This window comes from Juglans regia, chromosome 16 (genome assembly GCF_001411555.2).
Source record: "Juglans regia cultivar Chandler chromosome 16, Walnut 2.0, whole genome shotgun sequence".
Classification (NCBI taxonomy): domain Eukaryota; kingdom Viridiplantae; phylum Streptophyta; class Magnoliopsida; order Fagales; family Juglandaceae; genus Juglans; species Juglans regia.
In genome coordinates this window covers 9,400,107-9,458,596 of record NC_049916.1, presented here as the reverse complement: position 1 = coordinate 9,458,596, position 58,490 = coordinate 9,400,107, and the positions used below count along the sequence as shown (strand labels likewise).

General features: G+C 38.7%; 2 protein-coding genes across 8 annotated transcripts; one reads left to right on the top strand and one right to left on the bottom strand.

Moving 5' to 3' along the window:
- Positions 1-731: 731 nt before the first annotated feature.
- LOC109021441 lies at positions 732-3,548 on the bottom strand. The gene is made up of 4 exons (XM_019004059.2): positions 3,337-3,548; positions 2,157-2,422; positions 1,368-1,526; positions 732-1,254 (listed from the first exon to the last, which is right to left on the bottom strand). The coding sequence occupies exons 2-4, from the start codon at positions 2,394-2,396 to the stop codon at positions 1,006-1,008; spliced, it is 648 nt and encodes a 215-aa protein (XP_018859604.1). The 5' UTR covers positions 2,397-2,422; positions 3,337-3,548; the 3' UTR covers positions 732-1,005.
- Positions 3,549-42,211: 38,663 nt separating this feature from the next.
- Positions 42,212-49,338, top strand: LOC109022132 (integrator complex subunit 3 homolog). 7 transcript variants are annotated; one of them, XM_035686579.1, is made up of 7 exons: positions 42,212-42,561; positions 42,641-43,010; positions 43,138-43,247; positions 43,944-47,257; positions 47,799-47,979; positions 48,188-48,266; positions 48,538-49,338. In XM_035686579.1, exon 4 carries the CDS (start codon positions 43,982-43,984, stop codon positions 46,931-46,933), a length of 2,952 nt encoding a protein of 983 aa, XP_035542472.1. In that variant the 5' UTR covers positions 42,212-42,561; positions 42,641-43,010; positions 43,138-43,247; positions 43,944-43,981; the 3' UTR covers positions 46,934-47,257; positions 47,799-47,979; positions 48,188-48,266; positions 48,538-49,338. The 7 variants fall into 7 exon arrangements, with proteins under 7 accessions (XP_035542472.1, XP_018860490.2, XP_035542471.1 ...); XM_019004945.2 differs by having other exon boundaries at positions 42,212-43,010; positions 47,905-47,979; XM_035686578.1 differs by having other exon boundaries at positions 42,212-43,010; positions 47,878-47,979.
- Positions 49,339-58,490: the final 9,152 nt, after the last annotated feature.

Below are 58,490 nucleotides of genomic sequence, written 5' to 3'. Positions count from 1 at the left end.
CATGCATGACATGCACATTATTTCTATTGATTGATAGAGTAGATACATTATTTCTACAAAGTATGAAGATTTAAAAAATATATAAATTGTATTTGCAAAAAAAAAAAAAAAATAATATTATATTATTATTTTAACTTTATAATGATTAGTCCAATGTGGACTCACCTAGTCAAAAATTGATATTATAGCTAAAACTTAAGATTCTAGGTAAATTTTAGACTTGGCAATGGCTAGACCATTGCCAATGTTAGGCGGACAATGCTACTCTGCCCCTCACTATACTGTGGTTTAGCATTATCAGGACACGTATAATCAACGTGGGACTGACAAAAGCTAACAACCTATTGCTTCCTATGCACCATCTCACGACAATCTGAAAGTAGTCTAGTGTTACAGGAGAATGGGCAGAGCAGATATGTAGACTTGTATTAATGTTATATATTGTAATAATATTCTATAAAGGAAACATGCACCTAATTCATCTGCTGACTCTGGCCGAATCCTTGCCCGTCCCCCCATTCACTCGCAAACCTCTCGAGTCTCGGCTTTGTTTGCTTTTGGCGTCCCATTTTTTGTCTGCCACTTTCACATGAAAACAGAAAACCCAAAGATTTCTGCCATAATTAAGGGAGGGGGAAGGGCCCACTATGATAAGTATTGATCTGAATATCCAAAGCAACCTTAACACTTAAGAAATAACAAAGTTTCCAATCTGAGAGTTGCATGCACAATCAACCAAATGCCTCGTGTTAATAAGAAAGCAACTATTTTTCTCATCTTTACAATCTTTCTTATGCTGTCAAAAAAATTCTTCAGGCCAGGAAAGATTTTACATCGGGGAATTTTTAATAGCGTTTCTGTTTTAGCACCTTGATAATATAAAAAAAAAAAATGTAAAAAAAAAAGTGGCAAATGAAAATGAACATAAACTGTATAAGAAATATATGGAATGAAAAGAACAAAAGAAAGAGAGTGGGAGAGGAGGGGTATGGTTTGTTTAAAGCATCAGAAATGAGGAGCCCTCAAAGGGATGCATTTCCTCTTGTGCCGGGGCTTCCTTGGCTTCAAAGCTGAACTTACCCCGGCCCCCCTTATCTCCTCCGATGAATCAGCCACTGAGATCGACGATTCCATTTCGTTTGTGTCTGTTTCTTGATGGCAATTTTCCTCCAAAGTTGTAGCAGCTTCTGGAGTTGGGAAGGGGATCATCAAATCATGGCTTTCATCCCTGGGCTTCACTGAAACTGCAGAGACCTGAAAATATATATGTAGAGCATAAAAATGGCTTAATACTTTTTTTTTTTTTTTGAAGTGTTCAAGCAAAGAGCATATCATTCCAAAAAAAAATTGAGGATTATGATCATTACCTTGCATGCAATGGAACAGAAGCGGTTAGTAAGGTCTTGTAAGTATCTCTCACAAGCTTCACAAGTACCACCAAACTTTGATTTAGTTGATGGTTTTGTATCTTTGGATTGAGGCCGGGGATTGAGATGCACGGCCTTCTCACCATTGATTTTATATGTCTGCCGAAATCAAGTCATCATTAGTTGAATGTAGATTTTCATGTACTCATTCACAAACACAGAAAGTAAAAATAACAAACTAAACAGTTGCAAGTGATCACTGATTTAAGCTATCAACCATAACTAAAACGGGCAGACCAATCAAAGAGAACAATCATCAGCAAAACTGATTTTTAATCAACAAGAGAAATCAAGCAGACCGATTAAATTTGTGATTGAATTAAAGTGTTAATCATTCCACAAACTAACAAAATAAACATTAATTGTAAAGATTATGTGGAAGATGAAATAATTTAGGTCAGGGGTTCTGGAGCTTAACTAATGATATATCAAATATAATCAATATTAGTTGAAGTAAAGATCAATTGATTAATTAGAAAAAGAACACCAATGAAGTGGTAAAAATGGCCAAAATATGAATTGAACTCCGCTTTGGAGTAAAAACAATCAGAAACCCATTAATGCATGTTCATATTTATTAACAAAACAACTAACACAAAAATTCTATGATTACATCAGTGCCAATTAATAATACCTGATGAACTATATGATATATCCAATTTATATTTCAAAGCCACAATGTCGGAAAGAAATAAAATTCTCATCAGATTGATAAGAATACAGAAAAACCTGAATTTTAGAGCAGTCAAGATGCTTCTGCATTTCATGAAGGCGGACAACATCATGGTAGACATATTTGCAGATTTGAAGCCGCCGGTGGAAGCAATGAGCTGCCATACAATGCCTACAAAACCCAAGACTGCAATCGATGCAAAATACATTCTCTTCGTTTTTGCGAATCTCTTGATGATGAATGCAAGAACCAAAGAATTTGCTCTGCAAAAGGGTACTAAGCCAATCTGTTTTCATTTCTTTATACAAAGCTTGCACCCTACCTGGAAAACAACCATTTCAATCGCTGCATAAACTTCAGAATACGCCCTTGAAAAATTTAAAGAATTATATAATCAGCAGAACTTTCAAAATTCAATGATCAAACTTTATCGAGATAAGGCAAATCATTGATTCATCTGGTACCTTAAATCTATGTATAATTCAAAAAAATTTATGATGTCCAAAAGTTTACATTTATGTTTTAGGCCTAGTTTGGGTACTGAGAGGTATTCTCAGAATACCTAACTACTATTCATTATTTTTCACTACTATTCAATATTCTATCATTACTTTTTTACTACTATTCACAGAATACCTAAGAATACCCCCAAACACAACCTTAGTCATCAAACCTGAGAAAATAAATCCAAATTTGCAAAACCATTTTGAAAAACCTATAACCACCCTAAATCATTACAAGGTCCATAACTTAAAATTTAGAATTAAATAGTAAAGTAATTTCATAGTCATCAAATTCACAAAACCTCAGTCAAATTCACAAGACCCTTTAAGAAATCCACAGTTATAACATAAGGAATCTAACTTCGACATCTAAGATTCAACGCCTAGTGGGAAAATTTATGAAAGCCCAACGTAATCGAAATATACCAATAAAAAAAAAAATTAGATTAGTTGAATCGAGATGATGCACTTTTTGTAGTCACCACCACAGTACATAGAATATGAGAAAGTAAATTTAAGCACTTGGAAACTAGAGATTGATATCAATTGCCAAAGAAGTAGTTTTCAGGAAGAAAAAAAAAAAAATCAATAGCAAAAGGAATTCAATAACAGTGAACGAGTAATTGACTAAGCAATTTGTAATCAAGAACAGTCTCATCAAATAAAAGAGAGAAAAATAAAAACTTTAAGACCCCATTAACAAATAACCAAAGAATGAGGAGAGTGATCTTACCATTTCAGATTTCAGACAGAAATTGCTGGATTTCAACGGGCAATCACAATCACAAAGAAAGATGAGAATTCTCAAACAATTTTATGGGGTTGTAAAAGAGCAAGATGAAACTACAATGCAAATGGGAATCTGTGAAAAAAAATTAAAAAAAAAAAAAGAAAAGAAAGAAAGAAATAAAAAAGGAAAAGAAAAAGCATAAATGGAAACAAAAATGATACAGAGGGTGCAGCGTACTTCACACTTATAGAAGAAAGAGGAAGGAGGCCTACTATCGGCGGGAAGGTGAATTTATTGCAACCCTTGGATTGAATTTCATCGAACGGTCATGCTTCTGGGGTCATTTTTTCTATGATAGTGTTCAGTGTGGGACCATTATTATTAAGGCCTTCCCCCAAATAAAATACCCTAAAAAGTATTGAAAAGTTGCATTTGTCATGATTTATTACCAACTTTTCCTTCCTCCGAGATTTTCGCTTTTGGTGTTTTCCTTTTCTTTTATTTTTTTAAATTTAGTGGGGATTCATGTATTTTCTAATTATGATGTTTCGATTTAGTGGTAGTTTTGATAATGAGTTAGATATGAAAATTAAAAATTAAATAAAATATTTTTTAATATTATTTTTATTTTAAAATTTAAAATTTATTTATTTTTATAGATGAGATAAAATAAGATGAATTGAGATAAAAATTAAAAAGTTGAATAAAATATTATTAGAATATATTTTTTAATATTATTTTTATTTTAAAATTTAAAAAAGTTGAACTGTTCATTTTATTTTATATTGAAAGTTAGGAAAATTATAATGATTAGATAAGATGAGATAAGATGTTTTTTGAAATCAAATGAGACCTTACAAAATTTGAATTAATTATTATATTTTATTTAAATATTTAAAAAAATTATAATAATTAAATGTGATGATATTAAATAAATATAAATAACTTTAGTATCCAAACCAGTGAAACCACCCTTAGGGCGGAAACAAATAATGAGTTTTCTAAATATTATTTTCTCTCGTCCTCAATTTTATTAGACTTTTAAAATTTTAAGTCTCATATTATTATAAATTATAAATTATAAATTCACAGGGATAAAAAATAAAAGGAGGCCCGTGAATTCTCAGTGTCTAAAGCATTAGGCATGACATAATTATGACACCTAGTAACGAGAACTAAAGCCATGTTTGTTTCAATGGAAATTTTTTTTAATATTTTGTATTTTATGATATCTGACAGAAATGGTCAACAAAATACGGATCACGTGATCGATGAAAAATGTGACTTTTGATAAAAGTTCAATCACTAACTGTATTTTTTTTTCAAGGAAAAAATCACAGTTATTCTCTATAATATAATAAATAGTTGTTAGGATATAGTTATAAAAATGATATTTACAGTCGTAACGTACGTAAATTTTACGTAATTTTTTTAAAAAGTGAATAAATATATCATTTATATTAAAAATTAATTTTTTAATAATAAATTTTATTTTTTTTAAAAGAAATACGTAATATTTATACAATTCATGACTGTATTTAATATTCATTTTTTGAAAACAACAACAAATAAGAAACTTAATTAAAAATATTCTTTGCAAAGAATGTAACATAACATTCACATTGGCCTCCATGCTCTTTAGCCAAATTTTAGTAAATAAATATAAAAAGTTGGCTATTTCCGACACTCTAAATTAACTTTTAGATTTCGTTTGGTTCCTCAACTTATCATAACTCATTATTATAATTTTTTTAAATTTTAATATAAAATATAATAAAAAATTTAATTTTTTCAAATTTTAAAATAATAATAATATTAAAAAATAATATTCTAACAATATTTTATCATCTCAACTCAACTCAGTTTAACATCCAAACGCAGCTTTAATTTTAATCTTGCTACAATATAATCTCAAATTTGGAATCGATTGTAGTAAGCTCAAACAATTTTTTGATTTTTTTATTCCGAATTTATATATTTAGATATATTTGTTATTCCTACTCTTTCTTTAAAATTAGAAAACAATATCATAAAAATCAAATTTTCTTATTTTTATTAATGTGAAGTAGATTATATTTTATATCTTTTAATAATATTAAATAAAACCAATTTTACTAAACATTTAACTAATTTTTATTAACAAATACACATTTCCACAGTCCAAATAATACAAATTATTTTATGGGAAGATTTTCAAAAAATATGATTGTTTGAGAGAGAGTTTTTAAATTATGACGATTAGTAAAAGATGAATTTCAAATATTCTCATTGAAAAAAAAAAGGTATTTTAAAATCTGACCATTTGTTATAGATGAATTTTTGGAATTTAAACAGTTAAAAAAAAATTATTAGAAAAAGATAAATAAGTAAATAATATTTTAATAGAGTAAAAAAGGAATAGAAAGAATATTTTAATAGAATAGGAAAATAATATTTTAATAGAATAGATAAATAATAAATAGTGGGATGTAGGTGTTTTGAAAATGTTGATGGTTAATATAGAAAAAATATTATTTTTGACTAAATTTTAGCTAGATTTTTTGGAAGGAGGATGGGAAAGATCGTATTTATTTTTAATTTACATCGAAACTAACAAAACCTTTTTAGTTATCCCCATCTCTATCCAATATTAGCTTATTTGTGGTTTTTTTTTACACATTTTTTGTATACATAAATTATAGGACTTTTTTGTGAATCATAAAAAATAGCAAGCTTATGTTAGTGTCAAGTTCTGTAATTTATAATTTATGTTGTAAATTATAGAACTTCGCATTCGTTTGTTTTCATAGATAAGATGAGATAGGTCGAGATTAAAATTAAAAGTTAAATAAAATATTATTAGAATATATTTTTTTAATATTATTTTTGTTTTAAATTTTAAAAAAATTAAATTATTTGTTTTATTATATATGAAAATTTTAAAAAATTATAATGATTAAATAAGATAAGTTGAGAGAAATTATAAAAATAAACGACCTCAACAAACTTGTTTTTTTTTTTGGATCTTTTTTGGAGCCTCAATTTACCTCAAAATCTTAATAGGATTCCATGACAAGAAATGACACTATACAGCAAAAGATGACTTTGACTTTTGTTTGCACGTTTAAAAAGAAAAAGAGTTTGACATTAAAAAAATAATAATAATAATAATAAAGAGTTGTCGTTTTACAATTTTCTCCGAAAGTCTTTATATTTCTCAATTGATTTGTTGAATCTATCTTTGTCAATATGGCAATATGAGCAAAACCAAAATCTAAAAATTCGTATATACCACTCCTCTTTGAACAACTTTATTATTTTCCTAATTTTTTTTACTCCTTGTTTACAGTAGAGGAGAGAGATTTACAAATACATAAAGTTATACCCTATTTATATAAATTATTCAAACAGATCTTTTATAGATGCTACTTGAAAGTTGGCCTATTCATAAAGTTAACGCCACGTAGAGGGGGCATGCTACTATCCAGTCTGCCCGACACATAGGCTAAACAGGTGGGTCACAAGCTCAATTTTAATCCCACCTGCTTGGCTTACATTATTTAGAAAGGAAAAAATAAAAAAATCCTACTTCGATATATTTTTTTTTTCCCTTCTTCTCTCTTTTCTATCATATCTTTCTTAGGTAGAGAGTAGCACTAGTACAAGATTCATTCACTCACTTAGCCACAGCCTTAGCATGGATCTCTCGAGAAGATTGAGAGACCCATAACTTTGTAGGTTTGCTTGGGTCGCTATAAAACTAATCTCATTGGTACATTTTTGTTTTTTCATAGGAAAGATATAACTCCATTCAATTATAAACTGGCACTTGCAAAACCTTCTCAATCCAAATGGCTTGTTGACTACAAGGGGGAACATGCTCCCACCAAACAAGTAAGTCATCTACATGTCTTGCATATCTAGCAAGTGTGTGAGTTGCTGCATTCGAAAATCTGTAAGCATGCTCTATTGCGCAATTCTGAAATCTTATCATCATCTACCTTACATCTATAACAAGGTTTTCCATCAACGAATTCAATTGATTTGAAGCTTGAACCTCTTCCACCATTAGTAGGGAATCACTCTCATACAAGTGATGTAACCCAAGAGGGATGCATAGTTGTCAGCCCCTAAAGATCGCCAACAGCTCAATTTCAGAAGAGTCTTGGATTGCTGCCTCCTTTTTTGTTGCTGCCATAATGACCTCTCCTGAACAGTCCTTGAGTACTACACCAATCCCAGCACATCCTTGTTCATGAAATATAGCACCATTTACGTTAAGTTTGAAAGCACCCTGAGGAGGGAGTTGCCATTTGAAACTATTGCTTATGCTGCCATGAGGAAGAGCATCGGTTGTTTTAAAACTTTTCTACATACTCAAAGCTTGATTGAAAACATCCTCTGTTAGTAGCTGTTTGTAGCTGTTTATCCTCAAATAACCACTGATTTCTTCTGTACCAGCTGCCCCATGCTAATAGGAAAAGCATTTCCAAAGCTTTTGTTTTTTTGCTCTCTTGCACATGTATAGCTACCTCCTCAAAAGTTGTATTTGTGGCATTCAAGTGTAACTCAGGGAATAAATTTTTCCAACCTGCTAACAGATGGGGACACTGATATAGCGCATGAGTAGTGTCTTCAACAGATTTAGAACATAGTTGACAGATGTCATCCACCACCACTTGTTTCTTTCTCAGATTTAATCTTGTTGGAAAACCATCCCTACATGCCTTCCAAACAAAGATTTTAACTTTGTTAGGTACTTTTAATTTCCATAAGCTCTTCCAGAATTGCTGTTTTCTGTTAGCATGTGATGTCTCTCCATGTGAGTCATTGTTTTCCATGCACTTAAACATCTTGTAAGCACTTCTAACAGTGAAGCAACCATTTTTCTCCCTTTCCCATATCGTCTTGTCTTGATGGCATGAGGAGGTTATAATCAGCTTTAAGACTTCATTTGCTGCTGCAGGAGGTAACATTCTTCTAACTTTCTGGACATCTTACCATTTGCTGTGAATGTCAATCAAGTCTTTAACTTTCTCACATCCTTCCCTTCTGTGTAACTTTAAATATCGAAAACCTAGAATCCAATAATCATTCCAGACATCTACTTCTTCCCCATTGCCCACTCTCCATCTGCACCCTTGAGCCAGATTTGTCTTGACTGACCATATCCCTCTCCATGCATAAGAGCTATTATGTCCCAGCTTGGATTTAAGGAAGCTATTGTGAGGAAAATATTTAGCTTTGAAAACCTTGTGCAATAAGCTATCCTCCATATGCAAAAGTCTCCAGCCTTGTTTAGCAAGAAGTGCATCATTAAAACAACTTAGTTTTTTGAAACCCATTCCCCCTGCACCTTTAGGCTCACACATGTTTTTCCAACTCACCCAGTGGATTTTCTTTTCCTCACTTTTATGACCCAGCCAAAATCTTGTCATCATTTGTTTTAACTCAGCAAAAAGAGATAGGGAGCTTGAAGCAGCTCATGGAGTAAGTAGGGATGGAATGGGCCACAACTTTGATAAGCACTTCCTTCCCACCTTGTGACAAGAGCTTCTCCTTCTAGCTTTGCAATTTTTGCCAAACTCTATGCTTTATGTCTGAGAATGCTTTATATTTAGATCTACCAATCATTGGGGATACTTATCATATTGCTGGAACTCTTGAATACTCCAAAAGGATAGGATTTCTTCTTGAGTAGCTAGTTTGACATCTTGCTGAACACCACCGAGGTCTTGTCTCTATTAATTCTTTGGCCTGAGGCCTTCTCATATGTCTCTAGGATTCTTTGCACTTCTTCATTATCCCTGAGAGTTGCCTTGCAAAAGAGCAGACTGCCATTTGCAAACAAAAGATGGCTCACCAGAGGAGCCCCATGACAGATTATGATCCCTCTCATCAGCCTAGACTGCTCAGCTTTATGTAACAAGGAAACCAAACCTTCAGGAGGTATGGAGATAAGGGATCTCCCTACCGGACTCCTCTAGTAGGAATAATAGGTCCCAATTGTTCACCACTAACCATAATAGAGAATGAAATTGTCTTCACACAAAGCATAATCAGCTTGATCCACTTTCTGCCAAACCCTCATATGCATCATAACTATTTCTAGATAGTTCCACTCAAGCCTATTATAGGCTTTGCTCATATCCAGCTTTAAGAACATAAATCCCTCTTTACCTGTTATCTTTTTCCTCAGGAAATGTATCATTTCATAAGCAACAAGAATGTTATCTGAAATAATCCTACCAGGAACAAAAGCACTTTGGGTGCTGGAAATAATAGCAGGTAGATTTAGGCCTCGTTTGTATTCATAACCCATCTAATCTCATCATTACAACTTTATCAAATTCTCACACAAAATATAATAAACAATTCAACTTTTTCAAATTTCAAAACAACTTTCCCAAATTTCCACACAAAATATAATAAATAATTCAACTTTTATTCTACTATTCAAAAACCATCTCAATCTATCTCAACTCATCTCTGAATCCAAACCACTCCTTAATTTCAGCCTATTTTCTAATACTTTTGAAAACAACTTATAAACCACATTACACAAACTTATAAGTCTAAACTCTTATACTTTTTCAGGCCTTTTTTTTTTTTGGGGGGAGGGGGGGAGTCAGAGTTATAAAAGTGTGATTTAAATATGGTGGAAAAAAAACCTTCATTCAGTGCTTGCAACACGGTAGTGGTGATTGATGCTCCAACTATGTGCCAATACTGTTGATAAAAAATGGGTGCCATACCATCTGGGCCAAGAGCTTTAGTTGGATTCATTTAGTTCAGAGCTTCCTCCACTTCTGTAGCTATGAAAGTCTTGGTGAGTTCCTGGTTCATCTCTCTTGTAATCCTTCCTTGAAGAGTAGACAAAAAGGCCATGTTGCCTTCCTGTGTATTTGTAGTGAAGAGCTCTTTGAAATATTGCAGAATTAGATAGTCTTTTGCATCACCTTCTTTCCACACACCTTCCCCATCTTTCAGTTTGCTTATAAAATTCTTTTTCCTCCTCTGAGAAGCTTTACTAAGAAAAAATTTGGTATTTTGATCCCCTTTCCTTGAGCCACAAGGCCTTGGATCTTTGCCTCCAGAGAATTTCATTTCGTTCCAACCAACATTGCACTTCCTCATGAGCTTTCTTAAAGACCTCTTTGTTGAGATGAGTAGGCTCACCATCTTGTAACCTTTGTAGTCTATCTTTAGCCTGTTGTAGCTGTCTTTGCACATTACCAAAAGATTGTTTGTTCCATTTTGTAAGATTTTTACTACACATAGACATTTTCTTCATGACACCTTCCATATCACCCTGCCCCTGAGAACCACTCCATGATCTCGAAATGACTTGTTCACAACCAACCGCCTCTACCCACATGGCCTCAAACCTGAAAGGTTTGGGACCTGTTCTTATAATTGCATCACCTTCTGTTTGCATAATAATGGGAATGTGGTCTGAGTGTGCAGCAAAACCATGGATCACCTTAGCAAATGGGAACATCTCAGTCCACATAGTATTGGCCAGATATCTGTCTAATCTTTCAAATATTTTCCTCATTTGATCTCGATTATTCCACTAGGTGATTTTCTGTCCAGCATACCCCAAATCAATCAATTGGCACTCATTGACAGCCTCCCTGAACTCCATCATTTGCCTTTCAAGTCTAGCTATACTCCCATACTTCTCTTCTCTACTTAAAATTTCATTGAAATCTCTAAATGCTAACCAGGAATGAGTTCCATCCCTTCATAATGACCTGAGCATCTCCCAAGTCTTGTGTCTTCTAGCAATATCAGGTTGCCCATACACCTCAGTTAGCTGCCATTTTCTTCTGCCTCTTCCATCCTCAGCTACCAAAACATCAATATGATTTATTGAGTAGCTGCAAATGGATAAGTTCACCTCACTTTTCCACATCAAAGCTAGACCACCACTAAGACCTACCCTGTCCATAGCCAAGCAGCCATGGTATCCCAATTGAAATTTCAATCTTTCTAACTTCTTTCCTATCAGCTTAGTTTCTTGTAGAAACAAGATCTCAGGACCTTCCTTCATGACGAAATCACAAAGTGCTCGAACTCCACGCGGGTTTCCAAGTCCATGGGAGTTCCAACTTATGATTTTCATTGCGTCCGGCAGGGTTGAGCATCAACCTCCACCGATATCTTAAGTTGGTTATCCAGCTCCTTCACTGTCAGCTTCCTTTGTTTTTGTTCGGTCTGATGGCTATCAAAGCCTGCCACCTCTATCTCCTTTCTCTTATGAGCTTGGCTCTCCTTGACATTAATAATTTCCTCAGTACTAGCCTTCTTCTTGCTTTTTGACCATCTCTTTGCAGATGTGTTACTTTGTTTTTCAATAGGTGTGACTAACTGCACCACTACTTGGCTCTCTCCATGTATTCCTTTTTGGATCTCATTGACCTCTTTCCCCCTTGCTCCCTTTGGCCCATTACTCATAGACGTTGGTCTTGTCCCAATGGGGTCTACTCCCATCTTTTTTGCACAATCCATTATTGGCTTCTCCCCATTACTTATTGCACATTCCTTAGTAGTCAGATGTTGATCCTGTTCTTTCATTGCCTGATGTAGTACTTCCTTGTTTGAACCCTCCTTTCCCATTTGGTGAGTTCCCATAACCCTCATTATTAGCTTGCCCCATGTCGATTCCCATGCCATTTTCATCCTTTTTTCCAGCCTGTTGTTGCACCAAATTGGCATCATAACTAGTGGTTCTTGATGGCTGTGAATTCCTATCCCTTCCTCCCTCAGGTCACAGTAGTGTTGCCGCTTTCCCCCTCCTCCTCCAGTGCGCATCTGCTGGCCAAATGGAAGAGCATCCTCCGAGAAGAGGTTCTTGTTGATCTGCCATACACTATAGTCTTTATGATTATGACCTAGTTTACCACAGGCATAGCAAAAATTTGGCAGGTGTTCATAGGCAGAACGTACCCAGTAGGAACCCGGAGAACCTAGATGGATATACTTGTCTCTCATCAAAGGCTTTGCTATGTCAATCCTTACCCTTATCCGAATGAACTCACCCCATGCAACCTCCCATTGCTCCACGTCAATATCCTCAACCTGGCCTATGCTTGCACCAATGAGTCTAGCCACCATTTCATTCATAGCATGTAGAAGAAGATCACACAGCCTAATCCAAAAGGCTGCGTCCTTGATAGTAATCTTGCTTATCTTAGTTTCTCCCTCAAATTCTTTCATCAGCACCAGGTTCTTATCAAAAGACCATGGACCTTCCCTTTACACTCTTTTCTTGTCAATGTAGTCTTCAAACTCAACTAGCAGCACATTGGACCCCAAGTCTTTGAAGGATATCTTCTTCACTGGATGCCAAATCTTCTTTATGGTTTGTTTGAATGCTTCTTTGTTTTAATACTTATCCGTGAGCACTGAAATCATAAGACACCATGCACCTCTGGTTTTTGACTCCTCAAATAAGGAATTTTCGACCAATATTACCTCTTGTTCTTGCTCTGACAAAGAGAGCCTTTGACAAAGCTCATCTATGCTTTCTTCCATTGTGAAGACAAGTAGCAAAGCCCCGCGTACTGGGAAGAGGCCCCTGCACACATGCAGGGTTGGAAGTGGCCTACGGAAAAACATACCTTTAGGGTGACGGCACATGGGCACGTACGGAAAGAGCTCTCACGAAGGATAGCATTTTTAATCTCATTCATACATTTGGTTTGAACGACAAATTGTTTGGATGCGTTGCTTTAGCAAGAGTATTCGTCACTTTACAACACTTGCTTGGTTTATAATATGAGAAAATACTATTAAACCCCTTAATTTATATCATTCACTTTACCACTCACTTTGTCCCCACGTGGCTTATTAAAACAATTAAAAATAATTTAAAAAATATATATTCAAAACAAAATGTCATCCAAAAACACAAAAAGAGGAATATTAAAATCTAAATTTCCTCTACCCTTTTATATTTGTATTTTAATTTTTTTTTAACAAACTTTCAAGATAGTAAAATGAGTAGTATAAATTAAGAATCATAATAACATTATCCTAATATTTTTGGTTTGGATAAGCTGGTTGTCGAACAAATGGGTTGTCCAATATGCTTTCTTGTCCAACAAGTACGGATGGCGAAGGGCAGAAACAAGAGTGGGTACAAAATTAGCCACCCCACCCAAGCAGGGGTGAGGATTAGGGGTGCTACCCGCACCCTACCGGAGCCGAGGGGGTAGCCTTGTTCCCGCCCCCCCTTCCCTGCATGGGTGAGGGTTGGGGGTTTACACCCTGGCACCTGCCCTTCACACACAGGGAGAGGGGTACCCTGTTCGGATGCTAGGGTGTGGAGGCGAACACTCCATCTGTCCATGCCCCTCCCCCCACCCTCCAGCCTTCCAAATGGGCCCTCGGCCCAAAGCACGCTTCTGGGCCACCTATAATGGGCCAAAACTGGCATAGAACCTACTTCTGGGCCATTAATTAACTAAAAAAGAAAAGAAAAAATGCAAATAAAAAAATAATTTACAATAATATAAATTATATACTACTAAGTTACAACTAATAATCATAACTAAATTATTACAATAATACAAATTAAGATAACACTATTATAAAATTATAAATTCATCTAAAAATATTACAAGTTGTCACATATTTTAAATAAAAGATGATAACACAATAAACTATTAACAAACAAATTATAGCAACATTACAATTAAGTACAAGAATATCATTCCAATCGGAGAATTGACTTTGACTATTTGACATTGGAATTTGGGGTGGCCATGGTGGTGGAAAAGTCAGTGAGTTGTGCTGTGAAACTATTAGATCATAAAACCTGAAACATTAATAGGAAAATAAATTAGAATTACAAACAAGAAAAAATATAAATAATACAAACATATATTTGAAATGAAAAAAAAAAATTAGAGTACTAACCAAGATGAGATTGAGATGGAGATGACAATAAAAATAAGATCATTGGGTCATTGAGATTAGGATGGGGCATATGACAATTAGACTATAAAAGCTAAAACAAATACAAGAAAACAATTAGAATTACCAAAAATTGTATAAATACAAAAAATAATTAAGGAACAAATTATATAAAGCAATGGCAAATGGCAATGGTGGCAGGTGGGTCCAATAGACACGAAGTCATATTGTAGCGTAGGTAGACGTCGTCTCATGTATCACTACAACATTTAAATTTGTAATTAATACTAGTTAAATGAATATAAATAAATTAAAATAACAAAATAAAATCCACGATTACCAAATCCAGGTTGATCACCACCATCCTTTTTGTCAGCCCCCTCAAAGTGAAGAACATCACGCTAAAATACTGAGGACTATCTCTCCAAGGACAAGATATTTCATGATATTGGTTTTCCACCAAGAAACCCCTAAATTAATTTAGGAGTTTCAACTGAACCTTAACACAATTAAGGATTTCAGATTGATACCCTAAAAAAATTTAGGTTTCCAATCTAAAACCCTAATGTCACAATTTCAAACCAATTCACATTCAACAATCAACGCACATGCACCATGTCCACACACCACATCACACAATTCATAATCTTATCCTCCAACTTCTCAATTTAATCTCATCCTCCATAATTCAGAAAATATATAAATATATATATATATATAACGGAACAAACTAGTGGAAGGAAACATACCTTCGACACGAACTAGGCATGCGATGGAGATGGATGGTGAGTTAGGGACCTCAATCTAGTCCCTAAACATTAGGGGTCCGCAACTCGCCTTGTACTTGTGATGACCGAATGTGTCTTGCTAACTTGCTTGGCCTTAGAAAGAATAATGGCAATGGAGGGTTCCTAGATTGATGAAGGTATGGTGTTTGGTGGTGAAATGATGATAATGATGAGTTCGAGCGATCTAAGTGATGATTTGGTGTGTTTGATGCAATGTGGAACGGCTTGATGGTTGTCCTTGATGTTGGCGCCACTTGGATGATGCTTAGGGTTGGTATGGTGAAGTGTAGCTAGGGTTTTGGGTGGTGGCTAAAGGGGATTTCGAATTTGGGAAGTGATGGATTAGGGTTGGAGAGTAGGATGGGTTGCTAGGGTTTGGAAGGTGTTTGAATGAGTCTCGGGTTGCTCCTTGGCTTTATGGATTGGCTAAGGTAAGATGAGGAATGTAGGAGTTGGAAATGGTAAGAGGATGAAGTTGGATGGTGTTTGAATGAGCCTAGGATTGTTCCTAGAGTTTAGGGATTTGGGGATGAAAAATAGGATTTGAATATGGCAAGAGGATGGAGATCATGGGTTAACTTGAGTAATCTTAGGGAATGAGTGATTTTAGAGATTGAGTGATTTGAGGGATTGAATGATTTGAAAGATTGAGTGATTTTAGAGATTGGATTTAGAAGCTGGGATGAAGAGTCCCAAAAGGTAGGAATTACCTTGTTGGCCTCTTAGGTTTTGGCTAGGGTTTAGTGGGATGCTAGGGTTAGGAATCCTAAAGTGTAGGAAATCCTTATGGAAGGCTAAAGTTTCCAACTAAGGCAAGATTTGTGTATGGAATGATGGAGGTAATGTGAATCTCAGCTAGGGCTTAGTTGGATGAGGGAAGGCTAATTTTGGTAAGTGAAGCTTATGAGAAATATAAGATTGAAAAGATGGAGGCTTAGGTTATGTATGATATGCGAGAAATTGCAAGGAAAATATATGAACAACTAGAAAAGATAAGAACACAATGTATTTTTGGAGTTTTGAATAGAGAATGGAAAATAAACAAGAGATTGATAAAATGAATCAACACCTATTCATGAATTGTAAGGTGATGAAACAAAAATCAAAAGGTAGATAAATGGAAAAACACATACTCATGAATTGCAAGGTGATGTTTCTCTCCTTGGGATTCACGAATTGCACCCAAGTAGCCCAAGTGCAAAAGCACCGAAGTGTTCACAAGAACAAACCAAATCGTTCCACAAAAGAAAAAATGTCAAATGATCAAAAGATGTAAATAAAATGTCTAAGGGACCTATTTAAAGTAATAACGTAGGTGGAAAAATCCTAAAAGGTCCCCTTATAAAATAGGTCTTGGGTGGGCCTCATGATGGCCCGTGTCATATATTGGCCCTTGGTGGTCTAGGCTGGCCCATGGTCATGGCTAGCATGGTTGCTGGAATGTGGCTGGCATGGCCTAGGCAAGGGCCTGGGCGCTAGGGCTGATGCATGGGCATGCTGGCATGGCCCAGGTAAGGTGCCTAGACACTGGACGCATGCGTTGTTAGGGACCTCAGTCTAGTCCCTAAGCACTAAGGTCCACGAGCTCGCATTGATGGTAGTGATAACCGAGTGGGCCTTGTCAACTTGTTTGGCCTTGAACTTTCGTGGTAATGGAGGGTCCCTAGGTTGATGAAGGTTTAGAATTTAAGTTATGGAAGTGATGATGATGATAATGCAATCGAATGAACTAAGTGTTTTGATGAATGTAATGAAATGTAGCACGACTTGTGCTTGTCCTTGAGGATGGTGCCGAATGGGTATGAACTAGGGTTGGACGGGTAAGGTGAGATTAGGGTTTCGGTGGCTAGGGCAAACAAGTGTTTGGGAATGATGGTAATTAGGGTTTGCATGATTTAGGGTAGTGGCTATGGTTTTGAATTGATTGGAGATGAAGAAGAAAAGATTCCTAAATGGTAGGAATCTATTAAGGAATGATAGGGATTCGATTTTGGCAAATAAGGTAAGTCTTGATTGACTTGAGATAATGTAGGATGGAGAGATTTAAGGGATTGAAGATAGAATGGAAATTCCTTAATTCAAGGGATTGGATTTGGATGAAGTCAAGGATTCCTAAAATTTAGGAATTATCTTATGGGAACTTTTGTGGTTTCGGCTAGGGTTTGTGGGGGATGGAAGAAGGCTAATTATGGTAAGTGGGGATATGGGATATTGGTTTTGGCGTGGAGGAGGATTGATGGATGTTTGTTTGGTGAGAAAACTCAAGAAAATATAAGAACAATGCAAGTGAAATGAAGATGAATAATGAGAGATAATGGAAGACAAGATAATGAATGAATAATACTGAGAAGATTGGATAACTTGAATCACACTTATTCATGAATTGCAAGGTGTAATTCTCTCTTTGGGATTTACGAATTGCACTCAAAAGAACCCAAGTGCAAAGGCACCCAAATAGACATCAAGAACAATCACAAGTGTTCCAAAAGAAAATTGTCAAAAGGTGAAAATGGAATGGCCAAGTGCCTTATTTATAGCAAAAGCATAAGAGGAAATCCTAAAGTGGTTCCTTGTAAATGATTGCTTGATGGGCCCCACGTGGCCCTTGGTAGGCCTTGGCCCATGGTGGCCTAGGTTGGCCCACGGCATGGGCCATGTGCTGGCTGGCCTGACTTGGACTAGGTTGGCATGGCACGACCCAAGTTGGAGGGCTGGGTGTTGACACAGTTTGCGTGCTCTGCGGCATGGCCCAAGCATGGCATGCAGCGCTGGGGCACGCGCAGGAGTGTGCCATGGGCGTGTGCATGTTGGGCTAATCACGGTCACTAACCTCGCTAGGCATGCACACGCTGGGCTGCTCGCTGCCAGTAGCCTCACTGGGCACTTCATGATTGTCAAGGCATGGGCCGTGGCATGCATAGGCTGGTTGTGGGGCTGTCCAGGTATGTCAATGGAAATATCAGGGGCTTGTCTTGGCATGTCATTAACATGGCTAGGACATGGGCTATTCGGCCATGGGCTACTTTTCTTAGGGTTCTGACATTCCCCTTCCATTCAAGCACATCCTTGCCCTCAAGGATCAATCGAGGAAATATCTCTCCTATGTCATCATAGTCTTCTCACGTAGCCTCTTCTCTTGGTACTCCTCCCCATTGAATTAGCACTTGCCACACTTTTCTTCTCTTTCTCCCCCTTGTGACAACCATATAATCAAGAGCCTCTTTCGATTGCAATAACATCCTTCCCTCTTCATCAAATCTTGGCAATTCCTCCACAATGAGCTTTGGCTCACCAACTCTCTTCTTCAACACTATCACATGGAAAATCGGATGTAGCTTTGAGGTTGGAAGGAGTCCAACCTATATGGCACCTCTCCCAACTTCTCTAGCACCTTGAAAGGTCCATCGTACGTTTTGGATAGCTTCAAATTAAGCTTCTTCCTCAAGGTCATTTGCCCATATGGTTGAATCTTCAAGTGGACATAGTCCCCCACATTGAAGGCCATTACATGCCTTCCTTGATCATAATACTTTTTCATCATTTCTTGAGCTCCCTCTTTACTTTTTGCCAAGATCTCATCCCGAGTGAGCAATCACTCTCCACTTCATCACTTTTGGTTGTGCCTCTCTCATAATTCACCAAGATGGGTGGTGGTCTCCCATACACAACTTCAAAGGGACTCCTCTGGATGGAAGCATGGAAGGTAGTGTTGTACCAATATTTGGCCCAAGTGAAATAATCAGCCTACCTCCTTTATTCTTCATGGTAAATACACCTTAAGTATTGTTCAAGTGTTCTATTCACAACTTCGGTTTGTCCATCAATTTGAAAGTGGTAAAATGAACTTTCCTTCAACCTACTTCCTTGCAACTCAAAGAATTACTTCCAAAAGGTGCTTATGAACACCCTATCTCTATCGATCACACTACTTTTTGGAAATCCATGGAGCTTCACCACGTGGTCTACAAATACTTTGGCCACACTCTTGGTAGTGTAAGGATGCTTGAGAGGAATGAAATGAGCATACTTACTAAGGCGATCTACCATCACCAAAATAATCTCATAACCACCACTAATTGGCAAGCCCTCCAGAAATTCCATTGTCAGTTCCTCCCAAATTAAGTTTGGAATTGGCAATGGTTGTAAGAGCCCGAAGGGAGGCCTTGTGTCATACTTGGTCTTTTGGCACATATCACATTCGGCCACTAAGGTCTTCATGGCCTTCTTAAGCCCTTCCCAATAAAAAAAATGCTTAATCCTTATGTAAGTCCTCAACCAACCCGAATGACCCCCTTCCTTGCTATTGTGAAAATGATCAAGGATCTCCCTTCTCAAGTTTGGTACATTCAACATATACACATAATCCTTGTAGTAAATTAGGCCATCTTTCACCTTGAAGCCGACCACTCCATCTCCTTGTGCTTCTAGGAGTTTTAAAATCTCAATGGCCCTAGCATCAAGCACGGTGGCGTCTCAGATCTTGTCTCAAGTTCTCCATTCGGCCCCACTCCAACATAGAGGACTCATCCTCCTCATGCACAACCCATAATAGTGAACTCCCTTATCTTTTTATTCAATGTATCGGCTACCTTGCTCTCTTTACCCGGTTGGTACATAATGTCATACTCAAACCCAAGTAACTTCACAAGGAACTTTTGTTGTTCGGGGCTCACTATCATTTGTTGAAAGAGGTGCCTCAAAGCTTATTGATCCATCACAATGGGGAACTTGTGGCCCAATAGATAAGGCCGCCACATCTTCACGGCATGCACCGCTGCTAGCATCTCTTTTGCATAAGTACTCCAAGCCTTCTTCATTGGCCCAAGTGCTTTGTAAATAAAGGCCAAAGGTCTTTTTTTCTTGAACCAAAACAACAACCCCTATTCCCTCACCACTGGCATCGGTATATACTTCAAATGACTTATCAAAGTTAGGCAATGCTAACACGGAAGTAATGGTCATGGCTGTCTTCAACTCTTCAAAGGCTTCTCTGCCTCTTGTGTCCACTCAAAATTATATTTTTTCAACAAAGAGATAAGTGGCTTAGCAATAAGCCCATAGTTCTTCACAAACTGCCTATAATAGTCAGTTAGTCCCAAGAAACCCCTTAAGGCTGAAACATCTTTGGGCAATGGCCAATCAACCATGACCTCAAGTCTTGGTTGACTTGAGATAATGTAGGGATGGGGAGATTTAAGGGATTGAAGATGGATTGAAAATTCCTTAAATCAAGGGATTGGATTTGGATGAAGTCAAGGATTCCTAAAATTTAGGAATTACCTTATGGGAACTTTTGTAGTTTCGGCTAGGGTTTCTGGAGGAGGGAAGAAGGCTAATTATGGTAAGTGGGGATATGGGATATTGGCTTTGGCGTGGAGGAGGATTAATAGATGTTTGTTTGGTGAGAAAACTCAAGAAAATATAAGAACAATGCAAGTAAAATGAAGATGAATAATGAGAGATAATGGAAGACAAGATAATGAATGAATAATACTGAGAAGATTGGATAACTTGAATCACACTTATTCATGAATTGCAAGGTGTAATTCTCTCTTTGGGATTCACGAATTGCACCCAAAAGATGGGCCGTGCAGCTGTCCAACTTTGTCAAGGCATCAACCATGGGACCATCAAGGCTTGTCATGGCTTGGTTGGTAGCTTGGCAGATGGGGTTCTGACAAATGGGCCTGCGGCGTAAGATGGACGGAGTAGGAGAGAGAGGGGCTAGGGTTTCAGCATTTCACAATGGAATGAGGAGAAATGAGAGAGAGGGGCTAGGGTTTCGGTGTTTCATAATGGATTGAGGAGAAATGAGAGAGAGACAGAAGAGAACTGAGAGTCTGAGGGTGGGGGGTCGAGGGTGTGTTTAACTTCACTTATCAAAACGACACCCATTGTTTTGATATATGAATTTTTTACATATTATGCGGAGGCAGGGCGGGATAAAAGTAGGCTAGGGTTGGGCCCAGTCCATCTCGCTAGGGGCACCAGATGCGAACGGGGCTACCCGCATCTGGCGGACGGAGGGTGGACAGTGGGGCCCTGCCAAGTAACTGTCACTATCTTTTTCATGGAATACTACAAGGGGAGTGCTAGTCCTCATATGTGACTATACTGTCTTACTATACCTTTTCCATTAAATATTTTAATGGTCTTTTCATGTCATTGGCTCTATGACATCATAGTAGTTTGAGAAACAGTTTTCACGATTCAAAGCATTTAGTCAATTGTTAATGCTTTCCAACTCTGTTATTCATGTTGAGAAATTTTACGTCCAATTTTTTTACCATAAATTTTCACTTAATTAATATGTGATTTATTATTTTTATTTTTTTTTTATCTTAATGCTTAAATATGTGTGTGTTTAAATAAAAAGTAATTCTATATACAATCGTAAACTGCGTAAACGTAACGTAATCGCTTTGAAAAAGAGTAGTATTCACTATTAAAAAATTAAATTTTTCATGTACGTCCTATGTTTATTCATTTTTCTCAAAATGATTATACGGTGGTTGCACAATTTATGGTTGCAACTATCTTTTCTCTTAAATAAAATGACAAAAAGACATCACATATTAATTAGATGAAGGTGTATGAGACATTGATTTAACGGCAATAATTTTTTTTTTCCCATATTACAAAAAATCCTTTAAACTTTCTTACATGTCTTGACGTGTGATAATTCACTACAAAGCAAGTATCTTATTATATAATGTTCTGAGACATTAAACATGAGAGAAAATTAGGACAACATTTTTCTCTTATTTATAGTTAAAACTACCTAACTACCTTCACATTCATTTTTTAAAAAAATATGGAATAAAAATAAAATTAATGGCCATGGGGCCACAATGGGAGACATTAATGGCGGTCACGGGAGACGGGAGACGGGAGACGGGAGTGACTCCAATGGACCAATTGTGGACTGGACTTTGCAGATCATACCCCACCTAGGCATCGAATCTAATAATTTCCGCACCACCTAGACATTCAATAATATTTCTATTTATCATTCCATACATCACATATCAATATGTGATTTATTATTATTATTTTTATTCAATTTAAATATATATATTGATGTGTAAATATATGTATTTAAATAGAAGGATAAAAATGACAAATGACATATTAATGTATAGTGTGAAGATGATAAATAACATTTCTCGACATTGAATCTGCCCATTGTGGCCAGTTCAACACCATAGCGGCAAACCATGGCAAACGGCCACCTTGACTGCTGAGGTGGTAGCCGGCAAAGTTTTCTTTTTTCTTTTTCAAATTTAATTTAATTATTTTAAAAATTTTAATCTTATGTCGATGGGTTTATTATAATTTTAAAAAAAACTAACGTGTCAACTTTCCATTAGAGGATGTAAAGGACCTAGTTTATACCAGGTCCTGGCTTGAGATTTCCTCATAAAAAAAATAAACATATATTGCACTATTAAATTATTATTTAGTTTGTAACATGGTGCCAAAATTACCAAATTTGATACATGAGTTCTTCTAGGAAGTAGCCACTGTACTGGTGCACACATTGCACACCCTACATGGCTATTGTTCTTTTTCTTTTTTCTTTTTTTAATGCAAAACATGAGTTTTACGGTTTTTTTTTTTCTCCCCAGATTCTAATTTGCCCCGCTTGAAAAACTCCTCCCTGGCCCGCGTTGCATCCTTCCTCTGCCCACCGTCACTGGTGACGCTGTCTCTCTGTCTGGCGACACCGAGTGATGTTGCTCCATCTGCACAGCACTGCTGCCCAGCTCTCGTCCCTCCCCGTCGCCCGCCCATCTTCTTTTGTCCCTCAACATGAGAGGTAGAGAAACCAAGGAACAAGATCGGCGAGAGTTTACCATGAGGAGAAACGGCGAGCCTAGGGTGTATCGCTGGCATCTTCTGGTTACACTAGTGATTCACAACTGCTCAGTTGTGGGTTTAGAGCCGAATCAACTGGTGGCAATGTGAGTATTTTTCTCTATTTCGGTGGAGAAACACAGAACACTCCCTCTATAAGTTTTTAGTGGTTGGTATGGTGGAGATCAGGAGTTGCAGTGATGGTGGTTGGTGCAAGTCCACGGGGAAGCGTCTCATGGCTGAGGCACGATGAACGGTGGCAAGTGGCTGGCAACTTGCATTTCTGGCGGCAGAGGTGCAAAGCGAGAAAAAAAAAATTGCTCTGTTTTTGGGGGCTTAAAACAGAGGGCCACTAGTAATGGTTTCCGGTGACTTCGTGACGGTGGTGGTTGGCAGAGGCTTGGGTACACATCGAGGTGGCTTAGGTTGCTTCCGAAACATGGAGGCAGCTGCTAGTACAAAGAACTTAGTGGCTGAGCAATGGCTACGGTGTATGAGATGCGTGGAGGAGCTTGGCAGGCAAATTTCGGTTTCGCGTGGGCTGGGCAGTGACATTTACATGACGTCTTTGAGTGGTGGGAGGAATAAGAGATGGTGGGGGGCGACGTGGGGGGGAGAGGAAGAAAAGAATTTCATCTGTTGTGAACTAAGTCTAAGAGAGGGAAACGCAATGCTCTAATCGACAGGTAAGGTGTGAGATGGGATGCAGCCAAACAGTGGTTGATCTTAAGATATTTTCTTGATACATTGCATCTCAACCTACCACCCATTGTTAAACAGCACCAGTAATAATCCAGTTCAATATTTTTAAGTTTGAAATATAGATAATTTTTATTATGCCTAAATTTGGTTTATAGGTTTTATTGGATAAGGTTATGAGCTATTATTTATTGAGGTTTTCTATGAATTTTAATTAGGTCCAAAAGTTTATTTTAAGACCCGTTAAGGTTTAATGAATGATTTTAGATATTATCGATGGGCTAGTATTTTAAGAAGCCCAACTGATATTTATCCAGTGATTTTGAATAGGCCACATGCCCAAAATTTATTATGGTAGATTAACCGCTTAATCAAATAGGGCCTTAGTAGATTGGTTTTCATTCAGACAATTGATACGGAGGAAATGCCATGATGCTTTGTTGTGGCAATTTAAGTTCCACTTCAAGGGGATGTGATATCTGGTGTGGTGAACTTTCATCACTATTACAAGAGAGAGATGCAATGAGACTCGATGCGGAAGTCGAGTGTCCGGTCCGTTGTGTGTGTGTGTTTTTTTAAGGTTTATCCAGGGCTGCTACTTTGGGGCATCCAATTTATCTTCTTTCTTTTGCTACTGATCTCATATTGAGAGCATCTCCATAATTGTTTTTTTAATGTTTGAAAAGTAAAAAAAAAAAAAAAAAGGGAGAAACAAAAAACAAATAAAAAAGTAAAACAAAAAGGACTTTGCAGGACGATCTATAAAACAATTGCCATCCATTCCAAGTTGTAGTCTAGAGACATGGTATTCTATAGTGATGGTCTACAATCCTCTTTTATAGGCTCATTGATATTGAATCAATTGAACGAACTCTAACACTTGTTCTACTTTTGGAAGACTTTGCGTTATATCTGCAGTGGGGAGGATGTTTTCCACCCTCCGAACTGGGCCGACTAGGCCCATCTCCATGAGAGCCAGTTGATGGATGCTCTGCCCACTCCTAAAGAGGGCTCAAGCAAGGCCCGCGGTGTACGTACACAAGAAGAGAAAGAAACAATCATCTCACCTGCGTGAACCGCTCCTCACGCAACCGGACAAGGGACATGCCATGCCGCACTAGTCAGAAGGGGTAGCAAGCAGTGTCTAGAGTCTACCACCCACCTGTCCCTAAGACTACAGCGGTGGGCGCACCATCCTCACTCCTACCACAAAGGACATACATGGGAGTAAGACAAAGTCTCACACGATACGATAAGACAATGATTGACATGGCAGGCGGACACCTTTCCATTAGTGCGGTGCTCGGTACTTTCCCTGCACGATGGTCAGGAAGTACTCGGGACCACCCCACCAAGGTATATAAACCCATCCCCGAGCTCGGGTAAAGGGGACTCACTCTCTCGAATACTTTTCTATAAGCACGCTTCTCACAAGAGACTTGGTCCTAGCTTAGGCATCGAAGATGTCCCTTACCATCCCTAGTCCTCACCCTGATGGATCTTGCAGATTAGCGAGTGGAATCGACGAGTTGTCTAGGATACGAAACACAACATCAACAGTGGCGCCGTCTGTGAGATTCGACACATAATAGCGTGTCATTCGTATACCGGCAACGATGCGTTCACAAACCACATGCGGAAAGTAAGAATCGTTGAGAAATATGGAAGCAATGTTTGTCAAAATGGAGAACATGATAAAGAAGCTGACCATGGAGGTACGAAGTCTCCAGTAGGAAAATGAAGCTCTACAGAGAGCGAATGGCGAGCTAATGGGAGACGTAGGGCCAAGCCAAAACTAGCACGCTGAGTCACGGAGTGCTATGGAGGTAGATGCGGTAAAGGAGGAAAGAAGGCAAATGAACCACGAGCTGCGGGAACTCATGGACAAGTATGCGGAAATGACCAATAAGATGGGAGCGTCATCCTTCGTGGACCAATTACTCACTAGCATTGACTTACTATACAGTGCCGAAATCTTGGCGGCACCTCTCCCACCCATGTTTAAAGTCCTTCAGATGTAGATGTATGATGGATTTAAGGATCCCCTTGAGCATTTGGAGACGTTTAAATCCCAAATAACTCTTCACAGGTTCCCAGGTGAGATTGCGTGCCGGGCTTTTCCCTTGACGTTGAAAGGTGCAGTGAGGGGTGGTTTGGATCGCTACCCCTGGGATCCATCGATGGGTTCGAAGAGCTAGCCCGCCTATTCTTGACGCAATTTGTGGTGAGCAGGAAGAGGAGACGACCTGAGGCATATATCTCCTGACAGTCAAACAACGATGATGAAGGTCTGAAGGTGCACTTATCTCGGTTTAACTGAACAGATGACAACAAACAACCAATATGAAAAAATCACCCTAGCCACCCTGTTGGGAGGAATTTGGCCACAAAATCCTTTCATGGAGGAATTGGCGAGAAAGACCACAACGACATTGCGAGAATTCATGGAATGCGTGGATTGCTTCATTAACGTGGAGGGCACCCTACGAGCCTTGACAACCCTTAAGAAAATCGAATTGGAACAGTCCGACAAGAAGGCCAGCAGGTCAGCTTGAGGGAAGACCCATGAAAAATAGAGGAAGAGCCAACAGGATTCCAGGTGAGGAGACAGCGCACCGACCGGAGTGCATGACACTAGATGGGCCCACACCAGTCTGGCCGTGGAAGAGGAACACACATCGGTCCTACGAAAAACCACCCAACAGGGCCAAAAAGACCAATGGTTCTTCACGTACCACTAGACAAGTCGACACAGAACTGAAGACTGCCACACCTTGAAGCGAAGGATGGAGGAATTGGGAAACCTGTTGGCTCAACGCCACCCGAGGGACACAAGGGACCGGCATGCTGTGTATTGCGGAAACGGGCGCGCGAGGCAGCCCTTGGGTGAGATTCTCTCCATATTGTGAGAATACGTGGGTGGTGGCTCGACCTCATCAGGATAGAAGGCCCACGCTCGCAGGGCTCGATATGAAGATATATTCACCGCCAAAAGGTCTTTGATCGAACAGACGCGATGCACAGAAAGCGTCCTTATTACATTCGGTGAGAAGGACAAAGAAGGGGTGCTCCACCCTCACGAAGACACCCTAGTAGTGACCTTGCAGATTGCCAACTTTGTGACCTAGAGGATCCTGGTTTATAACAGCAACTATGACGACATCCTGTTATGCGATGCGTTCACCAAAATGGCAATCAGTCCTGACCGTCTGCTCTCGACCCAAATGTTACTCAAGGGGTTCACTGGGGATGTAGTCTAGCTAGTCGGTGTGATCACATTGTCCGTTCTAGCCTAGAAAGCATCCAGGACCTCTATGACAATGACAAACTTCTTGGTGGTGAAGGCTCCATCATCATACATTGCAATACTGGGGTGGCCTACATTGAACAACCTAAAGGCAGTCACATCAACCTACCACCTGAATATGAAGTTTCCACCAGCGTAGGAGTCAGCGAAGTTAAGGGTGAACAAGTGCTTGCTTGGGAGTGCTATGCGCAAGATTTGAAGCACGGTGGGAAAGACGTGAGGGCACTCAAGGGACCAACCAACACTGCAGGACCTCCGTCAGCTCCCAGCCTAGCTGACTTGGATGGAGAGGTCCGAAACGAGCAAACCCTTTGACAGGCAGAGCCAAACAAACCCCTGGAATTAATTCTCGTGGATCATGCGTGGCCTGAATGCACAGTAAGAATCGTGATAGGATGGGGGGTTGTGATGAGGTAGTCCATGAAGCAACTTCTCATTGAACACCACAATGTATTCACGTGGAGCCATGAGGAGATGCCAGGATTGAAAACAAGATCATTGATCATCGCCTCTGTGTCGATATTGGGGCCAAGAGAGTTAGATAGAAATGTAGGAGTTTCAGCGCCAAAAAGTATGGTGCGATAGCCGAAGAAGTTGATCGCCTTCTTGCAGCAGGGTTCATCTTTGAGCCACAATACCTCGAGTGGTTGTCCAACGTGGTGTTAGTGAAGAAGTTGAATGACAAGTGGAGGATGTGTGTTAACTTCATCGACCTAAACAATGTCTGCCTAAAGGATAGCTTCCTGCTACCACGTATCGACTTAATTATTGAATCCACTGCAGGCCATCATTTGCTCAGCTTCATGGATACTTATTCAGGCCACAACCAGATCTACATGAGCTCGGATGGCAAGGAGAAGACGACTTTCATGATGGATTGGGGACTCTATTGTTACTGAGCCACGTCCTTTGAGCTAAAGAATGCGGGGGCGACTTACCAGCATCTAGTCAATCAGATGTTTAAGGACCGGATAGGCCGCAATATAAAAGTGTATGTGGATGAGCAAAGGGCCCAAGCAACACTTGGCTGACTTGCGAGAGACCTTGGTAGTCCTGCGATACTACAAAATGAAGCTCAACCCGCTAAAGTGTGCCTTCAGAGTAGATTCGGGAAGGTTCTTGGGTTTCATGGTCTCTGAATGGGGAATCAAAGCCAACCAGAAAAAGGTCGAGGTCATAGTAAGCATGCCCCTTCAGTGAAACATCAACGAGGTGCAAAAACTGGCCTGGTAAGTGGCAGCCCTAAACCGATTCATTGCCCGCTCGATCGAAAAATGCCTACCATTTTTCAAAATCCTAAGGAAGGCACAAAGCTAGAATGACGAATGTGACCAAGCATTCATCGAATTGAAGGAATATCTAGCTCACCCCCACTCCTCAGCCAAGCAAAAGCAGGAGAAGATCTAACAGTGTATTTGTCGGTATCGTCACATTCTATCTCTGCAGTTTTGATCAGAGATAAAAGGTGCCGGGAACAGCTAGTCTACTGCACTAGTAGGGCATTTTGTGAGGCCAAGGCAAGATACCTGCAGATGGATATGATGGCGTTCACGTTAGTAATCACTATCAGGAGACTGAGGCCACACTTCCAAGCTCACCCAATGAAGGTTCTCATCGACACCCGCCATAAGAAGGTCTTGCTAAGTCCAGAAACCTCAGGCCGCCTGTTGAACTGGGCGATCGAACTGAGTGAGTTTGACATAGAATACCTCTCCAGCACTGCAATAAAGGGACAAGTGCTGGCAGACTTCATGGTGGAGTTTGTCCTCTTCCCGGTGGAAATACAAATGGCACCCCAAGGAAAGCTCTAGCAGGTCTTCATCAATGGCTTGTCCTGCCTGGTTGAAGGGGGTATAGGGGTGCATATCGTCGAGGGATCCGAAGAGAAACACAACTATGAGTTGAGGCTCGCCTTTAAGAAAACCAATAATGAGGTTGAGTACGAGACGCTGCTGGTCGGGCTGTCAGTAGCCAAGATGTTGGGAGTGATAAAAGTAGAAGTCAAGGTAGACCCACAAGTAGTAGTTAGCCAGGGGCGAGGTGAGTTCACCACAAAGGGCGAGAAGCTAAAGAAGTACCTGCAATTGATTCAAGACATATGCCTGAGTGCACCGTAACTCGAACAATAGATTTTCCATCCATAGGGATCGAAGTCTCGATCGCTGGCTTTGAAGCGCCTAAATGGGCCTCAAACATAATAAAATACCTCGACCTTTGTTGTTTGGGACTTTGACTCCAACGAGGTGCCAAACGACAAAGGGGAAGCATGAAAAGTCAGGAATAGGGTGGCATGCTTCACGTTGGTGGATGGGGTTCGATACAAAATGGGCTTCTCTGAACTGCTTCTGGGATGTGTCTTGTCAAACAAAGCCCAATACATATTGGCCCAGATACACGAAGGAATATGCAGAAATCACTTGGGGGGTAGGGCAGTAGTAGTAAAGGTGATGAGGGCTAGATATTACTAGCCCCATTCCCTTCGAGACGCTGAGAACTTCGTGAGGAGATGCTCAAATTGTCAAACACGCGTGCCAATTCCGCATTCGGGATTATGTGGTCGGGCCATTTTCCAAGGGCAAGGGAGGAGTAAAGTCCGTGGTTGTGGCAGTAGACTATTTCACCAAATGGGTAGAGGCAGAAGCCCTAACAACCATCACCACTACAACCATCATGAGATTCTTGTGGAAGTTCTTAGTCTACCACAAAACTCTACTAGGAATTCTGAAGAAGAGGCTGAGGGACCAAAAAGGAAAATGGGTGGAAGAGCTACTAGGAGTCTTATGGGCCTACTAGACAACTATCAGAACCCCAACAGGGGAAACACCATTTGCTTTGACCTACGGTAGTGAAACAGTGATATTGGTGGAAGAGGGGATGCCAACCTATCGGGTACAACACATTAATCTGAGCTCCAACGACGAAAGATTGAAGGAACAACTGGATCTATTGGCAGACAGAAATGAGGCAAGAGGTCGAGATACAGATGGTGAACAACAAAAGGAAAACCGAGCGCAACTTCAACAAGCGTGTCAGGCCCCGATTCTTCAAGGTGAGCGGCTTAGTATTGAAGCAGACTGGAGTCACGACACAAGAAGAGGAGAATATAGGACTACATGGGAAGGACCATTCGTGGTGACAACCAACAATCGACCAGGGTCATACCGCCTAAGGGACGAAAAGGGGAACAAAATCCCCCACCCATGGAATGCTGAGCACTTGAAAAAAATATTTTGCCTAAGTTGTAATCGAACGATGTATGTGTAAATTTCGCATAATGGGAATGAAGATGTATTTTCCTCCGAATCTTTTGTGCTTTGAATGAACGAAGTGTAGAGCCGAGTCTCTTGACTCGCCACGAGATTTAGTTGAGCCCGAGTCATATGACTTTTCGACTGGTCGGACACAAGTCTCTTGACTTGCCAACCCTCGTATCCTTACAGCCGAGTCCCTTGACTCGCTGCGAGGTTCAACTGGGCCTAAGTCACAAGACTTCCTGATTAGTCAGACACAAGTTCCTTGACTTGTCGACCGTTGCCTTCGTACAACTGAGTCCCTTAACTTGTCGTGAGGTTTAGGTCGGGCACAAGTTACACGACTTCTTGACCAGTCAGATACAAGTCTCTTGACTTGCCGTCCCTTTTGTCTTTATAGCTGAGTCCCTTGACTCACCGCAAGGTTCAGTCTGGCCCAAGTCACATGAATTCCCAAGAAGTCGGACACAAGTCCCTTGACTTGTCGACTGTCAAGTCCCTTGACTCGCCCCCAAGGTACAATTGGGCCCAAGTCACTTGACTTCCCGACCAGTTTGACACAAATCTCTTGACTTGCCGACCCTTGTCTCCTTATAACCGAGTCTCGTGACTCACCAAGAGGTTAGTCGAGCCAAAGTCATAGGACTTCCAGACCAGTTGGATACAAGTCACTTGACTTGTTGACCCTTGTCTCCTTAAAGCCAAGTCCCTTGACTCATTGCAAGGTTCAAGCCAGGCACAAGTCACACAACTTCCTGACTAGTCGGACACAAGTCTCTTGAGTTACCGACCCTCATGTCCGTAAAGTCAAGTTCCTTGACTCGTCGTGAGATATAGGTTAGGCACAAGTCCCCTGACTTCCTGACTAGTTGGACACAAGTCTTTTGACTTGTCGGCCCTCGTGCCCTTTAAAGTTGAGTCCCTCAACTCACCATAAAGTATAGGTCGGGTACAAGTCCCTTGACTTCCCGATCAATTTGACACAAATCCCTTGACTTATCGGCCCTCGTATTCATAAAACCATGCCGACAATCAAGTCTAGAGCAAAAAAAAAAAAGACAGTAAAAGGAAGGCTAACGAAATCTTTATTATTTACAAAGGAACTGTGTACAAAAAAAAAAAGAGAAGTAAGGGGGAGTTACAAAGGGGAGCTACAAAGGATCCCTAAGGCTAAGGGCATGGAGGAGGATTGAGGAAAACACCGGGCACCAAGTCTTTGCCCAGGGTTTTGGCGAAAGCGAAACGCCTGCGGGTCAAGTTCGAGAAAGGCCAAGTTTAAGACCCTTAAGTCAGCCCTCAGATTTTGCATCAAATAATCTTTCAGCCTCTCAAGGCCCTCCTTGTAGCCATAGCCCCAAACTAGGGACACTTGGGCTAACTCCTAACGATACTCTTGGGCTTAAATTTGTGAGTTGCGAGATCGGATCTCATCGCGCACTGAAGTCAACTTCTACTCTAAAGCCTTGATATGGGCAGCGCACTTCTTTATGGCCTCCCTCTTACTCTGCACTGACTTGGTCAACTCGGAACATTTGCTCGTTAACCATCTGTGTTGCTTGACATCCGTGTTATGTTGCTCGACCAATCTTGCTTTGTCCCCACTGGGGACGTCCAACGATCCCCTTGCTTCCTTCAACTCCCCCTCGTGCTTCGCCTCTAGGCGAGAATGCTCGGCCTTATCCCCCAACCTGGCCAAGTCCTCTGTAAGGAAGGTCATTTTCTTGCGAAGCCCTGCCAGCTGACCTGTAGTTCGAACATTTCCTCCACCATGACGTCTTTCTCATGAGTCGCCTCATCTAACTCTTGGTTCATCTTACGGACTTCTAGGTGGGCGAGGAGGATAAGAGATCTGAGCACTTAGACCTCTTCCTTAAGCTCCCTTCTCTCCTCCATGATCAGAGTAGCTAGCTGGTCGGCCCCTTAAAATATAGGCGAATTAGAGAAGAAAAATGAACAAGCATGATGACTCCCCTTAGCTTGTTAGCTTCACCTTCAATGGCCTTCATCCGTGCACTCTTGAAGCCTAGGCTAGTTCCCCCAGACAGCCCCCACTGGCGTGCGCAGATGGGCCGACTCCCCCAACTACTAAGAGGTGTCTGGCGAGCATGAGGTGGGTGCCCAGAGGGACTGGCGCCACCAAAATCACCCAGGTCGGCCTGTCTCCCACCTAAGATAGGCCTAGATTCCGGCACTTCCTCGAGTACCCTTTAGGGCACCATTCTTGGAACCTCCACCTCGAAAATCTTTGCCCTCAGAGCAACACACCTAGCTTGAGATTGGCAAACCAGCACTCTGCGGATCCTCTCTCCCTGGGGGACCTAGGGTTCCTGCACGGTCGCAGCGACCTCATGTGCTCCCAGGACTTCAGCGATGTTTGAATGAAGGGTGTCGACCACAGGCTCTTCTGGGTGAAGAATGAATCAATCTCGGCCTCGAAAGTCTGGCTGAAAGGCGAGGAAGGAATGGAAACGTGATCGTCGCTATGTTCTACCACAATGACATCCCAACCAGTCAGACACAAGTCCCTTGAAGGCGCACTTGGGGCCCCGCAATCAACACGAGGCCTTCCCCCTCCACCGCCTATTGTTGGGGGACTAGAAGGCCTATTCAGGCCCTTAGAAGCGAGTGATTCTCTCAAAAAGTGCTGACCCAAGACGTAAGAATGGCTCAGTGTGGAAAGATGTCAGGAAATGTTGGCGTCGATCAACACTACATCTGTCATGGAGTCATCGGGATGGGCCTTAAGCCAAGCCAGGACAGTCGCCAACCCGGCCTCCTCCCAATCAACAGAGCAATGGATATTGTCTTGTCATCTGGGACACCCTCCCAGATGGCTTGAACAGGGAACTCCTGGTGAATGTCTTTCCCCTTGGGATACTCCCAGCCTAAGCCTGACATGAAGAAAAAGTGCTTAGTCCAATCCTTGATGTGGGAAAAACGCTTCTCCAGACCGGCAATCCGCTTCTGGCCACGCACTTTGAAACTGCACATGTTACCTTCAAGGCACAATACCATGTAAATAGAGAGGAATTGCCTAGCAGTAAGGTCGGGGTATTACTCATCCCTGGTGCATAACACCATACAGAAATGACGCAGCTCGAAACTAAGAGGTGCCAAACATTTGGGTGAAGTTGAGCATGTGCTAGCTGCAGATATTCTGAAACATCTTGGACTGGGTGATAAAAGGGAAGTCGAGGCCCATTCACGAACATCAGGGGGAGAGGGCAACTTTCACCGCCATGCCGTCTAAGTCAACAACTACAATTAGAGGCCCACGTGCCCCCAAAACCACAGAATCAGGAATGTTGAAGGCCCTCTTTAGCGTACAAAGGTCAGTGGGAGAAGCCATCGACTCCCAGTTCTAACCTTTGAAGAATAATAACCTCTTGCCGAAGGCAGATCGTGCAGCACCCTCGAGGTCCCCAGAGGTTTCCTCTGGGCGCATTGAACTAGCCTTTTTTAGAGCAGTGCGAGAGACATCCTTGGAAGCCATTTAGAGTTGGCAGAAGTAGGAATGGGTGACTGAAACAGCTAGTGATGGAGAAAAAGGAAGTCAGAAGTGAGAGTAAGAAGATGAGATGCACTCAAAGAGGAAGCAAAAGGGAGGTAGAAAGCGATGGCTAGCTGGGGTTTAAATAGAGACTCCTGCTGGTTGGGTTGTCCAACGCATGAAGTGACTGGAGCCGTTAGAGATGTAAAGCTTAAAACAAATCCCGAGAGCCACATTGCACGTAATGATGAGGAAAGCAAACTATCGTGGGGTCCCGGGCATGTAAGGGGAAAGGTTTCGTGAGTGGGGAACACGGGCTAGTCCATTATCAGATGGGATGGCAAGTCGATGCCTCACGCGCAATGGCAAAAACTAACACACTTAACGTGGGTAGGACTCATCATAACGTTGAACAGCACATGAGCAACGTGCCAAGTGACTTTTTGAATTCTCACCACACACGTATGGGGTAACTGGGGAGGATGTTTTCCATCCTCATGAGCTGGGCCAACTAGGCCTATCTCCATGAAAGCCCAGTCGATGGATGCTTAGCCCACTCCTAAAGAAAGGCCAAGCAAGGCCCGCGGGGTATGTACATAGGAAGAGAAAGAGACAATCATCTCACCTGCTCAAGTCACTATTCATGCAACCGGACCACACTGGTTAGAAGGGGCAGCAGGCAATGTTCAGAGCCTACGCCTGCCTGTCCCGGAGACTACGGTGGTGGGTGCACCATCCTCACTCCTACCACAAAGGACAAACGTGGGAGTAAGACAGAGTCCCAAACGATACGATAAGACAACGACAGGCATGGCAAGCGGACACCTTGCCATTAGTGTCACGCTCGAAACTTTTCCTACACGATGGTCAGGAAGTACTCGAGACCACCCCACTGAGGTATATAAACCCATCCTTGAGCTCAAGTAAAGGGGACTCACTCTCTCGAATATTTTTCTATAAGCACGCTTCTCACAATAGACTTGATCCTAACTTAGGCATCAAAGGCATCCTTTACCACCCCGAGCCCTCACCTTGGTGGATTTTGCAAACTAGCAAGTGGAATCGACAAGTTGCCTAGGATACGAAACATGAAATCAACATTCAGATCTTGACTTTTCATATATAATTGTAATTCAAAGTGTATTTTTTGCTTTGAACCGCAAAAAGATATACTTTCGAGTTATATATTCATGTGAAAGAAAAGGAAAATAAAATGAAAAAATTAAAGAATAATGTAATAAAATATAATGATAAAATATTATAATAATAAATGCAGTAAACTCATACCGGATTAATTCATGAATTGAATCAAATGGGACTTTTGGTGTGCTGCTTATTGAGGCAAATCGTTGGTGGAGACTTTTGATTTTGGGACACTTTTTTTTTATAATTTTTTTTTTAAAATTTTGGGACACGACTCTATTTTTCTATCAAAGTGTGGCAAGGATTTTCCCGTAGGTGTTGAGTGTGATTTGACTCGATGGTGATATATTTTAAGAGGTCTTAGCTTTATGCATTTCAGTAAAGTTATCAAAACATGCAACAAAAGCATGGTTCTTGATAATATAATGGTTGGAAAATGCTAGGCAGCCCGATTTGGGCTGCTATTTGCTTTTTCCCGTTTGATGTGGGAAGACCAGTTGCCCTTCTGTACTGAGTTTTAATTTTTTTTCACTAAACTGCCATAGTTGAACCCACCAAAAAACTCAAAACTGAGTAAAAAAAAAAAAAAAAAAAACCCAACAATGAGTCTCAAATTAGTACAACAAAACTCAAAATTGAGTCCAAAAAAAATTCCAAAACAACCATACCCAGAAAACAAAACTAAAACAAAAAAAATTCCGATTAAGAACCCAAAAGACAAAAATTATCCAATTAAGAACTACAAAATGAAATGTAGTAGAGCACCTGGTGCTCAGAAAATCACCAGCCCATGTGACCAACTGCCATAGCCGAACTCACCAAAAAACTCAAAACTGAGTCCCAAAAAAAAACCCAACAATGAAATTGGTACAACAAAGCTCAGTGAACTGGCAAAGTGGAGACACAGAAAATCAGAAACAACTAAAAAAAAAAATCAGCATCGTCATCTTACCTTGGAGAAGAACTGGGCAATGATCAACGGGCAGGAGAGACAGGTTCACTGGGCAGGGGAGATGGAGACGGAGACGCGAGGGAGGGGAGATGGAGATGCCAAGTGAGTTTGGCTAGGCAGGGGAGACGCCGAGTGAGAGAGATCTGGGTGAGGGAAATGAGAGGGGTAACACGGGGAATGGGAGAAATGTGAGGGAGGAAAAATAAATAAATTAAAACTCAGTACGGAAGGCCAACTGGCCTTCCCACGTCAGACGAGAAAAACCAAACGGGAGGCCAAATTGAGTTCCCTAGCATTTTCCTATGATGGTTTGAGAGTAAACTTAATGATAATTGGGAAGTTAGTTGACTTGAGATTGCTTAGTACTTGAGTTTTCATGGCTATAGAATTCAATGTGGGTTGGTCATGTTGCAGTATAAATTTTTGGTTAGTAACTGTTAACATTAGAAGAGGCTAACAGGTGACCAAAGTGTTGAATATGAGAGACTTGGAAGTCGAAGCTTGAGCATCGATCGTGGGAAGCACCATCTAAATTGTGAATATAACAATCACTAAGATCCATGGGCGTGTAGGAAATGTCTTTGTGGAATTGGAGAAATTAGAATACTTCTAGATCGTCCTTGATGAGGACAAAAAATATATTAGGATTATTCCCTTAGTCCTATTAATTTTGTTTAAAGCTCATTCATAATTATTGGACTAATTTATTTTAAAATCTATTGAATATTTTGGTTTATTTTAGGCCCTGATGAATCTGTTTGGACAATCCGATGGCTTGGCCAATAAGAGGAGTCTTTCGAAGTGTTGCTGATGTGATTGCCGAGTGGGAGAGTATTAAATAGGTCCAATCCATCAGTGAATAGCCTGACAAAAGAAACCGCAATAGAGCTCTCCGAATAGAGAAATAATTTATATAAATTTTAAATAGAAAAATTATACGCAATGCTTCATAAAAAAAATATTCTAATAGAACCCACTTATAAAATGTTTATACTAGGGTTGCAATTGATCTGGTTAGAGGGTCACGAATCAAAAATTTCAGTCCATCATTTTTGCAGGCCGAACCGTTAGTTATCTGTCTGATCGGTCCATGACACATTTTTTTAAATTAATAAAAAAATTAATTAAATTATTAAAATTAAAATTAAGTGATCTCTTTAACATTTTATATATGAATAATGAATATAAATAATTTTATTATATATATGGAAAATGATAATCCATTAGATGGAAATTACATAATTAACTTATACAACTATTATATAAAATAACATATTATATGTATAAAAAATATTTATAAATATATATACACATTCGAATTCTATCGGTCTCGGTCTGATCCGATAAAAAAAAACCACACCCCGAGACTAACTAATAAGACTATCAGATCGATCGATTTTTCCAGTTTGAACTAATAGTCTTACAGCCCTAACTTGCATAGAACTTGTCTATTTTGGATTTGTACCTAAACGTTACTCCTCTCAATATGGTTAGATCATTCATAATTCTTTATCCTATTTTTGAAAATATATCACCAAAATTTTCTTTTTTTATTTTACATATCGACTTTTATAATATACTATATATCAGTTTATCTATTTTTTCTCTATATCAGTTTATAAAAGACATTGAAAGATATGAATTTCTACAATCATTGACCCATTTTTGGATAAATTTGGTACCTTCGAATGAATAGCTTCAACTATAGTCAAGAAATCTCCTTCCAAAATCAGATTAGATATACCCAACTGCTGGATGAATTGTAATCCCCGTAAAGCTGCCAAAGCTTCAATTTCATCTATCTCATAGTCCCCTTGTTCTTTTCGACTCAAAGCCATGACAACATCACCTTTATGATCTCTTAAGATAACACCAACACCAGCTAACTTTGAAGACTGGAATAAAGCACCATTAAAATTCAGTTTACACATACCTTGGGGGAGCTTTCCATGAGAGCAATATCTTCTCACACACCACTAAGTGCTGGTTCTTTACATAATCAGCCCTGCTACAGGTACACGCCCATGCGTACCATTTGCGGAATCGGCTCAGCCGATATTATTTAATTAAAAAAAAACAAAAACAAAACTCGATTTCAGGATTTCAGACAAAAATCCTCTCCAGCGCCAAAATCGTTTTCCATCCGCCATTACCATTTTTGCATCCACGAGTGTCGTCGAACCAACCGCATCGTGGTGTTGAAATCGTCGTCGAACGAACCACGAAGAAAGTGAAATCGCCGTTGTCCATCGTCGCGTCGAACCCATCCTAGAAGAAACATCATTACATTGCGAACGCTGTGCCGTCGAACCGAACCCTCATCTACACAGATAGATCAGATTTCTGTGTTAGAGAGTGACGTCCAATAGTGCTTCAGGTTCACGCCGTGGGGTACCGTTTGCCGTCGTGGGTATGAAAACGGGTTTATGCCTCTGTTTTATGAAGGTTTTGCTTCTATTTGCCTCTGTTTTATGCGGAGGGTAATGTATAATCTGATCTAATATTCCTGATGCTATCATTAAGAACTTGAAGTGTAATGTATTTTCTTGAAGTAATATTCCTGATAGTAAACTTAAGAAGTTGAGGTTTACCTCAGTTTTGTGTTATATAAAAGCCACTGAATGTGATTTGTGCCCTTTGTAACTCCAATACAAGTCCTTCAGTGGTGGCCTCCCCGTGGTGAAACCCTTGTGGAGTTTGGATTCTGTTGTTGCAAACAAACTTTAGAGTTGTAAGTTTATGCATTTTTTGTTTGGTTGCCTGATTTCACAATCACTTTTATTTGTGAAGGTAAGCACGTACAAGCTTGTGCTATTGTGTATAGGGTTTCCAGTTATTCAAAACGTGTATATACCGATTCGGTTAATTTGGGAACATCGAAATCATGGGTTTAGGGCATGTGAACAAGAAGATGACAAAAATCCAATACCTCCTTTCGTGTTTTGTCTTCCTGCACGTCGGTGGGGCAGCTTGTTGGTGGTGAAGAAGATGACCTCCCTGCGTGAATTGTCTTTACAGGTTGCTTGGGAAGGTTGCTGTGTTTTGTGCAGGGTTCCAACTTCCATGGCATTGCAGGAGGGTGCAAAGTTCATGAGGTGCTGAGTTTTAGGAAATGAGAAGATAGCTCTTGTTTTAAGAAGCGAGGAGGCAAAACGAGTGTGTGATACGCACCGTTTCAATTAACGTGGAATCACGGGTACGCGGTGGGTACCCCTCCCGGGTGCAAACAGCATTTTTGTTACATAATTATAGCTCTCAACATACCTTAGGCAATTATCAACAATCTCTTGCCTTACACGATAAGCATTTTGAACAGATCTTCATCAATGTAGAAACCAAATCATAAAACCGATCTACCATTCCCACCATTGAACAGATCTGTGGACATCTAGCACAGCCCAAATTGGTTGAACGAATGATCATCGATCCACAAAAAGCATGAATACAATCTTCCATACCAGTCTAACAATGTGCACATAGTCCGGAGGAAATAACCCCTTTTAACAACTTCTGTTTTGTAGGAAGACTTTCTGTACATGTTCTCCATCCAAAATTTTTAACCTTATTTGGCATCTTCAAATTCCAAAATTGGCGCCAAAACAATGTGTTAAAATTTCAAAAAATTGAATTATTTTTTGTGTTTTGTTTGAAAATTTAAAAAAGTTGTAATAATTAAGTAATAATTAAATAAAAATAAAAAATTTAAAATTGAAAAGTATTTGTATTTATGATATTGAGATATGATGAGATGAGATTTACGTCCGAACCAGCCCTATGTAATTGACACAGGTCAAGCTACACATCACATTTCCTTTCTCATAGGGCTGTAATCGAGCCGACCTGAATAAGTTTTTGGTTTGCTGAGTTCGGCTCGACTAAAAAATCTCGAGTTTGAGCTCGAGCTCGACTTGAGATTTTTATTTAATCTTTGTTCGAGTTCGATTCGGTAAGCTCAACTCGAGCCCGAGCTCGACTGTTCGAATTATTTATTTTTTTTATTTTTTGAATAAGATTTAATAATTAATAAATTAGATAATTAATAAATAAAAATATAATATTGAGTTTGTACAACTAACAAGTAGAATCTCGATTGAATTATAAGATTTTAAAAACTTATAAATAATTAATATCTAACTAGTTAATATTTATCCATAATAATAATATATGATATGTCTACATAAATTATTAATATATACACATAATATCATATATCATTTCATATATGATTTCCACGTACTAGTATATAAAATTATTAAATCTTATCGACTAATTATTTTATAAATTATAAAATATAACTATGAATATATGAATGAATTTTCATCAAATCAAGCTAACAAGTCGACTCAAGCATAAACAAATGAATTTTAACAAGTCTTAATCAAATTTGATCATATATGCGTATTTTATTAATCGAACGGATACTTACTTTCATGCGAATCTTTTTTTTACAAGTCAAGATCAATTCAAATTTAACCGAATGAGTAGGGTGTTCATCCGGGTTCCAACCCGGGAACCCAGGTAAACTCGGATTGGGACCCGGGTTTCAAACTCGAGCCGGAACCCGGACTGGGTTGTTCCGGGTCAGACCCAGGCCGAAACCTAGGTTTTTGAACCCTTTTTTTTTTTTTTAGAAGTCTGTATTTAAAAGAATAATTTTATTTTAATAATAGCCTATACCATATTAAAGATTTTTCAAGAATAATCCATGTTGAAAATCATTTTTTTTTATAAAAGCCTATATTATGTGAAATTTTTTTCTAAGAGATAATGTTAAAAAGCATAATCCTAACATTGTGCAGAATAATAAAATATATAAAAATAAAAAACTAAATGTATGTAATCTACTACATATTACATTATTACAAAATATAAAATATAAAATTACAATATATGAGTTATAAATCAATAACATAGTCTTTCATATGATTTAATCACACCAAATAAAACTTCAAGCCTATTCGATGTAGCACCCAATTGAAGACAACTGCTACATTGAATTCCTAGTATATTCTCTGGATCAGTACCGTATTCTTGGAATGAAGACACATGAACACACTCTATTATAACACCTATATATATATATATATATATATATATATATGTAAATCCTTATAACAGATCTTTAAGTCAGACCCCAACCCACCAAAAAAAAAAAAAAAAACGATAGAGATCTTCAATGGATAAAGAGGCCTACTAATTTTCTCCCTTTGATATATCATATATGAGTTAAACTAGAAATTGACATGCTGCATAGACTTTATGAGTTCTAGAAGCTAGAGAGCCAACAATGATATCACATTCACAATTGGATTGGTATCTTAATTTTCTCCATATAAAAGCAATACTGGGTTTTTTAGTTAGTAAGATTATCCCAAAGACTAACCCCAAAATAAAGGAAAAAGATTTTTTGTTAAGCTTGATATGAAGGCATCCTCAAAGCCAATAACAGTATATAATATATATATATATATATTTATATATATTTATAAAGCACTTCACTTTTTCAATGTCACCAGTGGCTTGAGAAATTTCATGACCTGCATTTCCAGAAACACCATCATCAAAAACCTTGAAAGCAACAACATAGAAACTCAAAATGTTCATCACTATAAAAATATAATCATCAACACTGAGTTCCATTGAATTACAAACATAAAGCGCACAACTTTGGCCAACTGCAACATGTATGTTCAACTATTACCCATAATCCAAGCACACAAATGAATTCTCATTTTTCTAAGGCATATAACCCCTTCACCATAAGTGCGTTGCTCTTATTTTACACTCTACCCAGAAATACAACTGATTTAAAAAAAAAAAACATCTAGAAAAATTAGAGCTTAACGAAACTAGAGTGCCGATTCTTATTAATAAAGCACAGATCAGTTTTGAAAACATCTAAATACCTCAAAAAGATTTTTTTTTTCAAAAAAAAAAAAAAAGAGCAACAACTTATCCACGATTGGCTCCCAAAGTTTTCCTGGCTCAAGCCTTCTGATATAGTGTCAGAAACTCTAGCGAGAGAAAATGCCTCAGAAACTCGAAGGCTATGGCTTTGGAGATAGAGAGAGTAGAAGATACGGCTAGAGAGAGAGCTAAGGTTTCGGTTTGGACTTTGGGCGAGAGAGAGGAGATCGAGAGTGAGATCGAGATCAAGAGTTAGGGTTTCAGAGAGAGACATCAAGAGGTTTCGGTTTGGACTCTAAGTTTCGATTGGAGAACGGGAAGATGGAGAGAAGGAGAGTTTCGACTGGAGCAGGGGCAGTATTTCGACGAGAGAGAGAGAGTGTGTGTGTGTGTGAAAAATGAATAGAAAGCGGCGGCTGTGTGAATAAAATGAAATTCGGGTATTGGGTTTAAATACAGTATCTAGGTTTCAAACCCTACCTGGACCGGACAGGTCCGAATTTTGGCAATCCGCATTCCGGCTTGTATTTATTCTGGACCAGGCCGAAAAAAAATCCAACCCAAATTTACGAGTGAGTCTTAGCGGAATATCGAACATATTCATCCCTTTACACACAAACTTTCTCACGTTGCTCGGAAGTTCTTGCTCCGCTTTGATTTTGTTTTTTGGTCCTCTCTTTCACGGCATAAATCGGTACAGTGCCCAACTGCCCAGCCAACACTGTTGGACGCCACCCTTGCACCACCAGAAGCCAAGCGCCACCTTAAGCCGTACAGATCAAGCAGCCCAGCCTTGCAAAACTGGGAGCAACTCACGCAAACTCTGTTTCTTTCTTTCCGTATCGTCTCTCTCTGTCCGTCTCTCTATCTTCTCTGTAATTTTTATTTTCCGTCGCCCCTCCCCACCCCGTCCGTCTCTGCCTCGCCGGCCGGTAAGTCTCTCTTGTCCATCTCCATCTTCGTCTACCTGTCCCTCTTGGGTTCTCTCTTCACTCTCTCCATCTCTCTCAGTTCGCTCTCTCTCTTCTCCCTGTTGTGCCGCCGCCGTCCAAGCCCTACACTACGAGCACGCCGTCCCTCCCTTCGCCACCAATACGCCTCTGTTTCTCTCTCTTCTCTGTACACGAAGCTGCAACCCGTAGCGGCTTCACACCACCGTCGTCCTCCGCTCCACACCAGTTTCCCGCCCCTCGGTCTCTACCCTGCAGTCGCCACCTTTCACGCCTCGCACTCCGTCCAGCCAGAGCACGTTGCCGTTGTTAACACGTCGTATCCCACCGCTGGCTGCCACACCACGTCCAGCTTGCCGCCTCACTCTATCGAACATCCTTCGCGCAACACCATTCGCCCCACAAATCCGACCGACTACTCTCCGAGTTGGGTAAGATATTCATTTGCTGTACCCGTGTAATATACATATATTTAAGTGACTCAATTGGTCAATGTTTACTTGAAATTGTGACGGTACATGATTGTAGGTTTGATTGGGTTTTGGTGATAAATGCTAGGTTTGGAAATGCTGACTGATTTGGGATGTTTTGCTAACTGTGGATATGGAGTTCTGTTGAAGTGGAGCGTATTGGGCATGGCTTTATATTTAGTTTGAGGTTTTGAAGGGGTAAGGTTTTCCTCGTTTCGTGTAAGATAAGGTTGGTTTTTGTGTAGTTGTATTAACCTAAATACTTTTGGAAATGAGAGGTTTTGTTTGTACAATGGTTAGTACATTACATTTGGGTTAAGTGAAGGTACTTAGAAGAAATAGAATTAGATAGATGGTTTTTGCTAAATTCGGGTAATAGGTGAATTGGCCTTTAAGTACATTTTAGTGTATTTAGGGTCACTATAGAATTTGATGGGAGTTTTGGTATGATCTGTTTTATTTCTTAAAAATAGTATTCAACTCTGTTAACTCAGAATCATGGTAATTATGTTTAGGTGATGATTAGTATTCGCTTGGCACTATTGTAAGGAAATTCAGAGATGTTAAAAAGTCCAAGTAAGCGGTGCTTCTATGTTAGATTTTGCTAACAACTGACTGAGGTTGATTTAGTGTATGGTTTGTTGCTTACTGAGTCAGTGGGCTCACTTGTTTATCCACCATTTTTTTCCAAATACTTGATGGTTGTGACAGTTGGAATAGATGGCACGTGATAGGATTATAAGAGAAATGTGAGATAATTGCCATGTGGCAATAGTGGATTAGTCTAAGTTGAGAAATTTTGATTGTGTTTAGTTTATTCTGTTTGGAAGAATTTTTGAGACACTTAATTTTGGAGGATTATTGTATCTAAATTTTATATTTTGTGGATTTCAGGTTAAAGATTTCACCCCCGAGTACGGGGCGTGACACACATGGCCTCAAATCTCATCCAAGTCGCTTCCTATGAAGCTGAGAACCAGACAGAACTCTCTCTAAGGCAAGCCTTTGAGCTTCTGAAACCTAAACTAAGACCCCCATTTGCGTTAACAATCCCAGATCAGCAAGAATATGACCAGCTCAACCGGGCCATTGTTTACGGGTTTTTATGTGAACCCCATAATGCCAAAACCCATATTAAGCACCTACATGCACTTGTCACTGATGGATATGCCTTATTTGTCCATTTGCTTGTCAAGGTTGTTCAAGAATTGTACACAAAACTTGTTGACTCGGTGAAAAAACAGTTGGTTTGGGTTGCTAAGGAGATGATTGATGTCTCCGGGGTAGGGGTTGATGGACTTTTGGTGTGCTTACTGAGGCAAATTGTTGGTGGAGATTTTTCTGAGGGGAATCTGTGGCTGTGCTCTGAGTTGGTGAGAATCTTTTTGGCCAAATGGGATTGCTTATTAGAAGAGGAACCACTAGTTCTTACTAGTGCTTTATACACGTATCTTCGGTTATTGGCTGATCATTGTATGTTAGTGAATAATGTGAATTTAGAGGCATTGAAGCAGTTGGAGATTGATTTTTGTGTCAAAGTAGTAAGGGAGCAGTTTCATTTGTGTTTGAGAATTGGGAGGGATTTTATTAGAGTTCTTCAAGATTTGGTACACATGCCCGAGTTTAGAGCTATATGGAAAGATTTAGTATTGAACCCAAGCAAGTTTAAGACTCCAGGATTTTCTGATATTTCACAGTTCTATCACACAAGGACTTCAAGTCGGTATTCTTTACTTAGGATTACCCCAGAAATGGAGACCCAATTGCGGTTTTTACTCACACATGTAAAGTTAGGGAGTCAGTCGCGGCACCTGGAATGGTTTGCTAAGAAGTTTCTCTGTGGGGTGGAGAGAGAGACTCTTTTGAGCGACATTGTTCGGTTTATATGTTGTGCACACCACCCAACTAATGAAATTATTCAGTCAGATGTTGTTCCGAGATGGGTAGTTATTGGTTGGCTTATGAGACTTTGTAGGAAAAATCATGTTGGAGCCAATATGAAGCTGGCTTTATTTTATGATTGGCTCTTTTTTGATGAAAGAGTAGATAATATTATGAACATTGAACCTGCAATGCTACTGATGGTATATTCCATTCCCAGATACATCGACATGACTCACACCCTTCTCGAATTTTTGTTTCTCGTCTTAGACAGCTATGATTTACAACATAATGACATTATAGTTAGGGGTGTGTCATCAGCTTTCAGTGTGCTTCTTAGGAAAGGAGTGATTCAGTCTTTTGATGTTTTGACTTCTAGTGATGCAATTTCTCCTTTTCTGAGGGAGAGGCTTGGAAGGTTTTTGTCTGGTAGGAAAATGGGATTTATTAAAGACCTGCAGCCAGAAAATTATCCTCACAACTTTTTGACACCTCTGACCTTGCCAAAATCATCCTGTGTGGAAACTGTGGCACCATCACTGAAAGGGCAACTTACCTGCACCCAGGAAGATGGGTTTGCCACCAAACCAGTTGATTCTTCTGTTCCATCCATTGTGACTGGTGAACACCAAGTTGTTTCTGCCGATAATTTAGTTCAAAATTTTGGGGAAAAGATTAAGAAGTTGTGTGTAGTAGGCTGTCAGACCTTGGAGGAGAAATTATATTCATTTCTGAATCTTAACAATCAAAAAACAATGAGCCGTACAATATGCAATGAAGTTTTATCTTCTACAATATCAAAGGAATTTGAGTTGAATGGTTATAAAATATTTTCTTTACTTCAATATCTTCCAGATAATCTTGACTGTGATGATGAAATAGGATCTGCCACTGCCTTACTTATACGTGCCTGTATCTTTTCTCAACCTAAGATGCAGGACATGCTTCTATCCTGGTCAAGGAATGGCTTTTCGGTGGGAGCACGATTACTATCTTATGCATCAAGACTAGCTTATGAGGCATCCATGGCAGATTGTTTGGGTGATACAATGGTCGATAAAGATTCTGCTAAAAGAAGTGATTTACCTTTATTGATCTTTCATATTGATGGGTATATTTCTTTTCTGCAAGGTGAAAAGGAGAGTTCTTTCTCAGCTCTTGTTTCTACTGCAAATATAGACAATAAGGTAGTCTCACAGTTGGTAAATAGTGCTTTTGCTGCTTACAGAAGTTTTCTTGAGTGTTCAAGGACTATATTATATAAAGATGATGATACATCTCTGACGAAGCTCCTCATTTCTGACTTAATGTCTTGTGCTGAATGGGGGAGGAAAAGATTGAAAAGTTTGTTCTGCGGTGTTTTTCATCATCTTCCTGATTTGTCCATTGGTAAGGAAGACATGATCAAGTTACTTGTTAGTCGGTTGGATCACACCGGTCTAGTTGATGTACAATTTGAAATTGGCTTGAAAAAACTCTCTGTATTTGGTGAGAACACCGAAACCATTTTGCACTTAATAGAGAGCTCTCTTGATTGGAGCTGTTTGGAGCAACGTAATTTCTGGGGGTTGATTAGATCGGAGCTTGCTGCTTCCAAGGTTCAACTAGAGAAGGTGATTTTGGAGTTTTTCTGCTCAGATGAACTGGACACTAAAAGAGTTGCCATTGCAGTTGAAGGCCTTCTGACACTATGCTGCTGTTGCGCACCCACTCCTGAGCTTGTTGGGGCAATCATGTTATTACCTAGTAATGCGTTCCATGATTTTGCTGCTGCTGTTTTAGCAACATGGGTCGTGTCTAATGCCACGATGTTATTTGATAGCTTAGCTGATTTTTCTGAGAAGTTTGATAGCAAGACTAGGGATTCTAATCTTCCCAATTCGGCTGGGATTGTGGTGAATCATTCTGCCATTTTATGGTTATTCAATAATTTTGATGCAAAAGGGATGAATGGCTCTGATATTTTGAGAAAACTCTCCCTAGATATTCCAGACAAAAAGTAGTGCAGCAGTTCTGAAGAATAGTTGAGAATGCCCTTTTTTAATCAAAAGATGAGCTAGAGTGCCCTACTCTCTACTGATATTCCCAACCTCAACAAGATCAAATGTTCTGTTAATATCTGCTGAGTAGCTATATTTGCCAAGCTTCTGTAAATTGCTCCCAATGGTATGCTGTTTCATGAGCTCCAAACTATGGAGAGAAGCCTTTTCCTGGAACTGGAAAGAGTAATAATGCCACAACGAGCAGAAATTCCTGTAGGTTACATAAATGCTCTTTCCGTGGGAAGTTACACTTAAGTAAATCCAGCAGCTAGCGGGAGCTTTAAGGTGCGTTCCCTGGTAGGGTTATGGAGTTGTTTGTTAGGTATTTTCTTATAAAAAAAAAGTTGTTTGTTAGGTATTTTGATGAAGATTTTTTATATCTACGTGAGTCAGAAGAATGCTGATTTATATGATTGTGAGCTTCTGTGGTAAAATGTCACCATTTGCCAAAATTTAAGGGCATAAACAATATACTTTTTTTTTTATTTATTTTTAGAAACCTATAGCCTGTTTTGATGGATCTCCGTGGATTGCTAATCAGTAAACCTGACATTTTTTTTTTTCCCAAAGCACCACTTTTTATTTTTAAAATTAGTTGAATTTTATATGATTTATAACCTATGTTTGACTTGATTTACAAAGTATTGCTGTTCAATGTCTTAAGGTTTCGTTTGTTTTTACAACCATTTTCATCTCATCTCATCTCATCATTACAACTTTCCCAAATTCCCACAAAAAATAAAATAAATAATTCAATTTTTTTAAATCTCAAAACAAAAATAATATTAAAAAAATATATTTTAACAATATTTTATTCAACTTTCAGCTTTTATCTCAACTCATCTCATCTTATCTCATCTCATCTGCAAAAACAAACGAGGCTTATTCAATATCTTGGAACTCAGTTTCACGTGGTTTAATGTTCCTTGAAGAGATTGGCGATCATGGAGAATATAGTGGCAGTTGCAATGGTCACTCGAAGGCTTCTTTTGGAAGAACCTGAGATAGTATGTATAACCTTTATTCTTAAGCAAACACTTTTCACCTGAAGTTCAATCAACCAGATTTCTTGGATTTAGGAGTTATGGGTTGTTTATGACTTCTTCACAATTGGCAAGACACATTATCTTCTGTCAAAGCTACCGTTTAATCTGCATTATACATTTGCGTAGATCTATAGGATGTTGAATCTTTTTTTCCCTCATTTTCTTGTAGGCAATGCTATCTATTTCCATCACTGATTGAGATCAGATAGAATCATACATCATCATCCATTAAAAGTTCTTTTTCCAGGGTATGAGTTCTACTCGATTTTTGTAAATTATAGAGCTGATGTAGTAGATTCATTTGATGTTATTTCAACAATTTTATTATAACTGGACCTCTTTCAAGGAGATATGAATTATGCCATATCTAACTCATTATAAAAGTCTTGCATTTTACGTGACACATACTTTATTCTTGTGTGCACTTTGGGGTGTAAATGTGTTCAAATGCTTAGTTAGTTGTCTTCCCTAAATAGATCTGTCAGAACTGTTTCTGACTGTTTTGCTTGCTTGTTGAAGCTTGGGCTCAACTCCAATCGATGCCAATCATACATGCTTCTCATGACTATTATCAGTTTGAGCTGAGATTAGCTTGGACTGTTTAGGAACGTTTGAAAAGATTACAAGCGATGCTTCTGTGGCTGTCTTGCTAAACAAACAAACTTGAAACCCAGTTTAAACTCTGCCAGTTGAAGCTGATGAAAAGCTTGAGCAAGATTTTAATTAACTTTGTTTCACCTGATGAAAAACTCTGCCATCACTGTCCATGGTATAAGAGTGCTCATGGGACACTAGACTAGAATTCTGTGTGGGATCCTCCTCCTGCAGGGATCATCAAAATCAATTGGGGCGCTGCACTGAATGAGACTAAAGATAGTGTTGGTATTGGATTGGTGGCTCGTGACCATGAGGGTAGCATCTTGGCCACTAAGAAGCTGTCCAAAACTGGCTTCATGGACACACTCTTGGCAGAAGCAATAGGGGGTTTCCAAGCTGCTGTATTGGCTAACGAATTGGGATTGAACTCCGCTATTCTGGAAGGGGATGCTCTACAGATTGTTAATGGGATCAGTCATCAGCTTGAAAGGTGGGATAGTGTGGGAATGATCTTGACAGATACTAGAATGTTACTATCTAGGTTGAGTCATTGGCAAGTGGTGTTTGTAAGGAGAAGTGGCAATGATTTTGCTCACTGTCTCTAGCTAAGGATTCCTTAGAGCTAGCTGAGGATTCGGTTGTACTGGTTGTTAGACCAGGTTGTAATCTTGTATCCTCTTCGATTTGAGATTAATAAAGTCTTATGATTCATTTAAAAAAAAAGTCTTTCTTTAGAATTTTGGAAAGTCTTTCTTTGTTTCTAAATTTGCCTCCTTTTTATTAGGAATTGGACATTATAATGTCATGTTTTTGTTAGTGTTGTTAAAAGCGCTTGGTGCAGTTGTGCACATGTGAAACACTTCTCATCAGCCACTGTTTGGCATCAGTCAAAACACACTCTATGTGGAAAGTAACAGCCTTTTTTTTTTTTTTTGTTTTTTTTTCCCTCCTCGCGACTGCCTCTTCGCATCTCTACTCCTTTGAGAAACCCTCTGAGTCGCCCAAGCTCCTCTCAGCAACGCTCTCTGAGTCGCCCAAGCTCGTGCCTTAATCTCCTCATGACTTGAGTTCCAGACTTCCTCGACCCTTCATCTCCTCGTAACTTGAGATCCAGACTTCCGAGAGCCTTCATCTCCTTGTGCCCGATCTGGGGGTGCCTTCATCTCATCGTCCTCCTCTCTTCTTCAATATTTTTCTTTGATTGTAGAATATCTATGAACACTATGTATTTGTTCTATTTGTGCTCAAGATAACTTTATAACACATGAAACCTTCTGTAGCGAAAGCGAAGAAAATCTGTGGAACGTAACATGGGAAAAAAGCTCAACAATCGTAAGGTATGGTAGTCAAATTATGCTAGTCTTTTTTATATTTACTTTGCGATGTTAAATCTCCATCATATTAAGACTGCAACCTTAAGCTATTTCCTCTTGGGATGTTCCAGAGAAAATTAAAATTAATTCTTAAGCTGAAAAATATGCCACTTCTGAGATTGATAATTTTTTTATCCTAACACTAATCTTTATTCTCCCTGGTGTTTTTAACTTTTGCCTACTCTGCTATTCTGCATTGCCAGTACTTGTGTCTTTATTAAATCAAGAGCTGAATATATTTTGGTACAAGTTAATATGCATGTATTTTTCTTACCCGCACGCTGCTAACGTGCTTTCAGTTCCATCTCATGAAATTTCTGTATCAGTTTCCACACGAAGATATTGCTTACGGTCCCATGCAGTAAATACTTTTGGCTTTACAGCGGGAGAACTCGTTTTTAGATTGTCCAGCACTTCCCTTTACTATCTCTTGTTTGTCTAAACCCTTGTTTGTCCAACACTTTCACAAGAATTGATACTGATTTTGTCACCCTTGTTGATAAATATGCCATTGTTTATCCCATTTGTTTGTATCTACTTGTTAATGATTCACATACTTGAATGCTTCACAGTATGCTTGTTATAATGGATCTGCAGTTTGGAAGAGGGAGGAGGACGTATTGCGAAAAAGGAAAGATAAACTAAGAGAGAGAGACAAATGCTCAAAAGGAGCAAGGTTGAACAAAATTTGCGGAGAGTCGAGAATAGAACTGCACGAATATTATTGTGTTTATACTAGGTTGTATCAATTGTAATAGTTTCTGCTTGGTTCGGATAAGCTATAGGGCACATGTAAATTAGTGGATATTTTCTTTATTTTTCTTCTATGGATCAATTGTAATGGTACTCTCCTTGAATTAGGCAAAGCCTGATAGGTACTTGATTAGGCATTTTGTTGTATATGGGGAGAGGTACTATGGAGGCTATGAAAAATCTAGCGTTTTTGGTCACTTTTCTAAATCTGCTGGGCTATATAGATTTTTTCCCAATCTATTTTGGTCACTTTTGAGCTTATCTATGACATTTTTCATCCCATTTTTTCTCAATCTATTATACAGACAGGATGATAAGTGGAACATGCTCGGAACACCCTCTATATAGATTTTTTCCCAATCTATTATACACACAGGATGATAAGTGGAACATGCTCGGAACACCCTCTATATAGATTTTTTCCCAATCTATTATACACACAGGATGATAAGTGAATAAAAATCTGCACAAGTTATATAGATTTTTTTTCCAAACTCACGCATGCACAGAAACAAATCAACTGAATTGACATTGAAGCTTGATTGATTTCATATGCAAGTTTTGTATGGTAAGCTTAACATGTACTCTCAATTCCTAAGGAATCACAAGCTATACATCTCCACAACATAGTCTCCACAACCCGCCTATACTCAAAATCCGTACACAATTGGACACAAAACCATCTATACACAAACTTGAACACAATCCACAATGATTATATACATGAAAATCCCTTCACAACTGAACACAAAATCATTTACACACATACACCTAGACGCAACCCACAACATTTATATGCACAAAAAGTATACACAACTAGGCACAACAACATCTACACAAGCAGCCACACCGACAACTCTCAACATTAGAACTTGACGCATTCACACTACTATCAAATAATCATCCTTGGATTAAGTCATCTGGTCAAATATTGAGTCATAATATTCATTCCAATTGGATACAAGATTACAAAGAAGCATATTACAAGACAAAGTAAATAAACCTTAAAATTCAGAACATATTACATTTAGTGCAACGATTATTAACCTGAAATAAAGCAAGAAATATTACAGATTGGTTTCCTTCGAACTCAATCAGACTGACATGTCATGTTAGAATATAATACAAACCACAAACATTACTAACTTCATGTGGGTCCTTTTAAAAAAATAATGAAACGGAAATAACACAATCAATATGGTTCCTTGTCTTTGTTGATAACAAAATAGAGGTAGTGGCAAAACGGTTTAAGTCGAGAAAATCTTGGTGGGCGCACACATCCCACACCCCATGTGACAGACTGGGCTTACTAAAAGTGAATCAGTCCTACACCTACCCCCCATCCCTTGTCCTGATTTAAAAGAGATTTTAGATTGATATTGCATTAGTTTCTTTACTGATGAAAAGGAGGTGGCTTTTCAGATTGGAGGTACGTATTCGATAACCTAAAGCAAGTACTTTTAAGAGTGCCTGGTGTTGTCACAAGTCACTCTTTAATTTAAAAAGCTAGACCAAAATTTGATGGTGGAGTTGCCTTGACCTTTTCACTGATTCTTGCATATCTCCTAGGGGTCTCACAAGTACCCCAATCAAACTATGATATTGCAGGACTACCATTGTGTTTAGGTACTGCTCTAGTTGTTTTTTGTTATTGATCTCCTCTCCAGTTGGAGCAATGAACACAATCTCATTCTTCCTTGGTGTACTTCCTTTCTTGGGGAAGAACTAAAAGAACAATGAAGCAGGGGTGTAAGTCAAAGTGCCACACAATAAGAATTCTGAACTAAGCACCAAATCAATTGAAGTCATGCCTCAATGCTCCCCATCATAAATACATCATAGTATGATTAAATTCAAAAGCATCTTGAAAGAAAGCCCATTAGCACTAACTACTTAAATTGAACATCTTAATCAAATAAATCAGAATGGTTCTAACACACCAACCAGTCCCTTTATGAATTGGTTGGATCAGACAACAATACATGTAGATAAAGACAAAGTTATCGGTGACAGTGTACAAGAAATGGAAAAGCTAATTCTTTTGAATTTCCACTCAAATGAATTATGAACCAATTGCTCATTTTGCCAAACCTCAACTAAATATTTCAACAAACATCCTCTAGATATCACATAATTTTTTTTTTTTAATCGGTAGAGACATCACATAAACTAATGAAGGGACAGTGAACATTTAGTTTTGAATACTTGGTGAAAAAAGAATTGGAACAAGGAATTGAATATTTAATACCGATAGTCAAACGACATAATTAGTAAGACTTATAACATGGCTAGATTGACTAAATCATTCACTGAAACAAAAAAAAAAAAGGTAAAAGGTTAATGAAGCAAATACCAGAGCAATTATAAACAAAAAAAAAAAATTGAAAAGAAATCCAAACCTTCTAAAGGGAATGACTTGTCAATGATAAATTAGCAAGGTTGGGTGTATGTATCTCGATATGCATGTGGCACTCGATACAGTGACATTCGTAGAGGGGTCCATGAAACTCTTGTTCTTCATATGCTAAGTTATTTAAAGAGAACAAATTTGATGTTTGTACACCAATTACTGCATTATAAGAAGTATACCACAGGCTCATAGAGAATCATTGTGACGCCCCCAAATTTCGCTTGGGATCGGACGGACATTTGAAGCGTCGAGACATACAACACAAGGTTACCTGCCCCCATTCATGACATATAAAATGCAATATTCCTAACATGCATCTAGCATTATGCAACATTCGCAGCGGATAATTTTTTTCTTTAGCAATACTATGCACCAAACCGACATATCCCAAATAATTAAAATATACTTCATACATAATTATGTACTAAACAACTGAGATCACAACACTAGTCCAAAATGGTTGTGATCAAAAGAGTGTTGGAGATTGAACACCACAAATACAAGTAGTAACCTGAGGTAACTACTGTACTACCATCTACGTCGCACCATCGCTTAGTCAATCATTTCCAGTTGGTTGATTCTCGATTCTCCTTCAGATCCTGTAACAAAATCTACCATTCGGGGGGAATGGTAGTCGGGACTACTACAGTGACATTTGATTACAAATCTTAGCAAATTAACAGGAAACTTCCACATAGGTTAATGATGCATGCATGGCAGTAAAAGCATGAATGCATAATCAAATCATAAGTAATCATAGCATAACTTGATATACAACATAACATAACTGGCATAACTTAAATTGAAACTGAAGTTTAGCATGAACGTGACTTAAAACATAATAAGAACTTGAAACATAGCATGAACGTGAACTTGGAACATAACATGGACTTGAAACATAACATGAACGTGAACATGCATAATTTGAACATGAACTTGAACATAACATGAACCTGAGCATGACAAAACATAAATGTGAACTTGGAACATAACGTGAATGTGAATATAACATAACATGAACTTGAAACATATTCTTGTCTCATGGGATTACCATGATTGCGCGAACGTAAATTTGAACATAACATAACGTGAAACATGACTTGAACTTGGAATCTTATTCAATAGACTTAATCATTAAAGTGACCATATGGGTGCTACACAGGTCCTCTTGAGCCATGTATTCCTATCGATTACCGCATCATATCACATGTTTCTATACCAGCTGTGAGTGCGTTAATACGTACTCCACAGTTGTTGTGGCCCCACATATTCTACGTGTCACAATTGCTGTGTCTCACGTAGTATATGCTCCACAGTTGTTGTGGCCTCGTACTTCATGCTCCACAGTTGTTGTGGCCCCATGACTTATTTGTTTGTGCCACACTTGCTGTAAACACACGTAACATAAAGTGTGACACCATCGACGTTAATGCCTGGCACGCTCCGGAGACCAGCTAATTAGGCCCCATTCGCAACCTGTTGACTGTACTTCCTCAACTTAGGGAATTTCACACCTATTTAGACACTCCAGCGTGAACAAAGGAGTTTCACTAGGATATTACCCCATCCTAGCGCTTAGGGTCGTGATTGACATGAATAACTTAACTGGCATACATGACAAACGTAACATGAACGTGACATAAAAGACAGAAGTCCTGACGTAGCATAACATGACATGAACTAAGACGACATACATAACATACTTCGAGACATAAATGTAACAGAGAAAATTTCATAACATGGCATACATGTAACATGCAACATTTCGTAACATGGCATACCATATAACATACAACATTTCTTAACATGGCGTAACATGTGACAGTGAATATTACGTGACATGAAATACATGTAACAGATGGCATACTTAACTTAACATGACATACTTGCAAAGTATAGCAATACGTGACATAATATCTTGTGTAACAGATGAATAATTCATGATAGAATAAATTCTGTGTAATAGATAAATATGTAATGTCTTGGCATGACACATAAGATAACATGCATACATACACTTTAGTTCCCTTACTTATCACTCATACACATTAAACCGATAGTAAGTTAAAAGCTAACTTACCTCGATCTTCGTGCTTTGAGACAAAACTCAAGTGAGATCACGAGAAACTAAAAGTAACGATTTCTAAAAATTAGAACTTAATCACTAATAATTAGGAATATGGAGAAATATCAACTTAGAGTAAAATTACCATTTTACCCTTTACATGTGAGAAAATGACCATTTTACCCCTAACTTAAGGATTTTGTATGTTAACTCCAAAAATCACCAAAATTTACATACCTTATGTAAATTTTGTCCTAAACTCAAATATTAATTTAGAAAAATTTAAAACTAAATGCCACCATTAAAACTCTATATGGCCGAAACTTACAAGGCTATTTCATTTGATTTTGTTGTAATTCTTTCAAATCTCAAAACTCATGATTAAACCAAAAAATTTTCTTCTACTATACTCATAACATATTCCTAAGAATAATCATGTTTTGAATCATGAACAAAAGTCATCAAAATCACTAAAACTATACTTGAACTTTTTGGTTTTTCTTCTAAGTTCAAAACAGAATTTTGTTTCTAACTTGTTTTGATCAACCTCTTGATTCATGACTTGTATAGAAGTGATCTTCAAACCAAAACATCACATGGTTTAAAAAGGTGTCCTAAAACAGATGCAAGCTTCAAACTCAAGATCACATGGTTAAACATCACCCAAAACATAAATTTAGCCAAGAACATCATCACTTTGGCCTAACCAAATATCTCAATGCATAAAATTTCATATCTTCGAAACTAACATCAAATATATTCAAAATAACATTCTAACCTGTATATAATATGCTTAAGATCTTCCAATAAAAATATCAAAGCCATTGGAATAAGATTAAACCATAAAAGATTTAAACTTTCTCAAAACAGAAACTGTTTTTCCTCTTCTAGTTTCTAAGTTTCTAGACCTAAGAAAATATTTCACCAAATCTTTTAATCATGCAACAAATCCTCAACCAATAATCATATACACATGTTAAAAGTTCTACATAAAAATTTCGGACCAAGATCTATTCATTAGCTTGGTCAAAAACTCCAAAATATAACACACTCTCCAATTTATCGCCCAGAATTACCTTTATGGGGTCTAAACAACGTTTGACCAATCAAATGATCTCCAAATGGAACGAATAAGGAATCCACGTAAACTAGACTCCCAAATAAAGAACTTTCATGAAGCTTCTAAAAAGGCATTCAAAAGAGGTACGAAAAACTATCCGAGAGTGTCTTTTGTGTTTTATGGAGGAAAAGTGTAAAGAAGAGTTGCTTTTCGTGGGAAGTGGACTGTCCATTGGAGAGCCACTTACACAAGTTATGGAAAGTGATAGGACTGAAGGAAAGGTTGAGTGTTGGCTTTTTCTTCTCATAAAAATAAGTCCAAGATCTTTTCTCAAGGTGGAGTGTAAGAGTGAAAGAGTGAGGTGGCCCTTTAGCTTTGTATTTCAAGAACCTTCTAGGCCCTTCTTGTACAGATCTGGCCAGCCAAGTGGCGGTACAAAACTTAGCCATGAAGCAACGCTAATGGTGACCAATTTCGTGGGCCTTAATGGGCCTAAATCAAATGGGCCTTAATTTTGGGGTTTAAAGAGGGTTTGGGTTGCTATTAAGCCCAAATCCAATATCACTTGGTCCAATCAATTTTTCAATTTTAACAAGGTTGGATAATGATGTTCTAACACAAATTTGAAGGATTAATAGCATGTGGAAGTGATTTAATCAAGTGATTAAACACAATGCTAGAAATCGGATTAGAAAATGTTTAGAGGCCAAATTTAAGGTTTTGGGGAAACCGTTTAGGGTTCCGATTTCAACAATGTTTTTAGGCTTTCAATTGGATTCCCACCCTTTAGGGTTTCACTAGGATTGAAAACCTCTTTGGTCTGGCACAATTTGGTTGATCAGATGAAACAAAGTTTGCTTAGGTGACATGATGTCACACCTTGATTCCTTCAAATCCATCAAACGCTCCTCATGGTGGCAAGTGTATAATATTATTCACTAAGTGTGACTAATATCTTGCCAAGTGTCCACATAAAATTTCTCTAATTTAATTTGGACATTTCACACTGTGATTTTGAAACACTATAATTGGTGCGCTTACCGAGGTTACTATTCACTTCGAAAAAGTGAATTATAAACTTAGGACTAAAAATTTCTAAATATTCATATTAACCTACAGTGAAAATATTTTACCGAAATTCAACCTCGAAGTGCCCCTAAAAATAATTTCACAATTTCTAACAGACGTTTCGTCTGGAATTATGAAAATAGGCTATTGCACCATAAAATCCTAAATAATCCACTGAGTCTAATGTCGTAGACCATAATGCATTCTGACACTTCTAACCACCTCAAATAAATAAAACTCATATTTTTAGTACTATAGTGAGTGATAACACTGACTATATTGACAGACTAAAACCTATGCGATTTGTCGATTCGTAAAAACTTATGGAGTTCTTACGAGATTCCTAAAGTCAATAGAAATTCCACCAATGAATTTCTAACGGGCTGTTACAATCGTTCCATGCAGCAACTACTAACCAAATTCAAGTTTCACTTTTCCTCCCAAAGGTGGTAAAAAAAATATATCCTCAAGGCTTAATTACTACATAGAAACACAAGTGTCATAAAAAGCAAAAGCAGTAGAGTTCACAAAGGCTTTAAGCCAAAAAAGTACAAGGATTAGGCCAAGAAAGACATCGCTTGGCCAAAAGGGTGCGACTCTAGGAAAAAAAGCCAGGCACATCATAGCTAATGCAATTTCTAGAGGACAGAGACAGAAATTCTAAAAACCAAGAAACCTCTTTGTCAAGGGAACAAAGCTTTCGCATGAATTTTCAACTATCTTCTTCTCATCTCAAACCAATTTTTCAGAGTGCAAAATAGTTTATTGTAAAATTAGTAACTAAAAATAGTTTATGGTTGCTACAAAAAGAAAAGGAGAAGAAAACCCTAAACACAAAATCGCTCCCCCGACACAAAATTCAAGCACAATCCTTAGTTGAAGGAGACAAAAAGAAAAGAAAGCTATATTATCAAACCATATCCCACCACATAATACAAAACACTGCACAAAACAAGCAAAAACCAAATACCAAATTTAGCTACGAGCATAGTAGAATAGAAATTTCGAGAAAGTTGAAATCTGCGACAGCGAAGTACAATAATTTATTCTGGAGATAGAGAAAAAGACTAATTTCATCCAAGGAGGAGCTGGAAGAGAAAGCTTAAAATTTCAATAACAAAGTTGAAGAATTTATTCCACACACAG

Bases quoted from the DNA above. Each gene is read 5' to 3' on its own strand.
- LOC109022132 (XM_035686579.1), top strand. From the start codon at position 43,982: ATGGCCTCAAATCTCATCCAAGTCGCTTCCTATGAAGCTGAGAACCAG.
- LOC109021441 (XM_019004059.2), bottom strand. From the start codon at position 2,396: ATGAAAACAGATTGGCTTAGTACCCTTTTGCAGAGCAAATTCTTTGGT. The intron at 1,527-2,156 runs GTTTTTCTGTAT...TGATTTCGGCAG, and splicing joins TTGACTGCTCTAAAATTCAG to ACATATAAAATCAATGGTGA. The intron at 1,255-1,367 runs GTAATGATCATA...ATATATTTTCAG, and splicing joins TCTGTTCCATTGCATGCAAG to GTCTCTGCAGTTTCAGTGAA.